The sequence below is a fragment of the Caloenas nicobarica genome, chromosome 2 (genome assembly GCF_036013445.1).
Source record: "Caloenas nicobarica isolate bCalNic1 chromosome 2, bCalNic1.hap1, whole genome shotgun sequence".
In the NCBI taxonomy this organism is placed as follows: Eukaryota; Metazoa; Chordata; class Aves; order Columbiformes; family Columbidae; genus Caloenas; species Caloenas nicobarica.
This window is the reverse complement of record NC_088246.1, coordinates 119,055,518-119,127,606: the sequence shown is the minus strand read 5'-3', so window position 1 is coordinate 119,127,606 and position 72,089 is coordinate 119,055,518. Positions and strand designations below refer to the sequence as shown.

The window sequence follows — 72,089 nt, the reverse complement described above, 5'->3', positions numbered from 1 at the left end:
ACCTTTGTGCTTCTCATCAGATTTTGCACATCTTTATAGCACTATAGTTAGGTTGCATTAAAGTCTACGTTAGAAATAAGAACAAGAAGCTAAATTCTGAGTAATTTCAAGCTAAAATCTCAAAGCCAGTAAAGCAAGTTACCCTTATCTTCACATTTAGGACATAGAGAGGTCTTTGAAGTCAATTGTTACAATCCTTTAAAACAGCATTATTGGCCCAATCCTAATTTAAAATCCAGTTTTATGACATTCCATTCATTTCCCTCAAGTTTGCTTCTCATTTGCAAAGTGAGATTAGAATCAAATCCCATGAGGTTTCCCGCAGAAGGTCAGATAAGACTGAAAGCATATCTCCAGGCTTTTGTCTATGGAAACAAGTCTTCTAAATCATGTTGGTTCTTGCAAAAGTATCAGGAATGATTAGTAAACAATTGCCTTAATTTTACTTGTTTGGTCTACAACTTACAGGATGAGCTGAAGTTCTTCACATATATCTAAGGCTGTAAAAGCAAACATACAAAATCAAACCAGAGCTGGCCCAGTTCATTCTCTTTGATAGTAGCCAATAATGGATTCCAGGAAAGTGTATACGAACAAGGCAGGTATTTGGTGGCATGTTCCTAGCGAGCTCATTCAGCCTACAGCAATCTTTGGTGCAGCGATTTCCTGAGGAGAAACGTGACATGCTTGTTTCTTACAGGAGAGTGCAAATCAAGAGTAATTGCATTGAAATTTTGTGGAGTTATAAGGGTATAAAACCAACAATAGTAGGTGTATTTTTTTTTCTTGTAGGCCCAGGCAAAACACTTGATTTAAATCTATTTCTGTCCTTGTGAAGTTCGAATTATAATTAAAAAATGGCATTTTGATCACAGTACCTCCTTACTTTCTGGCAAGAGTAACACAATTAGAAAAAGAAATGCTTTTGAAAGATAAATGGCAATTATAGTGCAGTCTGCTTGCCATTATTAAATTTGAATTCTATTTATTATTGATAAAAGAAATAACACTTAAATATCTTCAGTATCAGTAATGTTTATGTTCCAATCATAACTTTTATTGTAAACTTTAAAAGTTTGTTTGGGTTTTTTTTTTAATGAGTACACTGAAAAAGAGTTTTAGGTACATGTTATTCACTAAGAAGTTTCATGACAATTTACAGTCCATATAGTGCCCCAGGTGCAGAGTGTGTGGATGGCACTTCACAAATACAAATTTAGACAAGGTTCCCGCCCTGAGAAATTTGCAGCCTGTTTTGAACAACCACAACACTAACAATTTAAGGATTAGGCACAGGACTAGATGCAAAGAGACAGAGGTCAAAAAGGTTAGCTGAAGGAGGTGGGATTTAGCAGGAGATTTAAAGCTCACCTGTTTCACAGGTAGAACAAACTTGTTCCAAGAAGAAATACTGTCATGCAAAATTTCTTCAAAATCTTATTCTGAAAGAACATTGAATTCTGAATATTTAAGAGGTTTGGGGAGTCCAAACCCATTGACCTTCACAAAATATAAGAGATGAGGATTGATGTGCGAGTGAGAAGTTCATATCTAAACCAAATTATTTCCCGTGACCTAAATTTCTTTTCTTTTTGCTCGCAATTGGGCTGGCAAATTAGTTCCTGAGTTCATAGCTTTTGCCATGCTACAAACTAATAAGGATTGCATGATTAAAGTTTTAATTTGGTCTAATCTAACCATTTCTATTTATAGCCTGAAGGCCAAATTGGGGTAATTGCAGAGAAACCACACTTTTCCACCCCTTTCTCTCAGAAATGAAAGACTAAAATTGCAGGGCAGTCCTAAACCAGCTCTTTCCTCAACAAGCGTGCAATGGGGCTTGCATGCTCACCAGCCTTTGTCTTAGCTCTCTTTATGCGTTCATTGTCCATCCCTACTTAGAAGGGGCAGCTGTGTCTAGCGCCAGGAGGGCACACTGAAGACATCCTCTTCCCAAGGGCCATGTGATGCTTCAAGCCTTGATGGGTTTCATCAGAGAGGATCTGCTGAACAGCTCAGACATAGGGCTCCGCAAACCTGCACGTGCTCCTAAGGCCACCCAGATGCAGGCGGGATAGGGACAGCCATGCATTGTCTGCTGTGGCAGCTAGAACATTTAAAGCACTGCTAGTTTATACATCACCTCAAAACATAATGCTGATCACAATTCTTGATTTTTGCATCACGACAATTTAATTTATTTTAATGTATTGTTTCAAAGCTTTGTTTTATAACCCCATATAAGAAATCCATTTAAAAAAAATATAAACCTGTGAGTTTTTTATTTGTTTGTTTGTTTTCTGGTTACTTTCTCAGCATTAGCAATTGATTTTTTTTTTTTTTTAGATAATCTGCAAGATATTCGCGGTAGCAGCAATGAATGTGTCAGGTGAGTCAGTGCCAAAAGGGTTGTGAAACATCAGAAAGAAAATATGTAAGTTGCTAGCTTGACAGTATCATTTCACTTCTAATTTTTTTATTAGCAAACTAATTTTACATGATGAATTGAGACATTTAGGTTAATTTTAAAGGTGTACAGAGATATTAAGAAAGGAAATCTAGTTAAGAGAAATATTGAACTATAATAATCAATTTCCTGGAATATATTTGGTTGGAAACATGAGAAATGGAACAAATGCGTGCAGAAGCACATACCTGTTATGTTAACGTGTTACATTTACAAGTTGGGTGAAGGGTGTGCAATGCTGTACAGTGTACTAGATTACAAGATACACTTGCAGTCCTTGCTTTTGATTTTCAGTATTTTATTTCTTTCTTTGAGTACTTTGAAAGAAATACATTATAAAATAGCATAACTGTAAATCGTAGCCGGACATCAATATAAAGCTTAACCCTTACAAAAAGCTGTCATGACTGAAATACAGTTAGTATCATGAAAGCAAGTATGAACCTGCATTTTAACACAGTTGTCTTCAAAAGGACGTGGATGAAAAGGATACAAAAAATAAACTGTGAAAACAGAAGAAGAAAACAAAGAAAAACTACAAAGACGCTTTATAAATTGCACTTCTCTGGTGCCACTCAGACCATGGTTGGAAAGCTGATATTTGAGCTAATAATTATAGAGATTTATTCTTTGTTAAAGTTTGGCATTCATTTGAAAAACAAAACAACAAAGAAATAATTTAGAACGACCAACATCACATCACTCAGTCTATGTACTTCGGAGGATACACAAAGACACATATGAAATGTGTTTACTTCACACTGCAGCCAATGAAAGGAAGGGACTTTAAACTAGTAAACATTTGCATATCCCATATATATGAATGAATTGCGGAGCAGAAATTTTTTTTTTTGAGTTTTTAAAAGGAATTGTGTTGGTGTTTCAAATCAGGTTAGAAAACCATCAAAAGAGGATGAAAAGTGAAGAAGAAATTATTAAAAAATACAGGATTCCATTAATGGCTCTGGAAATGAAGACAAACAATACCCACATTGCCAAATAACAAGTACAGTCTCTTCCCCTGGGCAAAATGAAACAAGCCAAGACAGCCCTAGAGCATAATCCTGCAAAGCTATGGACCTGGCAGAGACGGTGCTTCAAAGACAGGGCTAAGGAGGAGCAAGCACAGCTGCAGCACACACCCCAGTTCTGACAAGTGGCCTTAAACATCCTTACTGCACTCTGACCTAGCCTGGGTCTCTCCCTTCAGAACTGAAGCCATTTCTGCAAGTTTGTAGTAGAAAAGCAAGAGCAAATGCACTAATAAATCACTCTCTCATTGACAAAGTAGCCATAAAGGCAGATAATCAAGCATATTTAGTGGAACCACACTGTTTCTAAAATAGTGGTAAATGTGCTCAAACCTATTTCCCATTTATGCAATTAATAAAAATAAAAACCTCCAATGGAAGCATCACTTTCCACGCTGAGCTAAGCTCCTGTGCCAAGAAACACAACACTTTCCTGCATGTTCAGTTTCTCCCAGTCACTTTCTATCCCAGCCTGAACTCTGATTTTACACTTATGTTTAAATAATGTGCTTCATGTAACCCTGCAAAGACTCTCCTGTAATTATGCAAGGCTGGAAATGTGTCTTGTTTCTTTGACAACGGTTGCCATAGTCAGGGTCCATCCCTGCAGGCCTGAATAAACCCTGCAAGGCTGGGCTCCCTCTGGTAAAGCAAAGAGCTGAGCATGGTGATTCCCCACATTTCCAGGGCTTTCCCGTATACCTATATTGCTCTCTTTGTTTTTCCCATGCTGAGCCCTTTTATTTTAACACACCCAATAAGTAGGGAGAGAGATGCACAATTTCCATCATAGTGGCCCAGGGAACAGGGATAATTGCCATAGGAGAAAGCCAGGAGATGGCATCACTTTTTGTCACCTCTTTTCTGGCTCACTAGAGGGGAGTCTGATTCCAGCCAAAACAGGGATCTCAAGGTGGACTTCCAGGGGAACCGGGGGTACAGGGGGCTGAGGCAGCAGGTGAACACAAAACCCTGCAAGCTTGGAGGAAGGTAGAAGGACAGAGAGACAGTGGAATATTGCCACTGTTACATGAAGAAATTCCGAGATTTCTGTTACTGATTTTTTCTGCGTGCGATTTTGTAACAACGTGGGAAAGCTGGGGAGATGTGTGTGTGTCTGTGAATGCAAAATTCGAAAAGCAATCTATGCCTGAAAAAATATGGCAATAACATAACATATATTAGAAGTCTTTTTAAGGAAAGCTGTCCTATGCCTTTTTAAGGATACCTATGAAATGTATTTAACTTCTATCTCTGAAGCTAACCTTGAGGCCTCTTCACAAAGCCAAAGGAATAAAGGCATGCCTCTATACCTGATAGATGTGGAATTAGGATTTTAAGATCTGATATCAAAAGTAATAAGACAATGGGAGATAAAAGCTAGTAAACATCTTAAAAGTTAATATTTTACTATCTTAGAAAATACTCCTTCACCTTGCCTTGAAAATAGCTAGAACCATATGACTTAGAAGAAAACTCACCTGCTATTTTCAAACTATTGTAGTTCAATGTGCAAGACTTAAAGATGCTTTAAGAGCCTTACTTTAGTAAGACAATGTATAATCAAGATTTTAAAAAATTATTTTTGTCCTAAAGATGCTGTTGCCTGAAGTTATGTATTCTTGCAAAGAACTTGCTAATACAAACTGTTTACCAGGCTGTTTACTTCTACTTATTAGTGAGTAGTGACTTAGTTAGCAACTGGGAAATAATATTGCTATTTAAATGGGAATTTCATGACATCTATTTCAAAGCATGTATCTCTCTTGATCTGATGCATATATTGTAAAAGGTTTGCAGTAGGTCCGAAATTGTTGGTCATAATTAACAGGAAAACATATATTGGTAGTTCTATGTAAGTAGGTCTAAGTAGACCCGACTGATGTGTGAATACAATTGGATCTGTGAAAGAAAAATAAAGTAATACAGGAGTCACTGATCCTGCTTTGTCTGTTGTTCCTTTTAGTAGGGATATGTGAGAGTTTGCAGATCTAATATTTGGAACCATACAGGAGTTTATTAATTATTTTTCTGAAACTTTATATGAAATAAAAAGATCAAAAGCTTTAAAGTATTAAACACAATTAGGAAATACTACAATAGATGTTATTTCCTCACGAATCTGAAATATCTGATAAAATATTTCTGGCATGTACATACTACTATTACCATTTCAAAATCTGGTCTTGCAGAAGTGAGAGGCAATGCAAGCTTCTGTACAGTGACTACTCCTACAATGAATAATCCAATTGCAAGAACACATGAGTCATGTTAAGATTTCACCTGACTATCTGTTCCCTGGGATGGAGGCTTTAGGAGATGCACTGCTACCCAGGGGAAGGTGTGGCTGCTCCCTTCATTTTTTTACAAAATAAAAGTATAGACGTGGTCTGATTTAATTAATAAGCTCAGTTATAACTAGATCAGACCTCTGGTACAAAATTCCTTTTGGAGAATGGTACAGAATTGTATTCTGAGATACCACAAGAGCATTCCCCAACAGCTTGTTTGAGTTATAATTAGTCTCACTGAAATATGTGGCACAATTACTCCGAGCTGGTACACAGCTCTGGTCCTGCATTAGGAGGGGCAGCTGGGGACAGAACAGCTGCAGAAGTGGCATCCCAGTTTTCCAGTGAAAAGAAAATTCACACTTGCTATTACACAGAAGGAGCACTCGAATACTAATTCTCCTGACAAAGATGGCCAAACTCTTCCTGCCTTCAAAGAGAACACCAATAGACCTCAAGGAAGAGAGGACTGGATCTCTGAGAGCCTCCAAGAGACCTGCACAGGGCATCTCATGGACAAAGCACAAGTCTGCTGACAGACTCAGCACCCTCAAAAGCAACCTTTCCTCACGAATTTAGATGCATAAAGTGTTTGCTAGAATAGTTTATCCTTTAAATTGTCTTGGTCTTTTATCTTCTTTCTATTGGTGCCATGTTAAATTTATTAAAAGAGAGAATGGCTACAAGTCTACTGCTTACATGCTTATACATCCAAGGGCACCAAGCACCAAGCATACCAGAGCTCACCTGAAGTAAGAAGTGTAACAAAATCAGTGTGGAAACGAGGAACGAGAGACAAGTGAGAGAAAGGAGACAGAATTTTACACTTTCAAGTAGGTGAGATGATCTAAAACTTTAATAGCCAATTTTAGTATGATTGAAAGAATGGACTACACTTTCTGAATTTAATGTCACAACCCTGTTTACTTTGAAAAATCACAGTTCCAGATGAGAGAGAAGATTTTCACACTTAACTAGTTTAATGTATGACTATGGGAACTTACATGGAAACCAACCACTAACCACAAAGTCAAGAAACAAGGCAAAACAAAAAATGTTACTTCTATCTCTCTCTTAGGCAAAATTCGTATTGAATATCTGTCAGACTTGGCCTGTAGAACAAAAGAGAAAAAAATCTATATTTATTATCCTTAAGATTCAAAATTCAAAATATCATTCTTCTGGCAACCTGGGGTAATTACTACCCAAAACTTATTTAAAACCATGGTGCGCTTCTCATAAGATTTTGTAACACTTTGGATAAAATGGACATTTAGAAATCCTGGTGGATGTGCCACAAACTACACCTGTGTTTTGCAAAGTCCTAATATACAAGTTGATGCATAGTATAACAAGCATACCTTCATATACCAATATCTAACCGCTCTGTTGCACATGTGCAAGTCAGTTCAGTGTGCGTGGGTATGTTGATGTGCATGTGTGAGTTTTAGTATAAATGGACTAGTGTAGACTACTGTTACAATACTTTTTTACTTACCAAAATAAACAGTTGTATTGGGAATATACAATAAAAATATTTATTTTCATGAGGGTCATAGGTGGAGATTTCTATCGTCTTGAAGGTTGTCCTTTTCAAGTACAGGACACCTTTCTCAAGGGTGTTCTTTTTAAACATAGCCAATTGCTGCACACCTGCTGAGACGGACAATAATCTGACCCTGAAATAGAGCTATACAATATGATGAAATATATTTAAATGTTTAGTATGTAGCATTGATTCATAAGAAATTACTTCAACATTGTTTCAAAGACAGCATGTAACTGACATCTTTCCTGGGGAAAAGGGTAGATATTCCTGGGTGGCTTTATCTCATGCCTGGGATAACCATGTCCCAAAAACTGTTATCCTCAAAACTTTTACTGTTTTACTGTACTTTTAATGTATGATGTGTAGTCTCCGTATTTCAGTACTGGATACATGCATTTCTTCCCTTCCCTTGGTGAGTGGAGAACCCAAAGGCCATTTTTACTTTCCGTCACGCAGACACCAGTGAGTGTATGAGACTAATTTTGTATAAGAATACATGTCCTTTTTGGAAAAAGGTATGCATTAAGTACACTAGTACCTGCTTACTTACAACCAAGTATATAAGCAGATAAATGTTATAAAGAGCAAGAATATAACTGTAATCTGACTTCAGTTTCTGAACTCCAGTCTTTCAACTAAATACAGTGCAAGTGTGGGTTAATAGGGTAGGAAGAGATAATTTTCCCATTACAAATGTTCTCATTTATCCTTAGTTAAAAGGAAGTTCTGAATTTTGTGCTGTGCAAAATGTCTCCAATGACCTGGCTTACATTAACAGTAAAACTATCTGCTTAATTTACAATACTCAGATGATGTGATACTAGTTTTCTAAAAAGAAATCTCTTGCCTATCCAATAAGGCATGTAGATTATTGACCAAATACTCTTCCCAGTATTACATTGAAAGTATAATCACTTGCCTATTTTGGAATTGAAACTCTATTGACACATTATTTCTTGCCTATAATCTCTGATTTACAAGTGACTATAGCATGGCTGATACACATAAACTTTTTCAAATATTCACATTTCTCTCATGGTGAAAAAAGAAATACAAGGAAAGAGACAGAGCCTAGAGCTGTAGGTGCCTAATTCCAAGCCACTTTAGAATATTTTTCATTCCTTAACTTTCATTAACACCACTCATACTAATGTGAAATACAATTATTTTCAAAATTCCTCAGTCCCTCTGTGACTTTTGGATACTCCGATTGTGTGTTCCAAAAAGACCATTTATTTTTTCATCAATGTTCATTTTTTGATTCTGATGCTGATGAGAAATGAAGATATTTCAGCATGAATTCTCTCTGACTATGTACACATGCTCTGCTAATATCTAAAACAAATATTCCTATATTGCATAACATACAAAGCTGCATAAGATTGGTATTTTCTAAGTTATTTGTCTTTAGATATGTTATAAGTCAATATTAATGCTTCAAACACTCCGTGGCAAATTCTTTCAACATCTTTGATAGGAGATTGAAAAACATTGCCTTGTGCAAATTAAAGTTGTAAATCACATTTGAAAGCCAGAGTGCAACTTCAGAATGTGCAGATTTCTTGAAATTTATTACATAGTCAGCAGCTTTAGCTATGGCTTGTTACAAATGTTTTAAACTGGTGCTTGAGTGTCCAGCAATAATAATAATTCATAATTTTGTTCTCAGAAAATACTGAATATAAGAAACAGTTTTAGTTGGATTTTCTTTGTTCTGTGTAAATAGAAATGTCTCTTAAGGGCGTGAAAAATAATAATTTAGTACCATATAAATTATTTTCAAGACACTAACATTTTCAGAATATTAAAGTCACTTAAATTACAGAAGTAAAAAAATATATTTGCAGAAAGTTGATACTGAATTACCTACTAATATAATAAAAAATAAAAATAAATAAGAAGTTTCAATTATGTGTTGAAATAATATAAAGAAACTCATTTACTTTTTCTCACTACCCCCTTAATCATGAAGTCTTATAGCACACAGATTTCTGTGCAGGTGTAGTCCTTAATACCATAATTACAGCAAAAAAAAAAAAAAATCCAAATTATACAGATATCATAATAGACAATAGCAAGAATAATAGTATTGACCTTTATATTTTGTGAATAGACTTACCAAATGTATTTAATCTGCCTTTTGGCTTTATTACTCTATCTACAATATAAATACGCTCTTTTAATATTGAACACTTCCAAATGACTACATTTTTTCACACATATTAAGACTGCAGAGTTATTTTTTGGGGAATGTAAAGTTTATTTATTTTGTCAGTTAGGATAAATCTCTTTTAAAGTTTTGTTGCAATGGAAAGCTACTCAGTGATGAAGAGTTGACCGGAAGGAAGCTGATGAAGAGATCGTGGTTGAAAGGCAAGTGGTTGTGGTATATCTGATGAGAATATTAATCAGTATATTTTTCTGTTCAATGTCAGATGTTACACTATTCTCTTTCTATACATATGCTAAAATGGATATGTGATTTTTCCTTTCACTGAAGAAGAAACAATCTATATTTAAGAAAAAGTGTCAAAAGATGCATGAATACTATGATGATACCTAATGGGACACATATACATACTAAACATGGAAGACTTCATCCAAAAATCTGTACTGTGAAGTCTGGCTTGTGCACTGAAGCCTATTACTGTCAAGTAATACTGCATAACAGCAGCATTTTAAAACAATGGCACTAGTGGAAAGAAAGAAGTAAATACTGCAATAAAAACTGAGTTGTTTTAAAATCGGGCTTTTGTTATAATTCTTATGTTTAAGCATTTGTGTTTGCCTTCTTCCTGCAACAAAAACCGTGGACACGGTCGATTACTTTGAACCAACATTTGAGATTTTTGTGTATAACTGGAGTCTACCAGTTGTGTTTTTATCTCAAGCTTGTGAGAATACTACAATAGTTGATACTATTCATGCAAGTAAGGCACTAAGATGAACCTACACTGAGCAGTTCCACATTTCATAGGAATATAATTTACTTTGTCTTAGTGAACATTTTTGTTACAAAAATATATGGAGCTTATTTTCAGAAAAATATGCCTGAATATTTGGTTTGGATGCAGAAAACAAAAAAGAAAATATCATGACCCAAAGATGTGAAAGACAACACAAAGCAATGAAAGTTAGGAGAGTTTTGTAAATGAAGTAGGCATTGAGCCAGGTTTTTTATTTCTGTCTACTCTTCATAACTGTGGGGGTCAAAATCATAACTACTTTGATCTTTTTTTTTCTTATGACTATTCTTTGATTACTTTGGTGATGCTGACCTGTAAACACTTCTCTTATGTACCTACGTGATTGCCCTAGCAGAGAGGCAAGTGCATTATGGGTGTTTGGGAACTTCCCGCAAATATTCTAGCTGCACCTTGAAGGAAGGACTTAACTGGTCATGGTAGGTAATCCCTCAATTGAAATCATTAATCACTGGAAATGTGGCAGGCCTCAAAGATGTGCTTTTGTCACGTTACTCTGCATTTGCAGGAGCTTTCTTCTAAATGTTACTTCTAAGTGCTGTAAACACCGTCACTGGAAGTTTAATCTTTTGCTGGAGGAATACTTTACCGTCAGAATCACGTCAGAATCAGCCTTGAAAACAGGAAAACTTGGTGGCTCCACCTTGTTACTGCTTTTGTAGAAGGCTAGCTCTTAAACCTGTTAGTGGTGCAGGCTGTGTTTACATGCAAGCAGGATCTCCTGAAAGCAGTTGGTGCTGTTCTTGCACCACAGTTGCATTTGCCTTCATCGCCGCAAGCTGTGCTGGTCCTCCGCTGCCTCCCAGGTGGGGACGGCCAGGTTGGCTCTCAAGTGGGAGAGCAAACCCATCCCTTCTTGTACATCCCTGCACAGATGGGCATGTTTCACATACACAGAAATTACTTGGCGAAAAAAATAAAAACAAACAAACAAACAGCAACACTTCAGCTAACTTTATGCAGATTGTTTTTCACCTATACCAAGTATTTTGCTGTTTTAGCTATAATCTTTGCACGCATTCAACCATAATTGCTCATGATGCTTTGAGGTTGCAGCGCAAAATCTCACAGCTGGGTGAGGTTCAGCTTCCTCACCAAACTGGCATGACTGAGCTTGCCTTGCTGAACTCATCAGAAACGATATCACTCACTGCAACTTTCCTAAGTTGGTTCACAACATCTCTTCACAAGTTAAATGTATTTCTACACAGTATATCCTGGACTTCTAAAATTACATATTTTGTAATTCATTTCAATAAATGATACTTGTACACTTATGCAATTTTGTAATGGTGTTCTGCTGTTAAAAAGAGGAACATTCAGATGTGGTATAGCACATTCAAAGAGAAGGTAAGCTTATAGGAATCACCAATATATATTTGCCCAGTTCTAGTGTGAGACAACAGTTTCATTTGCATCCATATGCCCTAGGTACACAAGGACTTTGGTGTTGTCATGTGACTAAACATGTTCACATGAAATCAAGCAAAAAACATGAGAAAACCCATCTAGCATTGTGTCATTGTGTCTCGTGTGTGTGTGTGTGTGTGTGTGTGCTTCAGGGTACCGACCCTTGAGTTTGCCTTCTATAGACAACCCAACAAGTCTAACCCGAACTTTGTTTTCCCCAGGCTCTGTGCTTACAGACTGGAGTCCCAGCCGCGGGGCAGACAGGAGTTTAAATCAGTCGGATGGCTGAATAATGTACGGTCACTGTGTTCGGCTAATTCTATGGTGCCCTGTTAGCCGAAAGAGGAATTCAATCCACTTGTAATTTTCAATAAGACAAAAATAAGGCAGCTGCTACCACAAGGCCAGGAGTTTTATACCAGCTGAAACAGCACAGCTGATTAAGAAAACTGGGCCTCTTCATTCCAGTTATAACAAAGCTCGAGGAGCTTATATTAAACACACACAGAAGTGCTGAGAGTTTTTTGAGCTGTACCACCAGCACTAAGCCACCTTTATTTTTTCTTGTTTGGAAAAGGAAAGGGGCGTGAGTTTTGGTATGGAGTTGTCCACCCCTTCTCTTTGCTGGACACACACTGGGGTTCTCCTGGAGCCTCCTTCCAGCCTGTGAATACCACTCCCAAAACGGGGAGAGGTGCTGGCTGCTGGGTGAGGTGAGGCACTCCTGTCTGCCCCGCGGCTGAGACTCCATCAGCCAAACACTCCCTGCTCAGGGAGCGACAGCTCATCGTAAGGAAAGGAGGCAAGAACAAATATTAAAAAGGCATAAGCTACTCCTCCTTTACCTTCCATTTTGCCTTTTTTTTTTTTTTTTTGCGTATGCTTTACAACTTTCCTCTTTGTTTTCATATCTCTGGTTTGGTGAATCTTGCCCTTAACTTATGCTGTGACGTTTCACAAAGTAGTATTTATTTCTTCTTCAGCACTGAGAACAATTTTTTTAAAAGATGTCTTTTCGATGTAACTTTATTTTTCTTTGTTTCATTTTTCGTGCTTCCTAATTATTTTCATATTTCCATATTCTTTGCTGTATTCTTTTTTAAATTTCATTATTTTATTTTACTTCTTCTTGCCCAATCTTGTTACTTTTTTTCCTCTAGTCATTCATCCATCTTGTCTCCTCTGATTTTCTTTTCCATCTGTCCATTCAGTTCTTCCCTCACATTCCTCTTTACTCTTGTTTTCCCTTCTCTAATTCCTCAATAGTTATTTTTTCATAGTTTTCAGGCAGTGTCCTTTATGGCTTGCTCAGCCTTTCAAGTCCTGGTGTTGGGAAGGGAGAGGACTGGGAGGAGAGAAAACGAGGAAGGAGGCTGACTTGAACACACTGTTGTCCTACAGGAAAAAAAATGCTATCTTTGCAAAGTCCATAAACACAGTTTGACTGACTCACTCTACGCCATACTGAGTAGCAACCTCCTTTTCAAGGATAATGAGAGCCTCGGAGGGATGGTGGTTCCCTGAAGAATGAAAACATGAAAGAGGACTTCCCCAAAGCCATTGGGTGGAGCACAAAGGATGTGGAAAGACTGGAGGGCTGGAGAGTAAAGATTATGATAAATAAAGATGAGGAATTCAAGCACCATGAATATCAACAACTGAACACGTTGACATTTGGCCTCCACTGACCATCAGCTGGTGAAGCTGGTGGAGTCCACTGTTTTGCTTCAGTGAGTCTGAATAAGTCCAATGCTATGAATTATATAATTAGTGCCAGTTTCAAGGTATTTAATGACATTTTAAATTATTCATGAATTAATTTAATTGAGAGGTTAGAAAGAATTACTACTGTTTTTAAAGGTACTGGCAATGCGATTTCAATTTTAGTGTCAGTACAGGTGCCTCAGCACATTTTATGGAGACTATTTTCATACAGAACACATAAATCATTATACAATAGCCAGTCTAAACATGTGTATATTAAAAACAGAGTTCATGTAGATTTAACAGGAAAAAGGACATTTTTATTCTTAAATATCTGCATTATAAACTTTACTGCAGATATAGGCTTAGTTTTTCCAGGTGGATAAGTGACTAAATGTATTTTCTATATAATGCATAAAATACCTTAGTAACCTGGTAACTTGCTTCAGACATCTCTACTTGTGTGTTTGAATACCACCATCTATGCCAATAATGTCTGATTTCTGTATTTGACATTTTTCTTTCTTTTTCTGTTTTCTAAGACCAGTTCTTTCGGTGGTTTAATAAAACAGCTGCATATTATTGATTACTCACCCATATTTTTCTTTCTGTTCTTCCTCTCTGCATTCTGATTAGCATATTTTCATTGCAGCTCTCTGTAATGGAAAATTATGAAAAATGTGTCTCCCTGGAAGCCATTTTCTCATTTGGTCATTAGAAAGAACATGTGTGACAGGATTGTATTCTTCTGCAACTGTCTTTATCTTTTTTTTGTTATTATTTATTCTGCTAAAAAGTGAGTACAAAGTCATAAAACAAGATCAAAGTCTAATTTGCAGTTACTTTGCAAAAATTTAAATTTCTACGAAAAGCTCCAAGAAGCAGAATCAGGCCCATAAGCAGGACTGTCATGACTATATTTCTGGTTCTGAGTTGCACCAAAAATGGTCGTTTATGACACAGCTTGAAATATGAAAGGCCAGCTCTTTGTTCTACTGTCTAGTTTAATTCTTCACACAGAACTCAAGAACAAGTTTCAAGGTGGAGGAAAACCCAGGAAGGTTTGTTCTGTCAAGCCGCCTTTACAGTTGCGCATCCTCATAATGCAGGTCTCTGTCTGCTGAATCTGTATGTGTCAATGAGAGATATATATGCTGGTAATATTATAGATAGTATACGATCTTCTGATATAATGTGAATTGAAGTCTGCTTAATCTACATACAATTAGCTAAAGCTGTGGGTTTTTTTCTGTGGTACTCAACAATGCAATAATATATCAAAGATAAAAACTTCTTAATGTCATTTGCTCATAGCAACACAATGAAGAAGGAAATTAAAATGGTTTTACTTTATTTTTTAAATAAGTTCTTCATTCTTCTGACTATCAGACAAAAGTAATGAAAGTAAATGAAAGACAGAAAAGAAAAGATGCATAAAACAAACTGATTACAAGAAAGGGTATAAATTAATTAGACTGGAAAGTATTTTGGTTTTGCAGCTATCTTCCTTTATAATCTCAAAAAAACATCTAAACTGATGAATGTTAAACGTATGCCGAAACTAACGTACGTGTATCAACTTGTCTATGCTTACAAATGGAATAATTTAAACAGAACATGGCATAGGTATTAGAAAAATAAAGAACAACCACACCTATCCTTGTAAAGCATGTAAAACTGAATAACATGAAAGAGCATGAGTGAGTGAAAGAAAATTGTATGTGCGTGTGTATACACTACTTAAGGTGATGATATTAAATGAATGTATCACTAACGCAAAGTGGATGAGGTGGACCTGGTCAGCTTCCTCTTCCCATGACAAAATAAGATCTGATCAACGCAATAATTAAATAAGCGTTTCATCTGTTAATTGCTCTATTATTGTCAGAGTTTTAACATTTCTTGTGAACGCAAGCCGTAACGCAGAGATTTTACAGGAAAAATCTTTATGGCATTAAACTACTAAAATTTCAATATTTTAATGTGGGGTGCTGTCAGGTTGAAGACATTCTAAATTAATATTTCTGGGATTATGTTTTTATCCAAAATGTACTGTACACGTTGTAGAAATCACAAAGGGTCTTCCTCTGTGGTTCCTCTAGCCACCAAACCAGACCATCATAACAAAATTCTACAGAACTTGAAACTGATCTCAGCAGGAACAGTGCATCTTCACCAGTGTGAAAACATCAACTCGGGACAGAGACACCTAATTCCAAATTCAAAGTTTTCCCCTAGTAAAACAAGGCTATTTTTTTTCCAAGTTGGGAACATATTTGCAGATTTTTTTTGCTTGAGCGTTATAAAGTAAATGGAAAAAAAAATGAGCAAACATAAGCAATCTGGAAATAATATGCAAATTTAAATATGTGAGATTATTTAAAATATCCTTCACTCTCTGTCAATAAGCAAATACATATTTTGTAATTTGAAAACACCTTTCAGTAGTATAACAATTCTACATATATTCTAGCAGATATAGTGAGACTTGGGAATGCTCCAACATCAGAGATCCCAATGATGGAAATCCTGATTTTCCTGATGGAAATCAAAATCATCCCACCTTCCTACCATCTCTGTGTCCTGATTTCCACTGGATGGGAACTTGTACATGCTGACAACCCTTTGTATGTCATTATGCCGCTATATATTTCTCTGTTTGGGCAAGCACAGGGCCAAGAGAGCAGGAAGCACTGGGAATATCCAAGCTCATCAGTTAAATGCAGCTGTGTTATCGATGCCTGTGGACTTGCATGAGGTGTTTTATTCAACAACATGGAGAATGTGCTGTTTTATGTATATTACTAAAATTATGCAAAGCTGTTTCTTCTTTCTGCAATTGTCATTAGAAGTTTTGGTTGAAGTTAGTTTCTTCTGTGTCATGTTGTATACAGAAAGTAACGGTCACTCTCAATTCAATATTCCGAGAACTTAAACAGAAAGCACTGTTACAGCATCTGATCTTTTGACCTTTTTTTACATCATAGGTCAGCTCCTCTACCAGTAGGCCCAGTAATTTGTGCTTGATTAATACTTAAGCATCCTTTTGGTTTTAAGAAGTAATTATTCTGAAAAGCCTCTGGTCTTGATTTAAGATCTTCTGCAGCATGAGTCTCCAACTCCCCATCCCTTTTTTTTAACATGCTGAGATTTTAAAATGTCTCATAGCGTAGAGTATCTACCAATTTTCTAATAATAATTGTGGCTTTTTATCTGTTCCCTTTAAATTCTTTACCATAAGAATCAAGTACTTTGTTCTAGTACTGTTCTCATCAGTACTGGATATGAATGATTTTTTTTTTTTTTCCCCCAGTCTCTGCATATCAGAGGGTCACATTAACTCTGGTTTGTTTATTCCTTGCATTGGAAACTTGTGTTCACTTGCTGCTTCTGGTATAATTCCTGCACTGCTACATGAAAAAGGCCAAGGTACTCAACATCTTCTTTGCCATTGTCTTTATTAGTAAGACCTGCTTTCAGTGATCCCACATCCCTGAGACCAGAAGGAAAGTCAGTGGAGAAGGATCAGGTCAGGGAACATTTAAACACACTGAACATACACCAATCCATGCGACCGAGTGTTGAGGGAGCTAGCTGATGACATTGCAAAGCCACTGTTGATTATCTTTGAAAAGTTGTGGCTATTGTGGGAGGTTCCTGAGGCTTGGAAGAAAGCAAATGTTACTCCTATCTTCAAGAAGGCCAAGAAGGAGGATCCAGGGAACTACAGGCTGTTCAGACTCATCTCAGTCCCACAGAAGGTGATGGACCATGTAATCCTGGAAGACATTTACAAATATATAAAGGATAAGGTGACTGGAAGTAGTCAGTACGGATTTATGACAGACATTCTGTCTGACCAACCTGATGAAGTGACTAGCACTCTGGACGAGGAAAAATTAAGTGGATGTTGTTTGCATTGAGTTTAGCAAGGCTTTTGATACTGTCTCCCATAACATCCTCAGACAAGATATTGAAGTATGGTCTAGATAAGTAGACAGTGAGGTAGACTGAAAATTGGCTCAACTGCTGGGCTTAAAAGGCTGCAACAAGATGCACCAAGTCCAGCTGAAGGCCAGGCACTACTGGAGTACCTCAGGGGTCAACAATAAGTCTGATGCTGCTAAGCATCTTCATTACTGACCTGGATGGTGGGACTGAGTGTGTACCCTCAGAAAGTTTGCAGATGACACAAAACTGGGAGGAGTAGCTGATACACAAGAGGGTCATTACACCATCCAGAGGGAGCATGACATGCTGGAGAAATGGGCCAAGGGGCAAAGAGTCCAACAAAGGGCCAAAAAGATGATTAATGGCTGGAGTATCTGACATGCAATCAGAAGGTGAGTGAGCTGTGACTTTTGAGCCTGGAGAAGTTTCAGGTGGGATCTCGTCAACGTTTATAAATACCTGATGGCAGGAAGAAAGAAAGTAGAGCCAGGCTGTTCTCAGCAATATGACAACAGGCAATGAGAAACTGAAACACAGGAAATTTTACTTAAACAAAAGAAAAAACTTATTTCGTTATGAGAGTAGTCAAGCACCGGAGCAGGTTTCCCAGAGAGTTTGTGGAGTCTCCATCCTTGGATACAGTCAAAATCCAGCTGGACACAGTCCTGAGCAAACTGTTCAAGCTGACCCTACTCTGAATAGAGGGGTTGGAGAATATGATCTCCAGAGGTTTCTTCCAACCTCAGCCATCCTGTGATTTCATGAATCTGTAAATCACCACTTGACAGGATACAATGTCACACTGTTAGCTGCAGCTTAGGCATGTTTTTTCAACAAATAAGCATCTTTTATTTTAATGTAATTTATTTTCTTATAATCAAGTTGAAGAAAACTTTGAAAGTCTCCAGGGGTAATTTCCCTAGCCTTCATTAATTGTCAGTTCTTTTCAGATATCACAACTAATTTTACAATAGTATTCCAGCCCTGGAAGAAATTGTTACAGAAATTCATGGAACAGTGCAAAAAGATCATACTAGGGCCAGAAAAAATGGTAGGACGGCAATAAAGACAGAAGTTTGAAAAAGCTTTAAAGCTGGGTACAAGATGCTTCCATGTAAAATGACAAGGAAAGTAAGAGTGATAAGTTATTAAAAAGCAAAAATAGAAGTCAAAATATCATTTTATGTACGGTTTTCCTCCAAGTAAGCAAAGACAGAATTGCCTGGTTTTGTACCATCTAATAGAGGACAATAAGATGTGATCCCTAGGCAAGGCCAGTAGTGACTGAGAGCAAAGAAGAGCATCTCCCATGGGTAAATCCCCTCACCATAAAACCTTTTTGCAGGGGGCCCACTTCACCCTACAAAGTAGTGAGGGAACTTAACACAACTTAATGTGACTTCAGTATCTAAAGTGCAGAAGAAAGACTCTTGGCCAGCCTTTCAAACTAACATGCACCAGAGTTAAAAGCTTCTAGTAAGTTCAGGTGACTGGGAACAAAATGAATGGTTCATAGTTCTGTGAATGCTGTTTCGAGATAATGATTTATCTGAACTATGGTAGGATAAAGATTGGGCATTAACATGTTTCAGGCCATGTATATCTGGAAACTAATCTCAGAACTGGCTTGAGGCACCTCGACAATGTAGGCAGAACTAGGTGGTGGCAAAGAGCATTTCACATGTGAGTGGGTTAGGATGAGGGAAACTGGGAGTTTGGTCAGACACTGGAGATCTGGTGAGGTAAGAAGGCTCAGAGGGATTCAAGAGACAGCTGTGTGTGATGAGGCAGGGTCAAGATACATGGGTTACTCCAGAAGCTGTGTTGGAGGGAACAGGAAAGGTCTGTGAGGATTCTAGGGGCTGGAAGAGCTCAGTAACTTTCCAGGGTATGAAGCTGGGGAGAGGCCTGGAACAAGACATGGAGGTTTCAGAAGGCTGTAGAAAGTGCCAGAGAGGTCCAGAACTTTCTTTTTCTCTTCTCACTTCTGTCCTTGAAAACTCCTTCACTTACATACCAGGCCATTGGATTTAAAAATCTGAAGCCCCTGCCTCACACACAGCAGCCAACTCAACCTCCCATATGGAGTTTTGTGGGAGGGTTACATGCATTATTCTCCCATACTGGGTGCTGTGGTGTGCGCAGGACATGGCTGTTCCTGCCACGGGAAAGAGGAAAGGGTGAGGCTGGGTTGGCAAGTCAGGGACAGAACTGGGCTGCTGACCTTTGGGCAAAGCCTGAGATAAGTGGAGGAAGATGCAACTGCTCTTACAAGAAGGAACCAAAGCCAGTGGCTGACCAGTGATTTGGACTGGTTCTTTGGAGGCAACCATGCAGCCACCAAGTTCAGTGTGAGTACACAGGGTTGTACAGTCATTTGTTTCCTCTGCCTCTTACAAAAACTGTTTTATACTGTCCCAGAGGTTTGTCACCCTATGTACATACTTACTTTGCGCTTTCCAAAAGCCAGATGTGCAATGAGCATTTCTAAAACTTAGGAGTAGATGCAATTTAAAAAGAAAATCAGTTGAATAAGAAATATCCTACATCTATTCCTGTATGTAGCAAAATTTGGTAGGAGATCAATATGCCCTAAACACCAGCGAAGTAAACCATACAATTGCATGTATGCCAGTTAGGATATTACATGGCTTTCAATGTAAGCTATACAAGATAATACATCTTTACATACTTCTCTAAGAATGTATGCAGGTCTCAAGACTCCATTTGATTGACTCTGAATACTTATGCCAACACGGGCTTAGCTTCTTAATTATTTCTAAATTTCCTTGAATAATGTTTCAGAGATATGCACGAGAACAAAGAATTTCAGGTTTCAATACAATTCAACTAAGCAGCTTTCGTTTCCCCTGTCTTCCTGTTGGATGATACTTTAATGGTCATAGCTGGCCTTGCAGAATAGATGGTATATAGAAGGACTCCATCTTATATTTTCAGACTGCACCCCTTTTTGGACTAGTGTTAATCACATATATATGATTAGATTCAATTCAGGCAAACCCTACTTTGTAGTGCTTAAGCCAACTCAAGAGTCAGGGAAACATACAGAGAAATAATCTTAAAGACTTGTATTAGTTCTAAAAGTACAGATTTTAATGGTTATACCCAACATCCAAGCATTCAGTCAAGATTAAGAACTCCAAAAGGATATACTATCTACTTGCTTTCCTTAAATCAACAATGGAAACAGTTTATTTTGAAATGAAGTAATCTCTCTAAATATTTTAATTCCATGTATTTTGTAATGGCCACAGAAAACTGAGAAGAATCCAAATGTAAACAATCTAAGTAGGAAGTTTTCATTTAGAAACACTGGCTGATCAGGTATACAATTTCTGTGTATGTTGTGGGTAGTGTACTACCCCTAATGAGATCGCAGAGAATAGACTTTCTCTTAAAATGCTAATTTCGCAGCACAGAATGAAACTTTACATAGTACAGATTAAATAATGTTTTTTGTTTGTTTGCTTGCCTTTAATTTCGTGGAATTAAATCTAGAACTGTCTGAAACACTTTCCTCTAAAACTTGTCACACTGATACATAAGTTTGTTTGATCACTAATGTATACTTTCAAACAGAGATAAAGAGAGTGCTCATCTCAATCACCATCTGATTAACACTCTAGGAAAGCCCAAATCATTTCATCTCATATTCACTGAAACAGTGTCTCTTTTGCAAACTTTTTCCATATTTTTTCATAGCAATTCTACATGCATACAGAATAGTAACAGTAAGACAGCCAAAATACTGGCAGTATTTCAAGGTGCTGCCTGCATTGGTGCCATTCTGTCATTTAGTTGTACTCACAGAAGCTCCAGTCGCAATTTGATTAAAACAAATTGGCCATTGGCATTTCATCTATATTCATATTTACACTAACTGAATTGGGCTAATGATAGTAACACTTAACACATTTACAGAAGTTCATACAAGCTAAAAGAAAAAAATCTTATAAAGCAAGGAACATTTTGTAATATGTCAAAACTGTATTTGTGAAATGAAATTTGTGCCTGCAACTTTATTTTGGATTTCAGTAGCACAACGTTGGAATTTGGGTTTAAAAATGTTCTGTTCCCTCCTTTTTTATTCTCCTTGAGCTCAACAGTTTTCTGTTTCCTCAGTCACAAGAAATATTGCTGCCCTTTCCCAATCCCCTGCACAGAGACCTTTCCTAAGGTTGTACTTCTCAGAAATTCTTTGTATCTGCATATTTTACTAATCTTCAGGGGGGAAAAAAAAAAAAAAAAAAAAAAAGTAAGCCCTTGGGGTTTATGTTGTTCTAATAGGAGGGCATATTCAAGGACACTTGGGAAACATGTCCTAGGAAACTACTTAAAAAATTTATGTGAGAGGAAAATGAAGAAGTATGTTAGATTTGTACAGATTTCCAAGCACCAGTCAAGAGAAGCCACAGAAACCGTGGGACTTGCTTATTTTCTTCTAATAAAGTATGAAATGCTGTAAACCAATTCACTGCCAACATCTCCATTTGCTACCTTCACCTATTGATGACAAAGCAAAACTCAACAATTAATAGAACAGAATGAAGATAGAATTAAAATGTCTATGCACAGCTGCCAAAGGAAAGGCCTTTTTCTTTTTGTTACCAATGTAAATGACTATTTTTAGACTCTCAAGGCTAGTTTAATGCATGTAATTCATTAGCTGAAGCATCACACTTCTGTAGCATATTTTTCATTTTCTTTACACTATTTGCATAACTCTCTCTAACACACCTATAGATACTCTTTCCTAGGATACTTGTATCCAGCAGAACAAGGAAACAGACTCGATGTAGCAGTACAAGATGTAGTAATGGAATTACAAAACAATATAGCTACAAAACTAGTACCAGATGTAGTAATATTTTCAAAACCTGCCTAGCCATTCTACTTTCTTTGTTGTGTCTGTAATATTGTTTTATTTTTCTGACATGCCATGGCATATAAATGCCACAAAATGGCTATTTCTCTACAGTGTTAACAGTTTTTGTTCTTGATTATAAGAAAATTAAGGCTTGAAGACATACTTGCATTTGTTAAATTCATACTTCCATTTGGTAAATTAACTGTGATTTTGCTCAAATAATCAGATGACTTGAATAACCAATCTACACAGAACAAGAAAAGACAGAAAAACATTCTAGGGTAATTCTGCATTTGCACATAAAATCCCAAATGGTTATGACTCACTTTCTTTCTGGCTTTCGTTCTCCTTGGCAATTGCCAAGTTTTTCATGATATTACTTATGTATACAAAAATACTAAAATTTCTCTTAGAGAGTTCCTGTTCCAGGAAAGTTCATCTTCCAGAAAAATTCTTCATCTGATGCTGCAGGAAAGAGAACAGGGGAACATGTCTACAGTTCAATGATATGCACATAGATTATAGTTCCATCTTCAACAGAAACCAGTCTGGATAATGGACTAATGTATTAGGAACTTAGCCAAATCTTTTACCAGAAAAATAATAACATGCTACTTTGAACTAGAGTCCCTCATTTGCCTGAACAAATTGTGTTTGATTCTTTAAGTGGATGTAAACAATAGTTGTTCTGGCAAGCTTTCAATCTCAAACTGCCACTTCTGCCTTTTGCTGTGTTCCAGCAAGGTTCTTTCATTACTTTTATAATAGTTGTACCACCTCATGAGGTTCAACAAGGACAAGTGCAAGGTCCTGCACTTGGGCCAGGGCAACTCCAGTACCAATACAGGCTGGGGAATGAAGGGATTGGGAGCAGCCCTGCAGAGAAGGACTTGGGGGTACTGGCAGATGAAAAACTGGACAAGAGCCGACAATGTGTGCTTGCAGCCCAGAATGCAAATCATGTCTTGGGCTGCACCAAAAGGAGCATGGCCAGCAGGTCGAGGGAGGTGATTCTGCCCCTCCGCTCTGCTCTGCTGAGACCCTACATGGAGTTCTGCATCCAGCTCTGGAGTTCTCAGCACAGGAAAGACATGGACCTGTTGGAGAGGGTCCAGAGGAGGGGCCACCAAGATGATCAGAGGGGTGGAACACCTCTCCTCTGAGGACAGGCTGACAGAGATGGGGTTGTTCAACCTGGAGAAGAGAAGGCTCCGGGGAGACCTTATTGTGGCTTTTCAGTACTTAAAATGGGCCTATATGAAAGATGGGGACAGACTTTTTAGCAAGGCCTGTTATGACAAGAAAAGGGGTAATGGTTTTAAACTAAAGGTGAGGAAATTCAGACTAGAAATGAGGAAGAAATTTTTTACAATAAGGGTCACAAAATACTGGAAGAGGTTGCCCAGAGAGGTGGTAGATGCCTCATCCCTGGAGACATTCAAGGCCAGGCTGGATGGGGCTCTGAGCAACCAGATCTAGTTGAAGATGCTCCTGCTCATTGCAGGGGGTGTTGGACTAGATGACCTTTGAAAGTCCTTTCCAATGCAAACTATTCTATGATTCTATGATTCTGTGATTCTGTATTATGACCAGAACTCTGTATCATTAAAATAGATGTTTAGATTTAGGTTCTTGATATTAAATCTTCTTACTTTTGTTCTACCTTGTCCACATCACAATCTTGCTATTCTATTATCTTCCTTTTATCACCACTGCATCAATTACTACATTGCTACACATAGTATAATCAAAGCAAAAGCATTATAAGAAAAAGTTTCTTAGTTAATATTTCCTTTTAAAAATGATGTCCTAATATTTACTGTTATGCTTCAATTGGAAATTATACTACGGTAATCCACATTCTAAAAGCATCCTTAATAACACAGTGTTAATTGTATAATCTCTGTCTAAATAGTTGCCCAATATTTGCCAAGCATAAAGGAAAATGTTAATATTCATATGCAGGTGTGCATATAGTAAATCAGCAAGAATATGAAGGCAAAACGAAAGGGGAGGGAGTCAGAGAGAAAGAAAGAACAGAAGGCAAGAGTAAGACTTAGTCAGTACAGATTATTTGCTTAAGGACAATCAGCAGTATAATTTCACAGAATAGTATAGCAATACTTCTATCACAGCAGTAGTATTACATTCACACTGTTCCAGTCCTGTTTCAGTTGCCTTCTAAATCTGTCCTGTTAGAGCTTGACTTTCTGTGGTGTTGGGAGCTAACGAAACTCTCAGGGTTGCTCCACCGTATCACTGTGTTTTACCAAACAAATGCTACAATTAAAGTCTGGGACTGAAATCCTGGGTTTTTTGCCAATGACTTCAGCAGGGATGGGTTTTCATACCTGAAGCCATGTAGAGTCCTAACCATCAAGACTTCCACAGCCAGACTTCAAAGTGCAGAGACCTTAGGGAGCCATCCCTTCACCTTGTTTCACTGGGCACCACTGAAAGGAGCCTGGCTCTGTCCTCTTTGCAATTTCCCTTTAAATGTTTATACACATTGACGAGGCTCCCCCAAACACTCTCTTCTCCAGGCTGAATAGTTCAAGGTCTCTCAGCCTTTCCTCATATGTGAAGTGCTACAGTCCCTCCATCACCCTCGTGGACCTTTGCTGAGCTCTCTCCAGTGTGTCCATGTCTCTCTTGTACTGGGGAGCTCAGGACTGGACACAGTAGGACTTTGCACTCCTCCTTGTTGAACTTAATGAGGTTCCTTTCCTCCCATTTCTCCACCCCGTCAAGATCCCTCTGGATAGCAGCATGGCCCTCTGACATATCATCCTCTCCTCCGTGTGGATGATGACATTTCCAAGACCCTGAAACTTCAACAATAAATAGAAATAGGCTTCTACACATTAAAGTGGGAAAATATCAGTATTGGATGTTATATGGATAAAACATTGTTACAGTTGTCTGACCTACATCATACATACTTGGCCAACTCAATATGAAAGTAATCAAAATTACCCCAAATCTCTCTTTGGTGTCCAAAGTAAGGCGGTATATTCTTTGAAGTTGTTTTGTTCTCTGTATGTAACCCTTCAGATGTGATTCACTTCTCAACTGAAAGAAGCAGTTGGTATCAATGAAGTCCTTTATTTTAATAGCAAGGTGGCTTTCCTTGCTATCACTGTTCTCACATGCTGAAAAATTTCAGTATCAGAAACCAGCAAGGTCAGCATTTGCTGTTTGCTTTTTTTTTCTCTGCCCACATATGTTGGTTTATTTCTTGCTCGACTTTGTTTGAAAGTTGCAGCACATTTGTTTTGATCTTTGTTCACTTACCTAAGAAAATTATTTTTTTCATTATGAAAGAAATGTGACTACATGTTCTTAGACACTGCCACAGCACCACAGCAAAAATTCCTTAGCAAGTGCCTGGGCATCTCAAAATTACTTCTGTTCAAGTTAAGAGGACTTTCAAAAACAGTATTCATGAGAAGGTTGCAGTATAGCATTGCAGAGACTCATGTGTGTTGTAAACTCTACCTAGCTCTCCAGCACCACAGTGGAGAACGGTATTACAGTCTGTAATCAATGTTAATTCCAGAAGAATCCATTAGAAACTGTAGTTCACTTACCCTTCCTTGCACATCCACTGGAGGACATAACAGAGACTTCCTGATATTTGTTATAAGATGTTTAGGTTTTTAGTAAAAAGCTATGTCTTGGGGCATGTTCTCTCTACCACGAGAAGAAATGTTGCTTTGGCCTCTGATACAAGAAAGATTTAGAGCATGAAATATTTGTAAATGATCTGATCCAAAGAAATAAAGTATCAAGCTTCCTAGAAAAATGATGCAAAAATAAAGCACGAGTTCTAAAAAAAAGGCTTCTGATACTGGGAACTGAGGGAAAATTACTTTCTGTTCCTAAGTCTAATGACTGATGATATCTCATCCCTGACTTTTGCCAGTCTTTGATATCTTCCAGACTTTAAAGTAAGGGAATAAAGATTCCCCTGGAGCCTAAGCTGTGCACCAAAACTTGTAAAAATTCTTTCCCATCTCACCTACAAATTAAGTGAATCCGTGATCCATGGGATAAACTGAATTCAATAAAAGACTGTAACAAATATTGCCAGCGTATTAAAAGCAAGTATGAGTCTGTAAAACACTTCATAAATTTAACAAGCATCATATTTAAACAATGAAGGTTTCCTGCCTATTTTGCTTTATTTGAAAACCACCTACAGAGCTTCACTCTCTTAGTAGTCACAGACCGTATAGATCCAATGCCTTTTCTAAGATTATTTTCCTGAAAATCTCTCCAGCACTGATGATTATCCAGATGAATTTTAAAGAATAATCGTATCTCCTCTAAAATTGGACTTGGAGAGCTTAAATAGAATTTTTAACTTTTTAAAATACCTCTTTCCTATTGTTATATTAGCCTTTCTCTATCTCTGTTCAAATTTATATAATTTTATAAGCACGGATGATAAATCTTGAAGTGGCATTTTAAAGAACGTCTTCCTAACATTATGCACTGTAACACTAAAATTCCTTAGATTTTACTGATTTTTTTTATTTTTGTGATCTTGAAATGATTCCCCATCATTCTGGACAGTCCTCCTGCGATTTGCCAGTAAATCTAGTTCCCTCTCTTGAAGTGCCAAATCCAGTTGATAAGCTTTCAATTCAGAGTAAAATTTCTGGATTTAGTCCCAATGTGCATTCCCTTCTACTATGCTATTTTATCCTACTCATGTAATTCCAGTTCACAATGTGTGACCCACCTGTTCCTATCAACACTGGCAGGATTTTTCAAGTCTTGTATCATCCATACCACGGATTATTAATGTAAACTTTAATCTATTTTTTTTCTAAGCAGTATCATGAATAATGATATTAAGCAGAACTTGTTCCAAGACTGGTTCTTGGAAAACATTATTTCTAGCCTCCATCCATCTGGACAACTCTCTTATTAATGTAGTCTTCCCTTCAACTAGCATGTTAATAATTCCATAGTCCTGGTTTTAATTCACACTTTCATTTAATTTCCTTTGATATTCATTTTAATTCATTTGAATCAATGCTTTACTTAAATCTAGATTATTAAATTGACTGCACTGATCCCATCTATAAAAATATCAAAGAAAGATATACTATAACATGACACAATCTAACTTTACCAAGATAATTTTGAATTTATCTTATTTAAACTCCACGTTCTTGGTTACTCTTCCTTTCAAAATCTGCAATAGCATATTGTATTATGGATAAATGAAAAATTCTTTTGGATAACCTACTTTGCCTTTTCAGATACATCTATCACACTTACTGTTCTCTCATGGGAATAAATAAAGTACCACTCCCAAAACTGCAGGTTCTTTTAAAATCACTGTTACTGGACATTATCCAGACTGTTCAGATTTCACATGATACATGCTTATTTTTGTATCCACCATGGATGCGATCATTTCCATTTCTTATCCTTGTTTGATAATCTTTCCTTAATTGCATACATAATTTCTTCTATCAATACTGGGGAAAAGTATCAAGATTTTTGACATTTGTTGTTCCTTATTCAGCACCTGATCCTCAGGATATGGCCCTACTTGTCCCCTTTATATTATCTCTATGGTACTATGTGTAGAAACCTTCTTATAATTTCCCTTAGTTTCTTTGAAGGATCCAGCTCAGACGCATATTTTGCTATTCTCGCTATATTTTTGCACTTCCTGACCTATAGACCGATAAGCTTCTCATTTCAGTAAATTCCCTGATTACTTACCATGTCCCGTGTTAGCTGTTTAGCGGTCCACACAGGTCCATAATTCTTCCTATCTATGCATTTCTCCTGCTCAAAATTCAAGCCCAGACTGTTGGAATTTTATCTTCATGTGATTCCATGTCTCTTTTACATTTCAGTCCATGAGTGCCTCTTGGTTGCTTTATAGCCTCAACATTTGGTCTCCGGAAATCTGAAGCTTTGATTATTACCGACCTGTTTATCTACCCTGCACTTGAACCTAACGGGGCAGTTTTCAATCTATCTGTGCTCACTCATTCCAAGATTACTTTCTCAAACAACTTTTCTCGCTGCTCAGTCCCCACTCTTAAATTAAGATTCATGGCTTTTAAAGTAAATATAACATAGCAGTTATTTATAGTTCAGTGATACCTTAGTTACGAAATCTGTCTGGTACAGTCTCCAAGAATACTTGAGCTGCTATCATGGTATTGATTACTGCTGTAACCTGTAAGAATTTCTTGTCAAAAATGTGACTAGAAAATGTCAAGTTGTCTGTAACTCTGACTAGTATGTATTTTTCTCATAGTTTCAAAGAGTTTTCTAGCCCATATACAACTCTGTTTTGCAGACTATAAGAACCCTCCAATGTGTTAGAGGAGTGCTCTTGTTCTTCTAAAATAACCTCTTCTTTGAGTGATTTCTACCTATTGTTCTCTTTCATGCAAGGAATATGGATATAAAAAGTTTCAGTTTTGATACATCACATGAGGAAAAAGGAGTCATAGGATTAGTAAAGATAGTACATGAAAAAGATGTTTGATGAATAATACTCAAGCAACTCCCATATCAGCCTCTCTTACGCAATTTTATTACCCGTCTTTGATGTAAGAAAAATAAAGCTGTGCAGAACAAATACTTCCTATTTAAAAATATTCAAGTCATTTTCATTCAGTTCTATTATTTCCATTTAGATATATTACTTTCTTAAATAATTTTCTCAATATGCAACTAGGAAAATAGAGGAAAAAGCATGATACAGAACTAAATTCAGACTTTAAATGTGCCTTATGAGCTTTTTAAAAAGCAGGAAATCACATTTGTCTCATATCGCTTGACACCCTCACCTTTGTCAGATCTCTAGGAAAATTCAATAGACAGACTTTATGAGAGGAGAAAAAAATCCAACCGCTTTACCACATCTTATTTAAGGTCCATTAAATCCATCCCATCTCTCACAGGAAACAGTAACTGATGTTTAGAGAGAAAATATAAGAAGCAAAGCATGTGTAGTGTGGTCTTTTCCCCGTATACAGTCCAACTCTATCAATCAATATTTAGGGACTTCCAAAGTCAAGGGTTCAGATCTGTGTCTCTAGCAACCAATGATGAGAAGACCCTGTGTTATTTTTCTGTTGTCCTTTTTCTGACGTATTTATGCTGTTGCCCTTCACAATGTGACAGCACTGAGTGGTACCATTTGATTTATTTACTGTACAAATACAAGTGCCTGCCTTTATTTGTTTCATCTCTACTGCCAGACTGTTTCCTTCGATACATTCTAAATTCTCAGCCTGCAAGAAACTGACTAAACATTCCCAATTTTTCTCTATATGTCACTTGTTACATTGCAAATCCCTGTCTTAGTTATTTTCCTCACACATTTGTCCTTCCACCTACTGTCTTCCACTGATGATACTACATTTAGTTTCATTATACAAAAACCACTCATTTTAATTTCCATTCTTGATAGCTTTTCTGCCTCCTGTAGGTGTTTTCTGAGATGACTGGACCAGCATGCAGTATTCAAAGTGTAAGTCTGTGGATTTACACCATGGCATGATTGTGGTTTTGATTTTGCATCCTCTCTTCTTTCCCTAATAATTTTTAAGATTCCTCTTGCTTTTCAAATGCCCCTGAGTAATGACTTCAGATTTTCTGAGAAACAACATTAACCTTTACTGTGAGGGGTTTCTGCACTGCAAGCTATTTATGCTTTTTCCTGTAATTCAAGACCACTTCTAGAAAGCAAATACTTATACTTGGGTAATAGTGAAGACTAGTTGCTTATAAATACCATTAGTTCTTATCATAGCTACCATTTGACTGTCTAGATCATATCACCTGTGGTAGATCTGTGTCATTTCTCATATCAAAAGAGAAGAGGACAAAGCAGCATTTAGAGGAACTTGTTAAACACACAAAAAACTGCACTGAATTTCTTATTGACAAGACATATTTTAACTCCTACCACTGTATTTTCTGCATTAGGTTAGTTTATGATACTTCATCATCAGCCACCTCTTTCTAAATTCTTTTGTTTTGGACCAAGTGTTTGATCTAATTTTGAAGAAGCTACTTTTAATGTGAGCTCTTTGTTTCCTTTTGTTCTTGGGTTTGGCCTGAACATGACAAGAAAAACCCTAATGTTTCCTTCACTGTCACTTAGAGGTAGAATATTCTAGTTCCTCATTTACAAATAAACAGATGAAATAAACTGACACAGCAGCCACTATTTTCACCTAAAGATACTTTTTTAAAATCCAAGTATTAAATATGCCCATACAATATTAAATAAATTATTTCAATTTAATTCAAACATTAATCATCAGTATTAAAATTCATTTTATTTAAACAAAAAATATTTAATAAAATGTATCAATTTCCAAAAAGATCTTTTTATATAAAATATCTGGAGGTATATATTTTTAAATAGCCAAGAAAGAAATTATCTAGCATTTGTCTGAAATAGCACATGAAATATCTGATTATTTCTCAGTTTCAAAAAAGCACATGAAAATCAATATCTGCTGTGACAATAGGTACACTTGGATCATGAAAAGTGCACCTTTTGCTAGGCAAAAGGCAAAGCAAACAAGAAAAGCTGGCTTAAGTACAGAAGGTGCATTTTATTATTCTGTGATGCAAAAATGATATAGCTTAAAATTTAGACAAACATTTAATTGAAAGCAATTAAAAAACCTGAGATTTCATCTTAAATTTCAGAGTATGCTTGCCTTTTATGTTGAGAAAAAGAGCAGTGCAAAAGCACGAGGCTACAGGCTCCAGAGCCTTATTCAATCCAACCCTTGTGCGGGAATGAGTAATGTATAAAGCTTCAGAACACTGATAATAATTATTCCCTAAATTAAAGATGAGCTTTATCGGATCTTCTTTGATGGTGAAGAAAGCCAGATTTTCAAAGCTAATTAGTTTCTCAGTTAGGGTCATTGCTGTTTATTGTTCAGACACCCTTAACGTAATTAGTATGCCTGACCTAAATTAAGAACATTTAGCATGTTTTATTAGCAATGCACAGTAACAGAAACCCCTAGCCAAAATATGTGCTGGGCCTCTGCCTTCTGAGGTGGCCTACCAAGGAAGCAAGTTTCACATCTGAGGATGCTTCCAACATAAACATCTGGCTATAGGTTCTTGGTTACTCAACTAGTAAAGTTTACACCGTCCTGCTGCACATGGAAAAGTGGCCTCCATGTTTTCCCACTCCTTTGTTGGTTTTATGTTGCTCTGTGTGTTGTGAGGAGTTGAGTACAGCCAGCCAGGAACGTACTCTGAGCTACCTAAGGAAGCAGTTAAGAACTGGTTTGGTCTTCTAGCTCAACAGTCTGTGGCCCTCAGCAGTAGAAAGTAGCTGAGTTTTAGAGAAAAAGAATAGAAAGCAGAAAATATTGGATTTACTTTCTGTCATATACCCTGCTAGCTTCCAGCAATAAGCATTTTACAACTTTCTGAATCAAAGGTGGCACTGCTTTTAATATCTGCGGCCTAATTATTCTGGTACTTGGACTATGAGAAACAGTAAGCAGTCCTTCCCAACACATCTCTGTATCATAACTAACAGTGTAGACCTCTACAATACCACGCCAACTTATTTTTTCCAAGCTCAAGAATTCTGCTCCACTTAGTGTTCATAACCACGATCTTTTCCTGTTGCTTTTTTGTATAATTTTTTTCTTTTACTGCTCCTTTTATGAAATGGGTTAATAGAATTGCAAACTGTATTTAATATATGAAGGCACCTGTTGTTACTGAGAATACATAAAATTAAACATAAAGAGGTTTATGTTATTTCTTTCCAAATAACTCCTGCTGGTTTATTTCCCTTTGATTGACATTGGTCACTGAGCCCACGATATTCCCAGAGAACTATCCCAAATCTATTCTCAGCGAGGTAACAGAAAGGTTAGAGCCTATCACTCTGTTCTTATCACTTTAGTTAACCTTTCCATTATGATGTTAATTTAAAATTTCAGTTATCAATTTATCACCCATTCACTTAATATGGTAATATCCTTGTGTAACTTCAGGCAGTCAGCCTTAGATTTGGCTGTCATGAATATGACATCCTCCACTGTCATTTTGTTACTGTTAATCTTCCTTCCCACATCTCATATGAATATGTGGACATGCTCCAGCTGTCAACCTCCTCTACAGCAGAACTTGTATAATTCTTCTTTTCTCCCTTTTAAACCACCTATGATCACAGTAAAACCTCTCCTCCTATTGCAATTTTCACTAGGATTTTTTTTGTGATGGGCTTTAGCAAATTTTTTGAACTTTTCTGCACTGATTAGGTGTGACTTAGCAATACACTGAGTCCAGCATTACCTTGCATTTGATTTGCGAGATATAACTTCTCTACACAAAAGTCACGCTAATTCATTTCCGATATTATATAGGTATTCATGTGCTCACTGAGCCTTTAATATTCTCATATACTAAGTGGGCTCCAAGCTAAGCAAGTTACAAATAACTTTTTTTTTTTCCAAGTCTATGATACATATTGTTATCAAAGTTTGACTTAACACTGTTGGAAGATTCATTCTGCAATAATGTGAGTCTGTTGTGGACATTTCTAGACTCTCTGTGCCCCAAGTAGCATGAAATAAAGGATTGCTTTTCCCCTCACATCCTTGTTCCTTGACTCTAGCCCCTAGTTCCCTCAAAGAAACTTTAAATATAAGCACATCCATACATACCCATGGTCAAAAGCACTGCAAAGGAAGAAAATTTGGAGAAGGCTCTGAGGAGACCTTATTGCAGCCTTTCAGTGCTTTAAAGGAGCCCATAAGAAGGATGGGGACAGACTTTTTAGAAGGGCGTGTTATGACAGAACAAAGGGTAATGGTTTTAAACTAGAAGAGAGGAGATTCAGGGTAGACATGAGGAATAAATTTTTTACAATGATGGTGGTGAAACACTGGCACAGGTTGCCCAGAGAGGTGGTAGATGCCCCATCCCGGGAGACATTCAAGGCCAGGCTGGATGGGGCTCTGAGCAACCTGATCTAGTTGAAAATGTCCCTGCTCATTGCAGGGGGTTGGACTAGATGACCTTTGAAGGTCCCTTCCAACCCAAACTATTCTGTGATTCTATGATTGATTCTAAATCTAATTCAGAGCTCCAGCTATGAGAGACTCCTCATGTTCAAACAAAAGCCTTGAAATGTGTTCATAGGCTCATGGATATGTAGCAAACAGGGCAGGGATTTACTGCAGTTACACAACACCACTCTCTCAATGGGCAGGCCACCCCATTTTCAAATAACTCTCTGCTGCACAAATGCTTCCTGGTGATGAAGAAGGCGTGAATGACTCTAAAAAGTGCTGCAACAAAAAGGCATTTACTCACTCAGGTGGAATTTCCAATCGGATTTTTGAACAGCAGAGCAACTTTGACACTACTAACACTACAGAAGACTCCAGATTTTCTGGGAGAAGCTCACTACAGCACAGGAGCACGTGAGCAACCAACCATGTTGCATCAGATTCAAAGCCTATCCAGCCCGGCATGCTTTCTGCAGCTTTGGCCATAAGCTGATGCCCAGGAAAAGCAGGAACAAGGCTGCCAGCTATGATACTTCTGACAGCCTTGGCCTGCGGGTACCCTGACCCCATCCCATTGCTATTCCTGTCTATTATGTCTCTTGCCAGTATTTGCCCACTCTCTCCTTGAACTCCTGCAGACTTCTCACAATCACAGAAGGAGCTTCACATTAGGCGTAGGGGTCCAGTGTGTTACTGCAAGTACTGAACGGCACGTAGGAGGAGGAAAACATGATTGGTACGAAGTCAGGCCAGAGCTTTAAGACTGTTAATTAGGGCTTTGGAATAGACAGTCTGGGTCAACCAACTTTAGGTATCTATTCTGACAGAGGTGGATTTGTCCCGCACTGACACTAAACAAAGAATTGAAAAGCCCAAAAAATGAAGTTCTGACCACAAAGTTAGTATTCTGAGTTATTATGTTTGGAAATTATTGCAGGTCCAAACAAATCCATTCCCTTTCTATGTCCACAATTACATGAAGAGAGCATAATGAATTAAAATATTCAGAAATTAGGCCCTGTGCTTCCCGCCTAGCTGCGAAACCCACTATAGCAAAGTGAAGGGTTGGGCACAGCTGAAGGGGACTCCAGGGGGGTGCGTGCTCTCGCTGTCTGCTCACATGAACATCACGCCAGGTGAATCTAACTTATATGAAACCAGGGATGTGAGGTTGCTTCTCAAGACAAATTTGGCCTTACCGGTTCAAACAAACAAAAAAAAAAAGGAAACGTTGCAGCTATGTTTCCTCTGCTCCCACTGAGTCTGTATGCTGGAGCTTGGTGCAATGTTAATGTTTATGGTGCAACCATCAACAGAGCCAGTCTGCAACACCAACACGCCATGGTGTCCTGCAGCACACAGTTGTGTATGTTATCATAGGTTATCATGGGTTATCACAGGTTACCACAGTGCCCTAGGCCCAAGGAAGTCTTTCAATCCACCTCTTGCTTTCCCAGCACACTGGGCCCAGGGTGCACTCATTTGCAACAAGTCCATAGGGTGCACACCTCTGTAGATTGCGCACATGACTAGTGGTGATCATGGATGTGGTTTCAGCCATTCCAGCATTTTTCATGCCCACACAAATGTGAAAGTGTCCCACTGCAACTGCCTGATGGTTACACCTCTCCCTACCTCCTTGCCACCTACAATATCAGTGACCTCAAGAAGTGAATGTCTTACACTTTCAGATGCAACAAGGTCATTGATCCCCCTTATTAGCTTGAAATAGGGAGAAAATTGAAGGGTCTTTTTAATATATTTTGCTTCTTAATTGTGCATTTGAATGTAAACAAATATTGAAATATCCACTTTATGTCCTTTTTGATGTGCTTTATGATTGGCAGATAAAAAGGTTACAAATCAGTCATAATAGTTTCTGAAGCAAAGCATGAAATAAAAATCCCCATATCTACTAGCTTGCAAGATAAACACCACTCCTTGCTCATGCTGAAAAGTCTTCAGTTGCAAAGTGTTTCTGTGGAAAGCCCATCTCCTATGTGTGCGATCACGTTTCCGGGTTGTTTATAATAATAATAATAATAATAATTATCATTTCTGTTTTTATTAATCCGAAGCCATTCTGCAACCCGCAAGGCGAGGAGCCACAGGTGAGCACATACAGCCTGAAACGAAACAAAACAAAAACCCCCAAAAGAAACCCGGCCGAAAACCCGAAGGTTTCCCTCGCGATAACCACCCGCACCCCTCCAACCGGCCGGGCGCATCTTCCCCTCCCGACCCGACCGGGGGCTGACACCGCCTCGCGGGGACGGGACCCCCGTGCGCGGTACCTGCGCACATTGCGCCGCGTTGCGCCCCGCGAAGCGCAGGACAGTGGGACGGGACGGGGCCCGGGCAGGCCGGGCGCGGGCCGCGGGCGGGGCTGAGCCTCCGCGGGCGCGGCTGAGCCTCCGCGGGCGCGGCTCCGCGCAGAGCCGGCGCCGCGGCGGGGCGGGGCGGGGCAGCGAGGGGAGGGGACGGGCGGCGCCCCGCCGCGAAGGTGGGCGGGTGGGGCAGAGCAGGCGGGGTGTCCCAGCGCCGTGCCCAGGACAGGCATTTCTCAAAGGGGGAAAAAAAAAAAAAAAAAGTAATTAAAGTCGCCGCTGCTGCGCGCGGTCCCACCCTCCCCACGGGCCGGCTCCTCTGGCAGACGGGAGGGGACAGAGGGAGACGGCCCTGCCGCGCAGACGCGTCACCTCCGGCACCGCCACCGCGCACTCGTTCGCTCGCCGCGGCAGTACCGACGGCGGCGGCGGCGGCTCCCCCTGTCCCGCGTACCCCCGCGCACCCCTGCGCACCATGGTCCCCGCAGCCCCCCGCCTCATCCTCGGCCTTCTGGTGAGTGAGTGGGTGGGTGGGTGCGGAGCGGTCGGGTGGTGGTGCGCGGCCGCGGCGCTTTTCTTCCGCGCTGTTATTTGCTTCACCGCGGGTGCGCAGCGCAGAGGAGAAACTCTGGGGGAGTTGATCTGCGGCTCTTTATTCCCAACAAACTTTCGCGAGGGGCGCGCTCGGGTGCGGGCGCAGGAGCGGCCGGCAGCCCGTGCCCCGCACAGGGGAGCGCGGTGGCTGCGCGGCCCCGGGGCGCATCTCCGGGTGCCGCAGCCGGGTAGGGGGTGTGTGGGGGGGTGGTGGTTCAGAAAAGGGAGAACACCAGTTGGTGGTTCGGTCGGCTTTCGGACTGGCAGTCGGGTGGATTTTGGAGTGTGCCGTGAGGTTACGCGGTGGACACATGCTTTGGTCGTTGCTACTGTTTTTGGTTATTCATAGGAAAAATTAAACAGCAGTTAATTTCATTTAAATCTCCACCCTTTGCTCCCCCCGACGGTTGTCCCTTTTCCATGGGAAGCATTGTGCGTATGGTGTGGAGCGTATTAAGCTCCTCTGGAAGAGTTAGCTGTGTCTTGGACAATGTCAGCGATTTCCTTTACCTTCAATTTGCTGTATTTGTACATAATTATCAGCTACAGAAAGGCCATTGTCGGGGAAAGCGGAGGAGTTATCTTCTTTTTCTTTTTTAGTGGATGAGTGAAAGTGATTTGTCCTTTGTTTCTTACCCCCTTTCTTCCCTATCATCATTGCGTTCACAAAAAGAGGGCCAATGATCGTTTTAGCCTGAAAGAAAAAAAACTCGGTGGTGTTGAAGCACTGAATTTATTACTTTTATATTAATTATATATGTACATTTTAATGAAAGTGTTACTATTCCAGACACTATGCATGCCTGCCTTTGCTAGGATATTAATAATGGAACCCAACGAAACCCAAGCGAGTTTACTCATACATCTAATTAAACAAAAAAAAAAGTAAAAGAAATTCTCCTGTCAAATAGGAAAAAACCAAAACCACCAAACCCCAAAAAACTGCTGAAGTGTCGTCTTTGTATGACGTGAAAGGACATCACAGCTTATTTTTGCCTGGTGTTTCCTTATATCTTTATATGTGCGAATAACCACCATTTATATTTAACTCCTCAATAGTTCTTCGCACTGACATCAGACTAGCTTGGCATTACTCTTTCAAACTTAGATGTCATTGATTCTTAAAATATCTTAGAACAATGTAATAAGACGATGTGATTTTAATAACTTAAAATTAATACAACGTCTGTCAGGAGAGAGTGTTTTATTAAGTATGTCTTAATAAGAAAAGTGCCTACTAATACGTAAACAAGGATGTTTAAATTGTTTTATAGATACATATTTTTATATCTCTGTATATATGTAAAAACAGTATGAAGAGCTTTTATTAATATGATGCAGACACAGCATGTAAATTGCTTTAATACAAGACCAAATTCCACGTTTCAACTTTATTTTTTTAGATGATAATAGTTTTTCTATAGGTTCCTAATTTCTTGAAGATTTTTAAGTTTTTTTGTTTAAATATTTTCTTAATAGGCATCACAAGTATTTTTCAGATTTTCCATTAGCTATCTGCTTTTTTATACCTTCAATCCTACAGGTATGTGCAAAATAAAAATTACTTTCCTTTTTGCTAGACTTTAATCCTTAAAAGGGTGAATACATTTATTTACATTTCTGTTTCTTTTTTTTACTTGGCTATGTGAGTTTTGGATTACAATTTTAAACGTCAGGATAGAAACTAGGCAAAGTCAGGACTAAATTGCTCTGTGCTGAGGAAAGTCTTTGTACCTCCGTATGATTCTTTTTATAAAAAGGTCTGATTATCTACTACTCATTTGAATTTTGAGGAGGACCCCATTTTGTAACTGGTTATATGGGAGTGGACTGCTGTGATACACAATGCTTTATTTATGTCATATCTAATTGCCGAAGCTAGATGTAATTAGTTTGTTGAGAATGTACTTTGAACATGTAAAGTGCTATGTAAGTGCAAGTGTCGTCATGTGGTTCTAATAAGACACTTGTCCCTTTAATTTTAAGCATCACCACAGTTCTACTGAACTGGGTGTTGATGGATGGAGCCTCAATATTCACAGACCTTAGATCTAAATTGGCGAAGAGTTCTGTTGAAGGGAGTACATGGTGAAGCTGTATTTTATCTTTCCACTACTAAAGTAATAGTGTAGGTGAAATCTTTAGTCAAAGGGAACTCCTGCTGTTCGTGTCGGCGCTGCAGTAATTTAGGAGGAAAACCACAAGCCATGGACAGATCCAGTCAGATCTCGTTCCCAGTTTGAAATTTTACATGCTGTGCTGCCTAGTACCTGAATTTTTAGCTGAATTGTGCTTTCTGTGTTGTCTAACTGGCTTGTCTTAACAAACAAACCAAAGGTAGCTTCAGTGAGTGTAGATATTATTCAAAATACCATGTGACTTTTTTTTTTCCTGATTTCTAATTTGTTTTCTAGGTACTGAGTTTGTGCTGTGAAGCTTGCAAGAAAGTAATTTTTCGTGTTCCTTCTGAACTAGAGGCTGACACATTAGTTGGCAGAGGTGAGAAACTATGAGATCCCTGTCTTGATACAACGTTGCACCTTTGCTGGAGATGCTGTTAACAGTGAAGGAGACTTTTTTTTTTTTTTAATGGAATGAATGGATGACTGGACAGCCAGTTAAACAGCTGGATCAGCCTTTTTATGAAGGATACACCCTGTGTTTGTTACGGATTTGAACACTGGCACCGTGCATCCATTTGATTTTTGCGCAAGCAGCTATTGTCAGCTTTCACTATTTATTTTAAAACTAGAATGGCAGAGTTCAATGTTTTCAAATTTTGAAGTCTAGGGCTTAGTACTGAAATAAGTGGCTTAATATTCCGAAGTGCACCCATAACCCTCAGAGTCATACGAAGAAGTCATTTGGATAATGGAAAAGAAAATAAAAGAAGACCAAACCCACACAACCAAGCACCCAGAAGCTGAAACATGAAACATGGCTGTGACTTCTCAGCAGTGCTGGGGCACTCAGGGCACGCAGAGACAGGAGGAATCGTGGAGACCAGAAAACACCCCATTCTTTTCTTTTCAGATGAGTCTTTGAAAGGCAGCTTTTAAAGGTGTGGTGTAGGAGCTGCTACAGGGTTCTGCGCTGCCCGAGATTGAATTTGAGGATTCAGAGTTGCCCTATATGAGTTCTAGGACAACAGAGGAGTGTGTTCGAAATCTGAAATCCTACTCAATGTTCCTATAGAAGGAACAAATAAAGTGGCTTAGTAGTTCCTCACAATACAAGTGCTCAGAAAATCTAGCTTTAAAAATGAAAGTTAATTGACCTTACTGTTAAATTTTAAAATGAAAGGTTGCTACAGCTGTTTAAGTATTTAGCATGTTCTCAGAGATGTTGGCATTTCCCTGTGTAAATAAACTTGATTTATATAAAAACAAAATTCCATGTTATTACAGTGCTATGAAAGAAATTGCAGAACGTTGAATTTAATTTATTTTTTTTCAAGCATTTAACAAAACCTTTATAGCTTGAATGACATTACTTAAACATTTATCAAGAAAGCATGTTATATTTTGCAGTGATGCAAGGTCCATGCCTTGACAATAAAATAAGTGAGAATTTTCCTGGTTGTTTTAAGATATTTTTGTATTTCTGACTTGTGCATTGTATATGAGAGGCTGTAAAGAAAAAGATCCCACAAAACTATGGCTAACTGAACATAATGTTGACTCACATAACCACCAGAAACAAAAAATCCAGTCTGGTATTTTTGGAAATGCAGTGCTGTAATATGCAGCAGTATGAGACACCTTTAAGTGAGGTAATGATATTCTCTTTAATACTAAATTTTCATTGTACAAATTGACAAGGGAGAGTAGTGACTGCTGCAGTGCTACAAAAAGTCTAGAAAATGTCTAATTGAGCAGTTAAAAGAAAGTCTTAACAACAGGAAGGAAGAAATTGCATGGTATTTAAAGTTATCCTTCCCATCAGTTCTTGCATTCCTGAAAGAGAAGTGAAATTTAGTTTATTGAAAATATCGTCTACATATATGGGCTAAAATTCTGAAACTACTCTGGGAGTATTGCAATCAGCTTTCATAGAGCAACGCCCTATCCACTCTGATAACAAGTACTGAAGAGTTTTGATTTTGGGAACATTACACTGACATCTCTTGTACTCTGCAAGGGTCATTTGTTTAGAGTTTAGGTCCCTGGCCCTCATCTTTTTCAGGGTGTCAGATCATTCTTCCTTAGTGCTGTGGTCCTACTGCAGGTCATTATGCTTGTCCTGATTTTACAGAGTGATGAATTACTCACTGATGAACCAAGTTTAGTGAAGTGCATTAAAGTTTATTCTAGCCACAAGTGATAGCAAATGCAGTTAAAAAAAAAACCCCAAACAATACTTGAGTAGTATGCTGAACTTATCTGGTACTTCTATAAACTGCATAGGATTCTACCATGTACATATTAAAAACCTGCCAATCGTTTGTTCTTGAGTTAGTCTTTATCTTTGCCATCTGTCTACTTCATAATTTGTCCTCCTAAGACTATTAAATCACATAGTACCAGTCACTGCTTTCCTCCCAAGAACAAAACTTCCCAGATGTAGTATCTCCATTGGGCATTTGCATTAATTCATCATCTTCACTGATTTTGTGGGGCATGGAGCACAAGGCAGATGTAATAGCTACTGATCCAATAATGAGTATGTCTACAATGTTTTTTTGCATTTAAATGTGTTAGTTCATCTCTGATGCTTCAATTATTTTACTAGTGTAATAATGTCTTGAAAGATATCCATGATGCACCTGTGTCCTTTATGAAATGCTTACGAATGCCAGAGTGGCAATTCATGTAGACTCTGTAAATCTGAGTGGACAAATGGGTTCTAGAATCTGTATTTGCGATGCTTAAATACTGAAAGAACAAATGTTTGAAGACTCCATGTGTCAGTAAATATCATTTTTACTTAGGGAACTTTTTTTTTGTTTTGTGAGGGATGTTATTTTTTCCCTGTTTGAGTTATTGTCTGAATGTTTTTTTTCTTACAGTTGATTTGAAAGAATGCCTTCCATCTGCAGAGTTCATCAGTTCCACTGATGAGAACTTCAAAATTCTAGAGGATGGTTCTGTGTACACAACATCAACTATTTCTTTGTCTGCTGAGAGAAAGACTTTTACCATATTACTTAATGACATTCAAGAACATGTACAAAAGAAAATACATGTTAGCTTGGTGAAAGAAGAAAAAAAGGTGAGCCTCTAATTTCAAGAGCCTCTAATTTCAACCTTACTTATTTGACATACTGTTTTACAGAGTACAGCTTCGTGCTGGGTAATTGCAGTTGAATTTTGGAATTCAAATAATCAGGCAAAGCACTCTGGTGTGGAGTGTATTTTTATTGAGCAGTTGTTGATTATCCTGTCGCTTAAGTCAGCAGATGTCCTTTCTGAAACGGGAACTGATAGCAAGGAACTTAATCAGATATATCAAGAAACTTAAAAGCCATGTTTGAGGAATCAAAGCCAATTTTATTTGTGGGAATTATTATAATAAATGAAAAAACTCTTGGAATACTATCACAGGTATAATCAGAAATGGAGACCATGGGGAAAAAAAAAGGTCAGTGAGAAAACTGGAGCAGAGGTAAAAAAGATGGTAATGCAGGGCAGTAGTTAAGCAAAAATATACACAGTTAAGAATATAGCTGGTTATATTCTTACCTGTTTTTTTGTCTTTTAGACCCAGACAGAGAAGACCAGACATACTAGAGATACAGTTCTCAAGCGAACCAAAAGAAGGTGGGGCCCTATTCCATCCGTTATGATAGAGAACTCACTGGGACCTTTTCCACTACAAATTCAGCAGGTATATTTTATGCAGATCCTAATTTTATGACACAAGCTAGTTTTGTACATGACTTTTATAATAAGAGAAGAACAAAAGTGAGCTCTCATGTTTCCTGCTGATGCCATTCCTGCTGTTATTCCTCTGTCTTGTTCTGTCCTGTTCATTGTATATCTGTGATCTTGTAACTGAAATAACTTGGGGTCGTAGTTATTGGGGTGAACTGGAAATGTGAAAAAGTTGTAAAAATGAGAGAGACATGCTATCAGAAGAAAGCTCTCTGGCCTGCAAATCAGTGGTGTGTAATAGAAAACAAACAAGCCCACACAAAGCATTGCCTAGAAAAAGGTTTTGTAGACACAGAGTGGGGGCGACCTTACCCACACATCTACATCCTTTCTGGAGCTCAAGGTATATTCCTCTAGCCCTGAAGACTGAATGTGGCCTATATTATTAGGAAAAGTACTTACTGAAAGAAAACAAGTAGGCATGAAAGAGAAAAGCAAGAACTAAAGTTATCATAGATCCATCTAGCCCTCACTAGATTAGAGAGTGGCTGGTAGCAGATGTGTAGAGACAAGTGTAATAACAGAGTCTGTGCAGAGCAATCATTCTTCTACTAATCTTACCTTCCTCACTTCTAGCGTGCAGTAGGTAAGGCAAGTATTTGGGGAGGAGAGTGTTTATAAATAGGTAACTGCTGATGTTACCTCCTTGGTGCTTGTAATGAGGTGCAGAGAGGCTATCTGAATTGACTTATCTCTGGACTGTAGTCTAGGTGGTCTCTTTCTCTCTGCTTTGCTTTTTCTTCTCCAGTTGCAAACCACATTCTCACATTCGCACCAAACCCAAAATCTTTTGAACAGGTAAAGAAATAATAAGCCCTCTGTGTCTGAATGTGCCTTGTATGTGCAGAATCCTAGAGAAATTAGATTTCAAAATAATTTTTTATGCACACCGTTATTTCTTTAATTGTTCCATAGTCCTAAACACTTCTGAGTTTGAATTAACTACTCCTTCTCATGTAAACACATTATAAAGGATGGCAGTTACATGGCAAGCTCTTCTCTTATCCTGTTAAGTTTAATCTGCTAAAGAAGTAGATGAAGTTTTGGTTTTGTTTTTTGAAGAACTTCTGCTTGTGCAAGATACGATCATGAAAAATTGAAAAATGTATTAGAATGATGCTGCTGTTTTTTCTTGGGCTTAAAAATGTGTTCCTTATAGGTCCAGTCAGACACAGCTCAGAACTACACCATTTATTATTCTGCAAGTGGACCAGGAATTGATCAAGATCCAAAGGGTTTGTTTTACATAGAAAGAGAAACTGGAAATATCTTTGCTACTCGTGCAGTAGACCGTGAGCAATATCCAAGCTTTCAGGTACAGGCCTAATTTATGTAAATATAATTAGATCTTTTTATTTCTGTCATGCATATATTTGAAAGCCGGGTTACAGGAGAAACCAGGAGCAGACAAGATCTGGAATGAGCTGTCTCTTCTGAGTAATATCTTTGGTGGTGTAGAGTCGAAATCGGTGACAAATAAAGAAATAGCTGGTCATTTAGATCTTAAGAGAAGTTTCACTTTTCACTGCCTAGACTGTAGTTACAGCATAAGTATAGTGAGCTAGACGATTTTCATCACTTTTATGAAGAGTTTGAAGTTATCCCAGAGTTTTTCAGGGAAAGTTGAAAAGGTCTGCCTAAAATCAAAATCACGAGAAACTCTAGATGGGTTTGTTTTTTTGGGCCTTTCTTTCAAGCTGTTCAGCTTCAGTATTTTGTTAATAAGGTACACTGCTCTCTCTACTGGCTGAGAAGTGTAAGAAGACAGTTAGTAGAAACAAACAGATTCTAAATAGTTAGGTAATTTGCAGTACCTATTACTGCATTTTATTACGTTATGTTGTAATGGGTAAATAGTTTTGCTGTTGTTCTTGATTTTCTTCTAAATAGCAATATTTACATCTGGATTTTTGGTAAGGCTGTGATTGCCTCCTAGACACCTGGAAAAATGTGTTCAAGAGACTTGGAAAAAGTGTTTGACAGAATTAGGGGGGAAAAAAAAAAGTGATTCAAATACCTGTAGCGTGAGGAATAAAAAGGGGAAAGACTGGGAAGCATTTTAAGGTTTTGTATTGCTGTCCTCATAAGACACCAGTCACTTTTTCTTCCATGTGGCTGAAAAGCCTGGTTTTGAGAAGAGCATACTTGGCATGCTGTATTTCATTTTATTGACTCCTCTATTGAACTAAAAGTGTAATAATACTTCATGTTGCTTAAGCATGAAGCAAATTACTGAATTTATGTTTTATAGATCATTTGCTTTGCAACCACTCCCGATGGTTATTCACCAGAGGTACCACTTGTGCATACAATCAGGATAGAGGATGATAATGATAATGCTCCGTATTTTACACAAGACCTTTTTGAGTTTTCTGTCCCAGAAAATTCCAAACCTGGTAAGACTTGTGAACTCAGTTACCACTACTCAGCTCAGTTACATACCAGTATGACTAGGCATAAGCTTGCCTTTTAATCAAGTTCATTGGGATTTCCTAATGAGTGTTTGTTTTCAGCAAAGGCTGCATTTGCAAAGAGCAGCTCAAGATTTCTTAATGATTAGAAATTCCAATACCATCTCAATCATAGTGAAAAGTATTGTGTAAAAAAGTTCTTAAAAACTGAGATGATTTAGTGTTCCTAAAAATATGTAAGAACTTCAGAACATTATTCTTTTAATTTTATCCAAAATCACCTGTTTCCATAAAATGTTTTCATTGACAGAACAGCAGTTTCTAACAAATTAGTTTCCTAAACAACTAAATCAGTGGTTTTCTAAGGTATAAAATGCCTTTGACTAAGCTTACAGTGTTCAAGCTGATAAACTAAGGGTAAGACTTTTCCTGGGGGTGGCAGGGAGAAAATCTTCCTTTTCTGCACATACCTGTAAAAGGTAGGGATTTGAGCGTCACTGCCTTCATGTATCTGTGTAAGAGAGGACAGAAGCAGGGAGAAGGGTGGGCCCCAGAGAATAAGCCCTGGTTTGCCCTTCCTTGCTCATCTCGTAGGCTAGGAGTATTACCATGGGGAAAATCTAACTTGCTTCACAAAAAAAGGAAGCAAAGCATTTTGCCCTTTGCACCAAAACACCAGTTGCATTTCATTCTCTGAGCTGTTCTACTTCTTACTGAGTTTCTGGTTTAGAGTGAAGTTCCAAAACCACTTGGGCTATAGGGATGAAGGACAGCAGTGGGTCCTGAGAGGCAGAACTGCAGCTCAAACCGTGCCAGAAGATGCCAAAACTCCACCTCATCCCCCCCAGCAACTCCTCTTCAGCTGTGTTTGGGATGCTCAATTAGAAGTCACTGTCAAAACCACTTAAATCTAAACTTTTAATATTTCTTTTGGTTATACTTTGTGACAGCTACAATAATTACAGCTTTGTCTAAGAGGGAGAAAAAATAGTCAGAGGATTAAAATAGACAACTTTACACTGTTACTGTGTTTTCACTACTATTTACTGTGTTTTCAATATTATGTTAATTTAGAGCTGAATGATTGAATAGCTATTTTCACGTATCTAAAGTAGAAGTACCCATTCGAGTAATGTTTGATTATTTACATTTTTTCTGGAACTAAAAGTTGCTGTTATTGTGTTCACAGGTATAATTGTTGGAAAAGTGACTGCAGAGGACAGAGATGAGCCTTATACTCTGCATACTGCTTTGAAATACCGCATTGTGTCACAAAATCCACCAATACCCCCAGCATTTTCTTTACATGGTGACACAGGTGTCATTTCTGTAGCATCACCGCAGCTGGATAGAGAGGTGATCTTTCCTGAAGCATCTTTACCTGTCATCTAGGGCACATAGAGAGCCCCTTAACTCTGAATTGCTGGTACAGAAATCACCAGATAAATAATTTGGTTTTTGTTTCCCTAAGCAGCTTCTGAGGCTTTGCAGTGTCCTGTAATTGGTCCAAAGAGTTCCTGCGCAGATTACCATCTTCTAGCTAATCTTGGCAGGGGCCCCCCATCTGCTCTCCTATTTGACTTATGGATCAAAAATCCTATGGATTTTTATTCTCTCTCTGTTCATGAATCCCATGAGCCACTGTTTCCTCCTAATCAAGCTCCATTTGAGGTGCTTCTGGCTTCCTTACAGGAAAGATGAGCCAGCTTTTCTGGAAGTAGTCTGTCATCCTGTACTCAACAGAAATATCTCCAGTATCTGAAACCTAAACAGTAGTATAACATTTTCTAAAATTAAAGCACAGACCATTATTCTTATCAGTGACTGTGAGCATCCCTATGTCTACTAAGGAAACAATCACAGTGACTACTGAGGGAAGAAAAGCTTGAAAAATGAGTCCACTACCTATCTTTTAAAGATAAACTTACGAAGTTGAACACGACATTTCTGTTCTCCACCTGGGAAACGTAATGCTACTTCCAGGCATTCAGAATGGGAGTTACTGTCTTGATTTACAAACTCCCTCATTTTGTGTCCAGTTCCCCCATCCCTGGACTGTTTAGGTATTAATAAGGCTAAAAAAGCCTTCTGATGTTGTGACTCAAGTCAGGGATTTAAGTGGGTTGCTTATCAGTGATTGCCTTGAAACTGATAAGGGCACTGGCTCCTGTGCCAGACCCTGGGGAATGGCAGCCATTGCCTTGTCACCTATAGCCCAGACAAAGGCAGATGGCAGCACTGTTTTTGGCCATCCTCACTGAAATAAGAGACACGCACTGACACACATCAACTGTGTTTTCCAAAACTTCAGGTATTGGAAAATAAAGCTGGCATTGTGAGAAGCTTTATTTGATACAGAATATAGTGTACACATTTACTAACAGATGTTGAATTCGGTGTTGCTTAGCCGCTGAAAAATATTTTGCTTGTTTTCCTTTTGGAACTATAGGGAAAAAGCCCCAAAGCTAGTTGCCTCATTTTGTAGGGAAGCATTGAATTTAGGGCAGAGTTGGGGAATGGGAGTGAAATGTTTAATTCTACCCTTGTGTGTAACTATGTGGTTAAAAAACCGAGTATGTCAAACTTCTGTATGGTTTTATTAATCTTTTCAGGTGGAATCTGGATACCTTTTGTTAATTGAAGCGAGAGATATGGCAGGTCAGCCTTTTGGTTTGTGCACTACAGGAACAGTTACCATTAGAATTGAAGATACAAATGACAATGCACCGTCGTTTAGACAGACACAAGTAAGTCTTCATAAGTGTCTGTAAAAAGGTTAAAAAAAAAAAAAGACTATTTTTAGCCCCTTTCTGATTTCTTCATGGGCAGTCCCTCAAATATGAAGCCTGAGACAGTTAATGCAAAAATAGACATTTGAGAATGCTCTGTTGCTTGCTGTGCTGTTTGGTAATGAGACCTATTGGTCTATTAGATATTTTGAGTCGTTTGCCTTGTGTCCATTGGGAGAAAGCTGACATGACTCACTCATTCACCTCCGCTGCAATGCATAGTCTTAGAAATCCCATAATATAGCCATTTTCAGGGAGGGGACAGATTCACTCCTAAGCATTGTCATGACCTTTTTACCATTCACCAGCTTTTGGATACTCTGTATTGCAAATTAAAATGTTAGTGTCAGTGAAATAGATGCAAGGATTTTCACTGAGATTTCTTTGCTTTTCCAACTTTTTTTTTTTTTTTTTCTTCTACAGAAGTATTATTTAAACCACTTCTGGTTCACCAATAGCTATAACTCAGCCTTAAGTTTTTGCTTGTTGCAGCCATCTGAATTATTCAGGACAGAGAGTATGTCTCGATAAGCATATATAGAACTCAAATACCACTGGAGATTTCGTAATATGAAATTTATGAAAGATAATTCATTATCCATGAGGAATACATGTACCTTATCCTTTCCACTCACTACTGTAGAATATTGTTGGTAATATTAATTCAGATTCACTTTTATCTGTGCTTCTTGAGCTTGTACAGAATAACACAGCTCTTTAAAAAGATTTAAAAATAAGAAAAATCCTTTCATCCTTTGCCATCTTCATAGAGATGTATTTCACCCTTTTTGGCTTTTCTTCAAATTCTTGTGGTTTGTTTCTATGTGTGTGTGTGTGTGTGTGTGTATATATGATTTATTTATTTATTTTTATATTTACCCGAATACCTTTTCTAATGCTCAGCTTGATCATATTGTATGTCATATTGTATGTGACTTAGCATCTATAGCTGATTTAACTGGGGGAAACTATGCTAATTTACCTTTCCTGGAAGAGGAATTCCAGACTTAATTAAGTCAGTGATAGTTTGAGTGTACAGAGGAGCTGAGATTCCAACTGTGCTGGCAGGAAAGGTTTATTCTTTCATTTAAGGTGTGAGGGAGGAGTGAGAGAAATATGATAATGCATGAAAACAAAATAAATGGTTACAGCAGCTTGGTAGATTGACCTCTTGGGTTTAAATAGTCGTATTTAAATATAGCGTTCTTCAGTCCTGCATCATGGAACGGTATTCTCTGATTTAAATTTATTGTTTTTTTGGACACTCCCAAGTACGAAGTGCGAGTGGAGGAAAACAGGGTGAATGTAGAAATACTGAGAATCTCTGTTGTTGATCTCGATGAACCTCGTTCGCCTGCCTCAGGAGCAGTGTTTGAAATTATAAGAGGAAATGATGATCGGTCCTTTGAAATTACAACAGACAGAAACACAAATGAAGGAGTACTGTGTGTTGTTAAGGTAAGTAAAAATGGAACTGCTAGAGGAAAATTTGTGTGTCTTCAGGTGTTGCTTTTAAAACCAATAATCTAGAAGTCATTTTTATTCAAAGAATATCTGCAACTATCATGCAAATCATGCTTTCTTCTTGATCTGAACTCTCTTCTAGAGCAGATTGCATAATGCATAATGTGAATGAGGCTCATGTGGTACATAACCTACAAAACTCATATTCCAGACTACTCCTCAGTTTTGTGTGTGCAGAATTCAATGAGTTACCTTTGGTTTGTCATTCCAGAAGAGCCTGAAGCTTTTGGAGTTGTTCAGAGTTAGTCATGGCTGGGTTTTTAACAGAAATGGGAGCGTGGCAAAGGAGGGGAAGACTGAGCACCTCCTCCAGTCTTGTTCTCTCCAGGAGTTGATTTAACTTACTGACTCAGCATAAAACTCTCCAGGTTTTATTTTGAAGGGTAGTTACTTCAGGTTTGCTTGTCTGGAGTGTGGGAGAGTCCACATACACATATGAGTTTCTGTTAATTTAGTTACTTGTTTTACCCCATACTTTACAGATCTGAGGTAAAAGGGCCAGTGTAACTCTACTTCAGCATGTCCTTTTGCCTCTTCATGCCTCTTTTTCATTATCTGTTAAAACTGCAATAACAGGTAACTTCTAAGGAGCAGAGAAGATGAAGATGTAAATGGTAAAGGTAGATGTGCCCGTTCATATTTTTGTTGTTGTTTTTGTTTGGTTTTGTGCTGCTGGTAATCATTAGAGTTTTTTCTAAAGCTGTGTCCCTGGTATACTAACCCAGTTGAAATTTCTAATATTTAGTGTTATGCTGTAGTAGACTAGAGAGTATTATGACTTTCGGATATAAATAGCTCTTTTAAAGGCATATGACAACGTTGGAGAAGGTTTCAGAAGAATAAGTGATAGATACTTACCGACCCCACAAGTTCAGATGTGTTTGCCGTAGGTGACCTCTTACTAGGAAATAAATGTAGATGCTAGTGGGAAGCGTGATTGACTTGTGCTGAAAAGGAAATATTTGTAACCTAAAATAATAGCCAACTAGGTACAGAAGGAGAAAATCCCCCACGACATTTAATTCTTATCTCAGTTTTATTTGTAATTGACTATCAGAGTATTCACCTAAAACTTTACAGTGGTGCTGCTTACCTTATTAAGGGTAGTTCCTCAGGTTCTTTTGTTTGACTTAGAACTTAACGTTTTTTGTTTAGTTGTTTTGTTTGGTTGTTTGGTTGTTTGTTTTAAATTGTGTCCCTTTCTTGTGTCTCCAGCTGGATGTTCTAGAAGGGTAGTTGACTTCTTTTCTAAATAAATGTGGTACAGTTGTATCTATTTAATAATTGAGCAGTGAAAACAATACCAAGTTTTGTATTAGTTTGAAGAAAAAAAAAAAAACAACACCCCACCTCTGTTACAGGGACTGGACTATGAAACCGCCAAGCAAAGGGTCCTGGTGATTGCAGTCAACAACGAGGCACCCTACATGCTGGCACCACATTCACAACAAGTTTCCCAGAGCACCAGCTCCGTTACTGTGCATGTCATAGATGTGGATGAGGGACCGGTGTTTAAACCCTGTCTCTTACGCATAGACGTTAAAGAATGTGAAGACATTGGGACAAGTATTGGGAGATATGTAGCAGAAGATCCAGAAACGGGAAATAGTGAAGGCATATGGTATGAAACAACACTATCTGCTCGTTTTTTTTGGAGTAGGGCATGGATGGGATGTGGGAAGAGGGAAACAGTTGTTGATTCTGTATATATGTGTGTGTATGTGTGTGCGCACACGTGAGTGTATACGAATACATGTATCTATATATGTACATGTAGGTATGCATACATGTGTATTTGAGATCTTTAAACAAACAAATTATTCTTGACAGCTACCGGATAGCACCTGGCCAATGTAATTGGATCAGCATAGATGAAAAGTCTGGTGAAGTCAGAACCATTAGAGTCTTGGACAGAGACGTAGCAGAAATGAGACAAGGTCAATGCAATATCACAGTCCTCGCAATAGACAGAAGTGAGTACTAGATGTTGTCAGTGTTATTTGTGATCTATAACAAGATGTTTATGTGCAAGTTTTGTGTGGGCACAGGTATACTGTTTTGGACCATAGGCCTACCTAGTCCATTGTCTTGTCTTTGGGATAGCTCTGTCAAATGCTGAGGGAATATTATACAGCAGGGAAAGCATTTAAGAAATCGAGTCATCCAGGTTCTGTGACTGGTCACATTATGTGTTGCTCAGGTGACAAGCTCTTACAAATTGCTCTGATTGTAAAGGAAGGGCTGTACACTCAGATTCTCATTCTAAAACAGTTTTTGGTTCTGATTTAATGTGGGTGATCATCTATTCTTTTTGATTAATTTGGGCATATGCATTTATTGTAGGAAAAGACATAGTTTTGCCTCAACATCATGTGGCCAAGAAGATTAAATACGCCTTTCACTTTGCAAATGCTAAATGTAGCAAATGGATTATCAAAGAAAAATATTAGGCTTATAGATTACACTTTTAATTCCAAAATATATCTTACATTAAAAAGGAAAAATGGTCTGCTTTTATAAATCCAATGGCAGGATTTAGTTTGAGCCCTTATGTGCTTAAATACCAATGGGAGTGAAGAGCAGACCTTTCGAAGTTGGTTTACGGCTAAAAATTCTGACTCCATCCAAAGCTTGCATATTAAAATTAAATGTAAATAATATGAATTTAAATTGTTTAGCACTTAGTAAACATGATATATTCATTTGCAGTCAGGTATGTCTAGAGAAAGTTTTGAAAATTAGACTGGATGTAATTTCATTGGAATGCATATACAAGCATTTCCTATTCCTTTATTGGAAAAAATGCAATTGGGAGGGAGAGCTCATTCACTTCTTGCATGTAGACTTTGGTGACATAGCATGTGTCACTGCTGAATCGTGCTACTGCGTGATGACTCAGAGGGAAGAGGACGGGAAGAGCACAGAAAGAAACCTACTGTTTCTGAAAGTGTTCATGTTCCCAGGGGAAGTGAGGGTAGGGAAAGCATAATTTATTTTCTCCTTCCAGAAGTGAAAAGGCTGGAGACCTTCTGCTTTTGACTCTCACTTTGGCTTAGCGTCCTTTGCCCCTGATTTATGGGCTCTTTCTTCTCTTATCCTCCTGTTAGAATAGTATCTGTCTCTACACAGATACACACACTCAACAAAATACAATGTCTGCACATGCAGAATATGGAGCTCTGGGAGCTGTTGATCCGTTCTACAGCCAGCCAAGCAAAGAGAAGCAGCCAAGAGAGACTGCGGGAAGTCCCTCTCTCTTTTTGGCTAAATCAGCAGCTGCTTTCCAACTTATTTCTAAACTTGGATACTACAGTTGATGATATTTTATTGTGAAAGTTTGGTCTATAAATAAATATGTGAATGTTAGAAGTAAGTGCTAAAAGGAGTTATTTTTATCGCATAGATGGCAAAACAGGCACTGGAACAATTCAGGTTGTCATCCAGCCTGGGAACAAGAATTACCCACGAATCTTGAAAACTGACTATATAATGTGCAGGGACAGAAAGCCGATCTGCCTTACTGCACAGGATGGTGATGCGTCTCCTTACAGCGCGCCCTTCGTATATCGCATAACTGACCGTAACTTGGCTTCCTCGTGGAAGATAACTCGACACAATGGTATGTTGACTTCCCCCTCCTCGCTTGCTGTTGGTTGCCAGAGGAGGCTTTGCCACCTCTGCCTGGGATGGACTGTAAGGATAAATTGGATGAATGTATGTTGGGAACTGGTGTAGTTAGTGGGGCTGACAAGGTAGCCTTGACGATCTATAGTGGTTCCTCAGTTTCATTTGCCATACAGGAGATCAAGAGTATGCCAGGAATAAAGGGGAACAGTTAAAGTATTCTTTACCTTGACTATCCTGGGTTTGAAATGGTTTGCAGAAGGTAAGAAGGTAGCATCAGAAAGACAAGGAGAAGGATATGATATTCTGCCTTTTAAAGCTTGAACAAGAATCTGTCCCTAGCATCATTGGGTCAGCAATCAGCTGCTGTCTGAAATTAGGATGTAAAAAGATTAGTTGGAAGAACGAGAACTGATATAATACATTGCATGAAACCCTCTGGAAAAGGAAGTATACACTCATAATTCATAAGAAAGAGTGAAATAGGTAATACTCCAAAGAAAAATACAGCTTTTCTTAGGCTGCTATTACGGTCGAGGACTGGAAACTGAAACTTTACTTAAAATTGATTTGAAGCTGACTAAAAATATCCTGACTTTTTTTTTCTTAGTAGTGCTGTCAGCCAGGACATTTTTGGTAGAGCTGAGCTGGGTGAAAGAAAACTTTACTATCTCCCTTAATATATCTTTATGTTAACTTTTATAATTTTGGTAGAAGTAGATAAAAAATGTATTACAATAGGAATAATTGTTTCATAAAGTTTGTTAATATAAAAAGTTACAGCTGATGGTGGTTTCCTGGTGGGTGCCAGATGACGGCAGTAAGAACAGCACATACATTTGATGCTGTGTTGTCATGAATTAGCCTGAAAAGAATCTGATTCTGAAGTGTTCCATCAAACATTCACCAATGAAAGGCAGAAGACAGCAAAGTCGGAGAGCAAAGACATCTGAGAGTTTCAAGGTTTATATTGGGCAAATTGAAAATACATTTTAGATGGCACATGCAGTTTCATATACCTCATGATAAAGCAATCATTATGTACATCAGTGTCTATCTTGTACATATTTTCATCCTTTAATATGCATGGCCACTAATCATTGCCACTAAGCAGGGCAGCAGACTAAATGAATTTTACTTCCTACTGGATATAGCAGTTCTCAGTGACTGTAGCAATAGACCTAAAGAGTGAAAGAGCCATAAGTTAAGTTTATGATTAATTATTCCAATCATACTACTAGAAGTCCTTTTAATAAATGTCAGTTCAGCTGATGGTTCTTTACTAGTAAGCCCAAATAGTGTCATTTTGTATAATGAACCGAATTAACTTCAGAGTTTCAAATCACATGTTGTCAGAAGTATGTATAAGGTTTGCTTTTTCAGTTCTAACATTTAAAAGGTGCTGATAGTATAAATCCTTCCAAGATGTAGTTTTTTGTCAACACATTTAAGCTAGCTTTAAACTAGCTAATGTGGATCTGGTAGCAGTATAGCTGTGAAAGAAGGGAAGATGGTGATGACAGTTGCATTTGTGACAGCAGATTTTCAGGTATTGTTAACACTAGATCTGGTTTTGTCTTCCTTTTTTACAGATAATTCTGTGTATCTTTCACCAAAGGGTGATATTCCGTTTGGAACATATGAGATTCCTGTAAGTGTGACTGATAATGGAGGAAAGGTAGGAGAGACCCGTGTAAAAGTTAACTACTGTGATTGCCTGACTCCAACTGAATGCAATGGCCAGACCCGAGTGCCTCGTGAAGGAAATGTTACTCTTGGCGTATGGGCCATCCTCGCAATGATCTTAGGATCACTGTTGCTGCTGTGTAAGTACACTTGTTTTTTAACATAAAATGCGAAACACTTAATTTTAAAATTAACTGAGAGGACCCGATTCAAACTTGATTCAAACATTTAATTTTTTATTCAGGCAGTTGCATAGCCCTCGTGTACCTGCTCTGTTTGTATCAGTGTCACAGGCTTCTTGCTCTCATCTTGTCCTGTAGTTACTGTATCTGTATTTTTGTTTATTCTTTTAAGTATCTTTTATGTGAGATGTTCTGTGTGTTCATGTTAGCAAGGCCAAAAAAACTGCATTCGTTGCTTGAACTGAAAGAGGATGGAATTTGTAGTGCTTATCAGATCTCATCTTGATGCAAGGATAGAAGAGGTTTTTTGTGAGGTTAGTGCTGGTTTTGGGATGCACATTTTTGTTTGTAGGAATGCTGAAATCAGTTTCCTAGAGCTTTTTGTGACCTTTCTTGTGTTATGGGTTAAAACATGGACTATCTGAGACACAGAATTTCACAAGGGATTTTATAAGAGCCAGCGTGATGTTGAAGGACAGGTTGGAGGCTTCCACCACAAACCAAACCCTTGAATAGATGTTGTATTACTGGAGTTGCCCAAAGACTAAACAGATTCTTAGCAGGTTAATATTGCTGTTAACCAGTGAGGTGGTGACAGTGATATGTAACAGCAAAGTCAGATCATTTTTTTTACCAGAATCAGGCATAGTCTGACTAATCACCAGAGGATATACTAGAGTAATAAATCAGAGTTTTTGGGTTTTTTTTTCTTTCTTCTTTCTTTTCAATTTTTTTCTGGAATGATCAAGCTATCTTGCCCCTGTTCAGTCTCAGCTAACTGTTCTTATTCAGGCAGATAGAACACTGGGACCTGCACATGTTCCGAAGGTTAGGTTGAGCCATGTTTTATCTAAGCAGCACAGGTACTCAAGATTGTGATACAGCCTGGAGGTGGAACGTTCAGATGTGGGGACTGTGTGAAATGTCAGCTACCTTTTTGTCACTGCCTCTTTGAGTGCACCCCTTCCAGATAGACTCATTATTTTATTGTGGCTAGGTTTTACTGCGTGTATCCTCTGCTCAGTGCTGTCATGGATGTCTTCTTCCTATCTGCCAGCAACCTGCTGGAGCCACTGATGCAGATCTGGCTGACGGCTGATAGCTGCAGAAACTAAATAAACTTGAAAGTGGCTCTTGGCCAATTTCCACAGAAGTTTATATGTTCAGGGATCAGATTGCTCAGTGGGCAGTTAGGCAGAACTGTCCTGTTCCTCGTGGGCTTCTTTATTTTTAAGCTGTCAACTTGAAAAGAGAAGGAAAGAGTGGTTCTCTGAATGAAATGTTTAGTACTTAGTTTAGGAGAGGTATTAGTTGCTCATGATTCTTTTATACAAAGTCATTTCTGGCTGAGTCTCCATGACAACATGAAGTAGTATTGTAGGAGGAATAAGCTGAATACAAGGAATTAAATAAGATTGTGCTGTAACATAATGCTTGAAATCCTCCAGGGTTCTGCTGACCTTTTCTCGGAAATAGAAGTTTCTGGTATTGGGACCTTTAGCTTGCATATTAGTTCCTTATGATATAACTTGATGTCTGCATATTCATAGATGAAAAATGTCTTATGTACAACTTCATAAGCATAAGACGTGATTATTCATGTGGATTTGGTCTAATTTTTTTATTACTGTGAAATTTTGCAGTCACAGTCTTTTCATAAAGGATGCTTGCATCTCTTTCAGGGAAACCAAGATGAGTTTTAGAAGAATGAACTTGTTCAACAGTGTAGTGAAAACTCCATATACTGTTTGAAAAAATGTACATATGTACATTTTTGAGTATGGGCATTCTAGGAAATAAATTATTTTTTTAAACCATACTTGATGCTTAGGCATTTAAAAAAGCTAATACAACAACATTAGTTATCTAACAGAAGTAGATACCATTATGAGGTAAAGTTCATAGTATCTTCCTCACTGATTTCCTTTCCATAGTAATCCTGATCACAATTTGTGGCTGCTGTGGCACTGGGGTAATGCACAGGCATGTGACTGATGATTGTGCCAATCACAATTTAATAATTTCAAATACAGAAGCTCCAGGAGAAGAAGTGATGGTAAGTCACCTATTTACTTAAATATAGAAACATGTAATTAAGATATCCATACCATTTCAGTCTGAAAATGGGACCCCCTGCAAGTAAGTGATTTAGTAAAGGAAATAAGCAATAAATGCAGGGATCGTTGGATATGCTTTGCTATTTAACAAGAATTTGAAAAGTAGTATTTTAGGCACACTTGGTAGTACCATATATATTTAAACATATCCTGTAGTTATTAGCCCGGATGCTTATAATTCTTCCAGGCTTTAACTGTTTGGTTGGAACTTTCAGGTGACTATTTTAATCATGTCAGTCATTTTCAATAATAAGATTAGATGGAAATTTACTATTTTGCCTATGTTGAATGTATGTTTATGGAAAAATGTTATTGCTTTTCCTTGGAGAAGGATTTTTAAATTTAGCAGATAGTCATTGTAAAATGAGGTGCAATTTCTGTCCTTCCTCTGAAAAAAGACCCCAAATACAGTTGTTTTTTTGAGCCAGTAGAAAAAAATATAATTGATTAGTCCATGTTTGTGAAATATGTAATTGCTTTTGGCATCTAAACTTTAAGATTCAGTCTACCATGATCATATTCTAGCCTGGGACTGCATTCGTACACAAAGACTAAGCTCTTCAGACTCTTTCCTTCCTCCTCTGCCCCGCACCCTCTGACTTTGCCCTCTGCAAGGAAAGGAGATTAGTTTAAAGCCCACTGAATTTACTTCACCTTGAAAACCAAGAAATCCTAATGGTGACAAGTGTTAAATTTCTTGTTGTCTATGAATCGTAATGCAGTGCTGTTAAAAACTGATAATGTAGTTTTTAATTTGTGATCCCATACTAGTTTTTCCATATTTCATGCAGTATGCAGACTTAATATGTGAAGAAACAGAATGAAACTTATGCATATGACCATATACCACACCTAATGGGTTATAGGTTGTTGACTTTGAAAACCAAACATTATTTTTACATGACAATTTAAGAAACTAGTATATGGATTATAGTACAGCTTTCATTGGGATAAAGATTCAGTTTTTGGATCTCATATCATACTTAAAGGCAGATTTCCCTCCCCTTCCTTGTCATAGTATCCTTTCCAAAGACCACTTATTGATCTTTTTACACTAATTACTAAGGATAGCTTTTTGTTCAAGATCTCACAGTGCAAAGGTGGAGGCTTTCTAGTTTTCAGTATTGACATTTTCTGATTGCTGTTTCATTTTTTGAATCAAAAAAAAAAAGGGAGGGGGGGAGAGGGGGAAGGGAAAAAAAAAGTAATGGTATCCCCACTAGTGCCTTTTTTGTTTGTTTGTTTTAGGATCACAATATAATTCCTCTACAAACTACAACTGATCAAGGAGGATATGGAATAAAAACAGGAGATCAACAAACATTTGAATCAGTAAAAGGAAGAGGGCATACCTTGGAATCGGTCAAGGGAGGTGGACATCAGACTCTGGGATCAGTTAAAGAAGGAGGAGGACAGACTATGATGGATACGTGTAGATACTCCTACTCAGAATGGCATAATTTCACACATCCTCGTTTAGGTGAAGTAAGTATTCTGAAACTTTTTTTGTTTTTTGGAGTGCAGGTTGTGGTCAGTATATACAGACTTTTGAAGGAAGACGTGTTTGTGCTAGAAAGGTGGCTTTCTCTTTTTGGTTTTGTTTTGTTTTTCCTCTCCTTTGCTCCCCTGCATCCCCTTTGGAATATTGCCCTTTCAAAAAGTCATCCTTTACATATTTTAGACCTAAGTGTAAATCACTTTTCTTGGCTTAAACTATAGACAGTATGCTATTTTTCATGTAGAATATTTACTTCTTTAGAATAATTACTCAAGCTTTTTTGAATTTTTTTCTGAGAATGTCTGTTTGCTTTAATCCTAACTGCTTGCTTTGTACTAATTTAAACCTGATACTTAGCAATGGTGCTGGAGAGAATGCACAGCATTAGAAATGTAGTTACTCCATGCTTTGGAGATCAAAAACTCTCACTAGTTGCATAACTAGTTATGTGTAAATCAGACTTTTAATACTGAGTGAATTTTAGTTGCTTGACGGGTTATTTAAACAGGCTCTTTCTCTTTTATTGTTACCTACATGATTAATAGAAATGATTTCTTTATTAAATACTTATATTTTGTAGTCTTAATGATATAGACCAATCATGTGCATTTTTTGTATGTAGGAATCCATTAGAGGACACACTCTGATTAAAAATTAATCAATGAAAGGTAAATCAAAAGAAATTATTTTTATGCAATATGTTTAGGATAATCAATTTAAGAAAATAATACGGTGTGTTCTGTTCCTATGCAGAAGGTGCACCTATGCAGACAGGATGAAGAACAGAAGCATTCTGAAGATTATCTTCTTTCGTATCACTATGAAGGAAAAGGATCCTTGGCTGGCTCTGTAGGCTGCTGCAGTGATCAGCATGAAGAAGAGGCACTCGACTTCTTAGATCAGCTGGAACCCAAGTTTAGGACATTAGCAGAAGCATGCGTAAAAAGATAAACCTGCCTTTCACAGTGCTGAAAAAAACCCTGTAAATAAGTGGCTGTCATACTTTTGTGATATTAGGTATTTTGGAATTGAGGGAGAGAGAAGTTTATCAGAAGTAGTATAGGCTGATGAGAGTGTAACTGACTCTTACTTAAAATTTACAACTATTTTTTTATCTCTGCTAGACACATTCCATCAAAAATAAAGGATTCAAAATATTTTTTCTTTAGACTATGTTAATATAGTAAAGATAGTTTCTACTTAGATTACATTTCCTATTCTTTGTGATTACTCAAAATGCAAAACTTGGTGTTGCCCTTTTAATTAGTTATTCAGCTTCAAAATTTTATTGTTTGGCTTTGGAGAAGGAAAGCTTTTTAACTCACTGTTTCTTTGTTTTCTTTTAATGCTGTAGAAATAAACCAAAAAACATTACTGGTGGATATCAAACACCTTGCTAATTTTTAACTTAAATGAATTGAAATACAAAACACTTTTTCATTTTCACATTAAGAATACTGATGAATACATGAGAAATTTTTATATTTTGATTGAAAATTAAATATATATATATTGTATATATGTAAAATAATATTCAAAAATATATTTTTTCTCCTAATGGGTTACCACCCATCAAACTTGCTATCCTAAGGGATTATGGTGTCACCACGTGGGGTATCAGCATTGTATGCGAGTACATATTTTTCTTTTAAGGAAATAAAAGATTTAACACAAAATCAGGAAATAGAGGTGACTATTGTAATTCTAATGAATGCAGGACAAATCTCATGTTTACTTGACATAAGTTTGTACCTCAGTTTCTTGCGAGTTTTAACATGGTATCGTTGCAGAAATGATGAGAATTGCCAAGAGTTTTGTTCAGTGTAGCTACCACTACCTTTTTTACTTGCCTTGTTACCAACTTCATTAAAATGTTTCTTTCTGTAAGTAGAACTTCACAAAAGATACAGCTCAAATGGATTGAGCATACACTGCATTAATAATGTGTTTTAAAAATAGCTTTGTTTGAGATGCAAAATTACACAGGATTAAACCATTTTGAGTGTTTATGTGGTGGTTGTAGAGGTATGCATTTACACAGATCTCTGGCAGAAATCATCTGAATCCCATTGGTTATTTTACTAGATTAAGCATACATATACACTATATATATATGAAAGTCTGAAATACCTTTGGCAGATGACAGTAGTGAGACCTGAATACTGCCATAAGCTATTTCTGGAATTCAGCCTCTGCTTCCCAGGTTTTATGTGTTTTTAATATTTGCACTCCTGGTTAAGTAGTCTGTCCTCTGCAATCTGTCAATTCTCTTGTGCCTTAAAAGAATCGTCTTCCTGCCTATGAGAAAGAGAAACTTGTGCAATTACTTATTTCTGTTGTTATAATTCTGCTTTTATGAGTTGCTTTGTAAACATATGCTTTATGGAGATACTTTTAAAAATTTACTATAGCTAATGATCTGTAAAAGGAGCTTTTAGTAATAACAAAAAGTCATGCTGCTCTAAATTTCAGTGTGCATCTGCTGCTGACTTCCAGTGGTTGCAGTTCATTCCACACAGGTTATAGTCAGTGAAAACCCATAACAGTATAAAAACTTACCAAAGTTATAAAATACTATTTTTGAAACCTTCCATTTCACACTGTAAATGGACTTCAGAATATTTCCGATAAGGACCAATGTTATATATATTCCATAATTTGAAAGTGGTGATGAATTCATCCAGAACTGGATACACTGACAGTGGTAAGAGCAACAGTCACCAGCAGCGAAACACCAGATGAGAACCAAGATGTTATGAACTTACTTGATTTTAAAAATGCATGCTAACAATACTCATCTGGACACCATTCTTCTTTATCACTAACGTGAATGAGTTTTGCTGCACATGGGCAGGCAGATCCATGGCTGATGTGGGCAGGATGGCTCGGCTGATGCCAGTGGGGCTGTGCTGACTTTATGCCAGGTGAAGATCTGTCCCCAGTGATGTCCTTGCTCCTTTATGTCTTTCATCTTTATCTTCAGTTATTTGCTATACACTTTTTAAGGTAGTGTTAATGTCTTCCCCTCCCTCCTTTTAGTATTTGGTGTTTTGTTTTGGTTTTTAAATTATATAAAAATCCTATAGGTCGGAAGGACCTAGGATAAATAACAGAATGCACTCTTGAAAATTACTTGAGGGGTGGCATAGAGAAATCTCTGAAAATGTTTTCCTTCCTCATGAAATACGATAGTAGTACTGTTCTAAAAGAATAGACCAAATGTGTATGAGCTTTAATTGAATTCGTGTTGACTATTTTAAGTAGATGGTTGCCCACTTTCCACTCTGGAGTTAAAATAATAACTTATTGAAATCAAAATAATGTTTTCTAGTCTAATGTACCTCAAAAATGTTTTAATTTTTTCTTTTACATTTCAACAAACATAGATAATTGGTTATGTGCATTTTTTTGTCCATTTTCAAACAAAGCACACATTTGCAAGCACTTCTACTTGTTTGTCTCTTTTAAAAATTAAAGTTTTGAACTGAACCAGCTATTTCTGTAAAACCAAGAGTAGAAGGGTAATTGAGATGCTTTAAAAAATGAACTGTAAACCATTATTTTCATTGTATCTTCTAATCTGAATGAAAATTTTGTATAAAGCATTAAGGTTTACAAATATAAGTACCAAATAACATTTGTGTGAAGCCTAAAAATGAAATATTTCAAAATGTATAATTCACTTGTTGTTACTGTCTCGAATCACCTTAAAAATTGTGAAGATTTGTTCTTCTCAACTAGATAATTTGCGAACTATCTAGTTGTGTCAACATTATCTTAACATCATGTTATAGGTATATTTTGTACAACAGTGAGTAATAAATTTTTTTTTCAAAATAAAAGGATCTTCTACAAAAATGTTCATTTATTGTACATCAACTAGTTTATGAAGATAAGCATGTCTATTTCTGAGGGGGATTGGATTTTTAAATTTTAGTTGAAGTGTTCTTGTGTTGTTATAGTGTTGTCACGCTAGTAGTACTTGTCCTTGCAGCATGAGCAGTGGTGAGTTCTAGCTGAAGCTTTATAGCACAAGTTGGATGATTGTCTGGAGCTTCCTTAGTGCTCCTAAAATGATCACAGAACACTTGATGAATTCAGGATCTTAAAAGTACAAAGTGTTACTCTGTCATCTCACTGATTAAATTGCAAAAAATGCACAGTGCCTATTTTCAAAACCTCTTGAAGAAAACTAATGGCAGCAGATAACCCAAACTTTCACATATTTGGCAGTCATAAGCTGCAGGATATTAGTATCTTAGGGACTGTACAATCCCAGTGAATCTATGATCAAGGGGCCAGCAGAATATCAGTTTTGGTTGTCTGGCTTTAAGGGAAGAGGTACGTTCACAGAATGGCTGAGGTTGGAAGGGACCTCTGGAGGTCATCTGGTCCAACCTGCTGGCTTAAGCAGAACCACCTACAGTTGGTTGTCTAGGACTAGATGACTTTTGAGTGTGTCTAAGGATGGAGACTCTACAGCCTTTCTAGGAAGCCCGTTCCAGTGCTCAGTCACCTTCACAGTAAAAACATGTTTCTTGGTCTTCAGGTGGTGCCTCCTGTGTTTCAGTTTGTGCCCATTGACTTTAGTCCTGTCACTGAGCATGACTTAAAAGAACCTGGCTCCATCCTCTATGCGCTCTCCCTTCAGGTATTTGTGTACATTAATGAGATCCTCCCTGAACCTTCTCAAGGCTAAACAGTCCTGTGTGCCTCAATTTTTCCTCCTAGGACAGATGCTCCAGCCCCTTTATCGTTTTCGTGGCCCTTCATTGTACTCTAGTATGTCCATGTCACTCTTGTACTGACCCCAGCAGTACACCTGTACATCAGCAGCTTCTCCATGACAATCTTACGGGATACAGTGTGAAAGGCAGACAATGTCCACTGCTCTCTCCTCACCTACGAGGCCCCTTATTTTATTGTAGGAGTTTATCAGGTTGGTCAAGCATGACTTCCTCTTGTTGAAGCCACACTTGACTACTCCTGATGATTTTCTTGTTATTTATGTTCCTGAAAAATGGTTTCCAGGTCAGCTGATCCATCACCTTCCCAGGGACTGAGGTGAGGCTGACTAGCCAGTAGTTCCCTGGGTCCTCCTTCTTGAAGATAGGAGTGACATTTGCTTTCCTCCAATCGTTGGGCACTTCTCCCAGTTGCCATGGCTTTGGAAAGACATCTGCCAGCTCCCCCAGCACTTGCAGTGTACCCCATGAGGGCCCATGGACTTATGTACATCTGGTTTGCTTAAATATTCAGTGAACTGATCTTTTTCCACCAAGGGTACATCTTCCTTATTCCACCCTTTCCTGCCAATCTCTGGAACCTGGGCTACCTGAAGTCTGGTCCTGCTAGCAAAGACTGAGGCAAAAGTGGCATTCAGTACTGCATCCTTTTCCATGTCCTGTGTAAGCAGGTCCCCAATCTCATTGAGCAATGAGTCCGTATTTTCCCTGGTCTTCTTTTTGTCACCTGTGTACATATAGAAACACTTATTGTTGCCTTTGACATGCCTGGCCAGAATAACTTCCATTTGGGCTTTAGCTTTCCTAACTGCAGCCCTGGATGCTTGGAAAGTGTTTCTTTATTCCTCCCACATTACCTGTCCTTGCTTCTACCTTCTGTAGGCTTTCTTTCTGTGTCTGAGTTCAGCTAGGAGCTCCTTATTCATCCATGCAGGTCTCCTGCCATTTTCCCCTGACTTAATATTCATTGGGATGGAACTCTTGAGCTTGGAAGAGGAGAATATTATTCAGCTTTCTAGGATACTCTTCCCTTCAGGCCTTATCCCATGGAACTCCACCAAGCAGATATGTGAAGAGGGTGAAGTGGGGTCTCCTGAAGTCCAGTGTTGTGATCTTGCTTTTTGCCCTGCTCTGTCCACCCAGGATGCTAAGTTCCACCATTTTATGGTCACTGCAGCCAAGACTGCCTTTGACCCTCACATAACTGACAAGCCCCTCCTTGTTGGTTATTATGAAATCCAGCAGAGCACCTCCCTTACTCCTCTATCACTTGTGTCAGGAAGTTGGCATTGATGCTCTCCAGGAACCTCCTGAGTTGCTTATGCCATTCTCTATTGCCCCTCCAGCAGGTATCGGAGTGGTTAAAATGTCTCTTCAGGACCAGGGCCCATAAATGGGAGGCTGCTTCTAGCTGTCCACAGAAGGCCTCATCCAGTTGTTCTTCCTGGTCAGGGGGTCTATTAGCAGACACTCACTACCTTGTCACGCATATTGGTCTGCTCTTAAATTCTTACCCATAAGGTCACAGGTGGCAAGAAGCAAACTCCTCTAGACAACAGGTCGGGTTGGCAGATAGGTGTGTCCATGCCTTGCAGCAGGGATTCGCCCACTGCTGTCACTCGCTGCTTCCTCCTGGTGCTTCTGCTCGATTCGGGGTCAGTCGGCCCAGATGCTTCTCTTGACAGCATACCTGGTTCCTCCTCAGCTTTGAGGCCAGTGGATCTGCTTCAATATTCACCTACTGTCAATATTCAGGCAATTGATGAATTTCAGCTGTAGTTCATACGAAGGGTGCCACTTCTTCCAGACCTGCGTGACCTGATATTCTGAAGCCTGTAAGGCAAGGAGTGTGGGCACACAGGCAGCACGGAGGGGGTCTGTGTGCCCTGGCACTCCCTGCTGCCTCATCGAGCAGCAGGTGTCAGAGGGCTGAGCTCAGCACTTATGTGTGGGCCACGTTCATGAGATGGAGAGTTGTTACATCCACAGTGCGGAGTGCTGGGGCAGCTAAGCTGGGAGGAAGCTGGTGGGAGGGGAGAGAAAAAAGACCTGAAGCTGAGTTGAGTCACCACAACCTCAGACAACCTCAAGCTGAGGCTATACTTGAACACTACGATGAAAATGGGATTCAGAATCTCCCATTAATCTTGCTTTTTTCTATGTTTTAAGTATTTTCCCAGGAGGAGGCAAGGGGGCAAAGCATTCTTTTATCAGAAGGCTATTACACAAGGTACTGTTCTCACTCTTTTAATCCACCTCAGAGCCTTCTGAATGCATTTAAGGGAAACCGTTTAGATTAAACGAACTGTGTTATTAGAACAGAAATATACCTGAGATGGCAAGGGCACTGACTTGTCTAATAGAGTTACTTACATTGAAAATAGACTGCTATGAAATCTATCATTGTTTGCCGTGGGTTTTGTTTTGGCCTAAGAACATTAGTAGGTTTATCTTTCTTGGAAGACTGTGTGTGTTTTCCCATCAAGTATTTTTGATTACTACTGAAATATTCATTGATTATTAACCTTCACTATATATCCACTTCAAGTGGAACAATATGGATATTCATTCAAAACTCTGTAATATCTTCAGATAAATCTGTGACATTAAAAGAGTTTATGTATAAAAATTGATTGGAAGTTGCTCAAGTAATACAGATGATGAGCAAACCTAAGCAAGGAGATCTACAGAAGTGATACATTGTTTTGCACAGTTTTCAAAATATCTAGAGTCTTGTTTTGTCTGGAGCACAATGAAAACTCTGTATGCAGTGCTTTGCACCAGCAGGTACCTTGAAGAAATGTGCAACCCCAAACTGCTAGCTTCGTATGGTTTGAAGAACTGACATTATTAATATACAAGCAACTCCCAAAGCAATCCGTTCTGTTCTCTGAGCCCAGCCTCCTCATACTATTTTAGGACTTGTCCTCTTTAGCTCCAGCCTTCACATCCCTCTCTCACCCTAGTTCTCTCTTCTTTCTTTGTTCTCAGCCGTGGCCCCAGGACATGTCTCTCTTTAAATACTGGTATAATCTCTTACATCCAAAAAGGCCTATTTTCTTTTTTTTTCATACCTCAAACACCTTTGCTCCAATTTACCCTCTCTTCTTCCAGTTCAGCTCCTCTGTCATCTGTATCTTAGTGGGCTATCTGCGCACCATGAGAGGCAGTACGGGGTATGTGAGGAAAAAGCAAATAACTTAGCATAAGCATCTAGGATGTAGATAACTACAAATAAGGTAATCATCCTGCAGTGAATTTATAGTTATGACAGTTTTGGATAATGATTCATTTAATCTGAGATAAAGGTCTCTCTTTGGTCAAGCAAATCTCACCTGTGTATCTGATTTCAATTTTGAGGCCTATGGTTACAGTGAAAACTAAAAGGAAAGCCTTTGTCAACCTCAAATATCCTTAGATGAAACACACTTCAGAAAGGTCATTCTTTGCATATGAGCCAACAGACACTAATGACTTATCTGCAAAGTGCAAATCAGACTCATGATTTAATCAAGTGTGACAGGCATGATACCAATATACATATACCTGACAGTAGAGTAATCCCTGGGAAATAGCAAAGCTTTTCTTTTAAAAGCTAGAGACACTGAAATTTTTGAACAGGTAGGTTGTGTGTATGTATGCAATGTTTTTTATTTTATTTTTGTTCTCACTTTCTAAGAAAACATTATGTCTTTGAGCTAAAAGTAAATGTGCTATTGAGAAAAAAAATCAGCCTCTACTTGATCCCAAACAACTTAAATTTTCAATGCAAATGATCTTCATCTGTTGAAATCATTATGAGTGACTGAAAGTAGTCTTGGGCAAACAAGGAAGCATTATGTAACTCTTAAATACAGGTAGCTTTGCTGGATCAACCTATAATTAAGCCATCCCACAACTACAACCAAACCACTACAAACTTATCACATAAATGTTTAAACAGATCAAATAGGCCCGTAAAGACCTGTCTCTTCCCTCCCACTTTAAGGAGGCTATAATTTGACCGAATCAAAGAGTATATGATGAGGTTTTATGCTCCACCTGTGCTCTAGAACACAAAAGCAGTTGGCACTTTTTCCTTGCCACCCTAACACATGGTTTTAAGATCATCTTATAACCTGGATTTTGTTTTGTACATAGCTCAAACAGTTGCTACATCAGTAACAAAATTAAAGGGAAGAGGTTAAACACAGAACACTAACATAAAGCAAATACAGGAAGCCTTTAGATAATAATCAAAGGATACATGATTTTCTCACACTGCTGAATTCTGTAGTAACACAAAAGAGCCTTCACTGATGATGGATGGCTGAATATGTTACTGAAAATAAAATTTTAGTTGTTACCTCACAACCAGAATTAACCAGATGATAGCTAGAACTGCAGAGTCACAGTACTTTTGAACACCAGCAAGCATTTACACAACATATTATCTTTTACACTTAAAAACGATGAAGGGAATAACAATATAAAAATCAAAATTCAAAGATCATACCATTATGTGAGGTAGCACTGCAGACAATCATAACCTCTGCTGTGTAAGCTTTATTAGTTTTATCTATCTTACAGAAATTGTATGGGAGAAAAAATGTTTGATAAAATATTAAGCCTCGTGTGCAGTATAAATTCAGAAAAAAAATCCTTTAACTACTGATATTTTAGATAATGAGATTGTTTCTTGGGATAACCGTCTTGTTTGTGTACTGGCAACAGTATAGCATGGATCCACTGGTCTTAAACATGATAATCAGGAAAAAAGAAAGCCTGACCCACTCTTACGAGAAAAATACTGTGTCCTGGTTTTCAGCTGGGATAGAGTTGATTTTCTTTCTAGTAGCTTGTATAGTGCTGTATTAAGCCATGACACGGTGACAGGAGGATGTTAGAAATAGTTGTGTCCTCTCCATTCACTACAAGGCTCGCTTAGCATTGAATGAAGTCAGGTGTAAACACTGACTGATGAAAGTCTATTCGCCTCACCATTCCTATTAAAATTATTTCATTTTGCCAAAGTCTCTTCTGATTTCTGTTAGGTGTTTGCATTGACACTCTCTTTTGCTACTGCACTTTCATGTATGAGAATGAGGTAAAAAACACCACGTGAAAGATCTCTGAGCTGCCACTTTTGGATGAAAATGCATTTCTTTCTATTATAAGTACCCTCCTGAGTGCTTAAAAAATGTGACTTCTGCTCTCAGTACTTCTTTTATAGTATTCACCCATTCAAAGAGGAAGGGTGTGAGAGGATAGGACATTTGAAACTCTTACTAAAGTGTGACTTGTCAGCAGGAATGAGAGTTTATGGCACCAATATCCGCCTCGTTTCTTGCATCCTCCCTTGTAGTAAGGCTGCACGTTGCTACACCATTCTCATCTCTGCTTCCCAGCGAGGCAGCTCTTGCCGGTATTATGGGAGATGCCAAGCCCAGGAGAACGTGCCAACATGCCAGGCGTGCTGTGCTTTGTGTTGTGTTTCTGGAAATGGGTTTGCAGGGAAGAGCAGAGTCCAGACGGTGATGCAATACATGCCTGTCATAAATGCAGGACTATAAACTTTCTGAAATTTAATACAGTTACAGAAAGACTGGAACTTATTCCTGAATATCACTTAACCCTAACCTCTTCTGTGACAGTTTGCTGGAGTAAACAGCAGCGCTGCCCTTCTGACAAATACAAATTTTGGAACTCATTTTCTAGACATCTAAAGGTTTTCTATCTTTTTTAAGGAGATATACATGCACGTGATTCTATATATGCAAAAAAGAGGAAAACATGTAGATGAGATGAAGAATCTGTTTGACGTGATTTTAACAGGGAGAATGAACCTTGCAAGCCGTCAGACAGTTTTGCAGTTCCAAGACAGTTACTTCTGCTTGAATGATAAGAGGTTTAATTGGTCAGAGCAGGGTAAGTGTTGTAATAAAATAAACTACAATTTGATTAGTTGTTATTGCAGCCGAAAAGTGTGGTTCGATTTAAGCAGGAGATAGCCTGTGTAATCAGCTGATCCTGGAAGCGGCAGTTATGTTTTTGATTGCAGACTGGCTGTTTCACATGCATTTATGCATATAAAGATCAGCGGGTACAGAGACTAACAGCTGACTGACGATACTCCCTTCCCTGTCATTTGTGCATGAAGCGATTAGTGCTGCACTGTTGTGAATAAGGACCACAGCTATGACTGAAAGTTGTTTTCATTAGTGGTAGGAACATGAGCAGGGTAGAAACAGATACTGCAAAAGGAAGTTTACAAGAATGAGAACAGAGCATTATTTAGCTATTTGTATAATGATAGAGTATAAATGTACTATGATACATGTAAATTCAAATTTAAAAAGGAAGTATTAATTGACTCTTTTCAACATTAGAATAACAGACTGATAGCCAGCACATCCATCCCAGGATATGTAGCCTGTGCTGTGATCAACATTGCAACAAAAAATAGGCAAATCATTCAACATTTATGCCTTAATAAGCATCTACATACAATCTGTTTTAGAGAGAGTGAGTTAGAGAGAACATTGATCAATAAATATCATGGGAACAGACAACTTTGAAACCATGGTTTACTCTTACTGAAAGTAAACTGAAACATTTTTGAACAAGTAAAATGTGCGACAAGTTAACTATTGCAAGACAAGACTGAAGTGAAATAAAAACTGAGTTTGGAAATAACACGTCATCTGCATAGATCTGTTTGGTTACAAAGGACCAATAACTCCCTTTTCAAATATTGTTTAAAATCGAGCAGCTGGGCCATTGCAAGACAGTGCTGGAAATTGCTAGCACAAGATGGATTTTCCAGAATCTCCCTGCACACTACACGAAGGGCAACTAGAGCCCCAAAGGCTAATTCAGCAGGGGCTGTAGGAGTCTCAGGCTACTTTTACATTAGCAAACACTCTGGCACACTGACACTGGTTAAAGCATATGTTGCCAAGGCCTCTGCTTATACACTGAAGATGGTTAGGGCAATTTCGGGTGGCCTCAATCAAGATTTAGCCTGGTTCCCTGACCTGAATGTCCTCTTCCTGTGATTAGAGGCTATTCGAAGGGCTGTTCACTGGCTGAAGCTTTATGTCTTCATTACAGGTGATGAGTGTGTTTGATGAACACACAGAGCAGAAATTTTGATTGAGTTTCCTCCTAAACAAATCCAGTTTTCCAGTACCAAAACTGGTCTGAGAACTGCACTGCCATGCAGTAGATGAGGATGACTGGGACATTCACTTCAAAATGCTCTAGACCAAAATGTCAATGTAGACACTGTTCTGATGACTGGGGGACTCTTGCCCAATGCAGAGATCGTATAATCCAGCAGCTTGTCAAAGGAATGTGAGATCTAAGATTTGTTATAAACCTCTGACACAGTAAGAAGCCATCCCTAAGTTAGTATTTCGTTAGGTTCTTCATGGACTTCCTATCAAATTTTGCTAAAGATACATGAGTATATGATATTTTTCTAGTTACCTTCAGCAACAGCTACCATATATGTCTCTGACATTCCACGTGGAAAGATGGGTTCATTGCAATAAAAGCATAAGGGAGACAAGTTTAATATTATAAAAACATCAATTGACAAATTTGTTGATGTTATTTAAAAACAAGATCATGTGCACCCCAGGCCGTGAAGCTCAAGTGCACAAGGAAAACAGGATTTTTTTGTCTGGACCAACCAGTAAGTCTATAGCTATGCAGAAACTGGTGAACATCTTGCTAGCACAGCATAGAAAACCTTTGATGACATAGTAGGTGCAGAATCTGGGACAGCAGATAGCATCATACTAAGAATGAAGAGAATATTAAAAGTAGTTAAGATCAAGGCAGAAGGCACATATCAAAACTAGTTAGCTTAAATACAGTAATGGCTGTGTGAATATGAGTTGTTGAAAACAATTTTCAAGCCAAGTTTCAAAAAAAAAAAGTTGAAGTATTACACCAACCACATATTTGAGTTCATATAAAAAATCATTACAATTTTAATGCACTGAAGTAATTCTTTACATTTACAGAGGGAATACCACCTTCATCTCCTTATATTCTGAATTGAACATATTCCATTTCTCAAAATGGTATTTCTGATTTTTTTTCTTTGAAATTTGCATCAAATTCTCCTTTTCCTTCCAGGCAAATACAGGAAAGAGAAAGGCTATAAAAGGAAATGAGCAGAGACAATATCTATTCCAGTAACCCCTTCAAAATGCTAAAATTCTTAGTTACTCAATGAATAAAATTTCTGAAGAAAGAAGATAACTATATTTAAAAGTGTTGCTTCCACCTATGCATTCATCAGCAGATGTTCAAAGGAGTTAGTCAACAGGATCCCCTGGGAAACTGCCCTCAGGGACAAGGGAGCAGAACAGAGCTCGCAGACCTTTAAGGATGCTTTCCATCAAGAACAAGAGCTCTTGATCACCAGGTGTAAGAAATAGGGTAAGGAGGGCAAGAGGCCTATGTAGCTGAGTTGAGACCTGCTGGTCAAACTAAAGGGCAAGAAGGAAATGCACCAGTAGTGGAATCAGGCACAGGTGTCCTGTCAAGAGTATATGGACACTACTCGGTTGTGCAGAGATGGGGTCAGGAAGGCCAAAGTGCAGCTGGAGCTGAACTTGGCAAGGAATACAAAGAATAACAAGAAGGGCTTCTACAGGTATGTCAACCAAAAAAGGAAGGTCAAAGGAAGTGTGCCCTCCTGATGAGCAAGACTGGTAAATTGGTAACAACGGATGAGAAGGTTAAGGTACTCAACAACTTATTTGCCTCAGTCTTCACAGGCAAGCCCTCTTCCTACACTTCTCAAGTGGAAAATGAACTGCAAGTCAGGGACTTTGGGAGTAAAGTCCCTCCCACTATGAGGGTCTGGTTCATGACCACTTACGGAACCTGAACATATGTAAGTCCATGGGACCTGATGAGGTGCATCCCAGAGTCCTGAGGGAACTGGCTGATGTGGTCAAGACACTCTTCATGATATTTGAAAAGTCATGGCAGTCAGGTGAAGTCCCTGGTGATTGGAAAAAGGGAAACATTGCACCTATTTTTTAAAGGGTAGAAAGGAGGACCCCAGGAACTACTGATCTGTCAGCCTCACCTCTGTACCTAGGAAGATCATGGAACAGATCCTCCTAGAAGCTATGCTGAGGCACATGGAGGACAAGGAGGTAATTCTGGGCAGCCAGCATGGCTTCACGAAGGGCAAGTCCTGACTGACCAACCTAGTGGCCTTCTATGATGGAGTAACTACATCAGTGGACAAAGGAAGGGCTATGGATGTCATCTACCTGGACTTCTGTAAAGCTTTTGACATGGTCTCCCACAGTGTCCTTCTCCCTAAATTGGAGAGGTGTGGATGTGATGGGTGGACTGTTTGGTGGATGAAGAACTGGTTGGATG

At 38.2% G+C, this 72,089-nt stretch overlaps 1 protein-coding gene across 2 annotated transcripts; it reads left to right on the top strand.

Annotated features, from left to right (window-relative positions):
- Positions 1 to 35,962: 35,962 nt before the first annotated feature.
- On the top strand, positions 35,963 to 59,359 carry DSC1 (desmocollin 1). 2 transcript variants are annotated; one of them, XM_065629281.1, is made up of 17 exons: positions 35,963 to 36,167; positions 38,662 to 38,746; positions 41,256 to 41,458; positions 41,948 to 42,073; positions 43,280 to 43,435; positions 44,372 to 44,516; positions 45,721 to 45,887; positions 47,144 to 47,278; positions 48,593 to 48,778; positions 50,206 to 50,465; positions 50,675 to 50,817; positions 52,248 to 52,463; positions 54,061 to 54,294; positions 56,271 to 56,392; positions 57,702 to 57,938; positions 58,574 to 58,619; positions 58,705 to 58,787. In XM_065629281.1, the coding sequence occupies exons 1-16, from the start codon at positions 36,129 to 36,131 to the stop codon at positions 58,607 to 58,609; spliced, it is 2,490 nt and encodes an 829-aa protein (XP_065485353.1). In that variant the 5' UTR covers positions 35,963 to 36,128; the 3' UTR covers positions 58,610 to 58,619; positions 58,705 to 58,787. The 2 variants fall into 2 exon arrangements, with proteins under 2 accessions (XP_065485353.1, XP_065485352.1); XM_065629280.1 differs by lacking the exon at positions 58,574 to 58,619 and having other exon boundaries at positions 58,705 to 59,359.
- The last annotated feature ends 12,730 nt before the right edge of the window (positions 59,360 to 72,089 follow it).

Excerpts from the sequence above, each read along its gene's own strand:
- DSC1 (XM_065629280.1), top strand. The coding sequence starts at position 36,129 with ATGGTCCCCGCAGCCCCCCGCCTCATCCTCGGCCTTCTG. Across the intron at positions 50,466-50,674 it reads GGAAATAGTGAAGGCATATG|CTACCGGATAGCACCTGGCC; the intron begins GTATGAAACAAC and ends TATTCTTGACAG. Across the intron at positions 56,393-57,701 it reads CTCCAGGAGAAGAAGTGATG|GATCACAATATAATTCCTCT; the intron begins GTAAGTCACCTA and ends TGTTTGTTTTAG.